The 67,001-nt window shown below is 38.2% G+C and overlaps 1 protein-coding gene and 1 long non-coding RNA gene across 4 annotated transcripts; one reads left to right on the top strand and one right to left on the bottom strand.

The window, feature by feature from the left end:
- Positions 1 to 30,196: 30,196 nt before the first annotated feature.
- LOC108427011 lies at positions 30,197 to 41,711 on the bottom strand. The gene is made up of 3 exons (XR_001857818.2): positions 41,464 to 41,711; positions 33,628 to 33,725; positions 30,197 to 30,752 (listed from the first exon to the last, which is right to left on the bottom strand). It is a non-coding gene; the product is annotated as an uncharacterized LOC108427011 (long non-coding RNA).
- A 281-nt stretch (positions 41,712 to 41,992) lies between these two features.
- Positions 41,993 to 63,507, top strand: etv1 (ETS variant transcription factor 1). 3 transcript variants are annotated; one of them, XM_017696876.2, is made up of 13 exons: positions 41,993 to 42,132; positions 42,334 to 42,468; positions 42,710 to 42,788; positions 43,158 to 43,205; positions 48,604 to 48,657; positions 52,591 to 52,720; positions 54,297 to 54,485; positions 55,777 to 56,024; positions 58,110 to 58,178; positions 58,296 to 58,364; positions 59,388 to 59,557; positions 61,071 to 61,172; positions 62,018 to 62,239. In XM_017696876.2, exons 2-13 carry the CDS (start codon positions 42,424 to 42,426, stop codon positions 62,237 to 62,239), a joined length of 1,425 nt encoding a protein of 474 aa, XP_017552365.1. In that variant the 5' UTR covers positions 41,993 to 42,132; positions 42,334 to 42,423. The 3 variants fall into 3 exon arrangements, with proteins under 3 accessions (XP_017552365.1, XP_037402652.1, XP_017552368.1); XM_037546755.1 differs by lacking the exon at positions 41,993 to 42,132 and having other exon boundaries at positions 42,424 to 42,468; positions 62,018 to 63,507; XM_017696879.2 differs by lacking the exons at positions 41,993 to 42,132; positions 42,334 to 42,468; positions 42,710 to 42,788; positions 43,158 to 43,205 and adding an exon at positions 43,884 to 44,042 and having other exon boundaries at positions 62,018 to 63,507.
- Positions 63,508 to 67,001: the final 3,494 nt, after the last annotated feature.

Here is a 67,001-nt window from a genome sequence, read left to right as displayed (position 1 = left end):
TTTCCATCAAAATGCCCAATAATTATGGTCCCTTATTCTACACAAGCTTGAAGTCGAATAAAACTAGTAAGCTATTGACTGTGCATCTCCGGCCGTGACAAATTTGTGAAAATAAGCAAATTTATAAGCTCATTTGAATCTGGCAACATACATACAGTATGCAGAAACACATATGTGCAGCAGTCTAGCATTTGTCGTGTCTGAACCTCTAGCCTGGAGGGTCAGGAGAAGAGAGCAGCATGGTTGCCAGGAGAGCCGCGAGCATCCTGTATAGGGTTGGAGCCGTGATTGCACGCAATGTGTGCTTGATTAATTAGCCTGTGCGGAGATGCTGCACTGTGTGTTTAGTCCTCTTGTCAATACTCATCATCGCTGGCTGGTTGTAGCCCAAGCAAAGAATCACAAACACCCTATCTGTTAACACATACATATGCATGGAGCTGGAGCTGTTTTTCTCTAAAGTGGAACATATATTGGAGCAAGCATGGGCTGTTGGTGTGGGGGTAGTTGATGTATCATAGGTTTTCTTCTCATGTCCTTATGTTTGTTTTCTTGTGGTTGGCTTACTTTCAAATTTGGATGAATATAACTTTTTAAAAATAACATTATTAAGGCATTAAGATCCAACTTGCATAATCAATAGAGTTGTCATTTTTTAAAAAATACCCTTTTGAGTTGAAATGCCTTTTTCCATGAAGGAACATCATGACGCTCCATATTGTAACAAACAAAAAAAAATCTCTCTCTCTCTCTCTCTCTCTCTCTCTCTCTCTCTCTCTCTCTCTCTTTTTAACACCAAACACTTCACCAACACTGCATCTTAACTCCTCCCACTGTTTCGGCTGCCAGCTAAATCTGTGAAGGTGCCAGCATGTTTACAGGGTTTTCACTGAGTTAATGCCACACTGGCTCTCTCTCGGGTGCCTCAACAGTCTCCTCCATGTCTTCATTTGTTCACTCACACACAGCAAGTTTGCCCTTAGGCATCCTAAAATGTTAGTCAACTGATCAAATGAACTGGCTAGGTAAATCACATATTGCAACATTAATATAGTAATAGAAAATGATTGCTATAACATGACGTTACTTGGATGAAAACATATTTCATACCCATCAGCCATGCCAATGATTCTTTCAGTGTCTATATAGACATGTACACAAAAGTCAGAGAACACCGTTCATTTGTTTACAGTCAGTTGCCATTGCCAATTTTTTCCACACCTCCAAAGGTCAGTCTTGCATTCCTGCAAGCAACTCATTCAATGATGTTGAAGTCTGTGCACTGGGGTATGTGTCTATTGTTCTGAGAGCACTGACAGCTTCTTTGTTTGATTTGCATTAAGAGGCAGACAATGTTATGATATTTACTTGTTTTCATGATTCTCAATATGCATTTGTGACCATATTGTGGATGTTGTCAGCACTGACCAATTGCATGCCTTATTACACAGAGAGCATAATTATTCCTGTTTAATTGGATTTAGTTCAGTGCAGTGTGTGATATGTTAAAAAGTAATCATAGTATTTACAGTTTTTGATGGCAGTTTTTAAATGTGATACTGTGTATTTTGTCTGTATGTCATCTTGATACATACTGTATATCCTAAAGATTCTCTAAGTATCATGATACACCATTTTTTCCCCAAATTGCCCAGCCCATTTGCATATGTGCTTTTTTTTGTCTACTTGCTTTTCTCAGTAACAGAGTCTTGACAGCTACAAATCCTTTCAAACCCAGAATGCTGAGTTGTCTTCTCACAGTGGATGTTTTCAGATCTGAAAAGTGAAGCTTGATCTCTCAAAGATGAAAGCTTTACGTACTTTTTAACTGATGGTGACACATCTGGTGGCCTTCCAGGTCTTGCATGGTTGTTAGGGCTCCTTTTGTCTTAATAATTTTATTATTACTGCTTGGTCATTTATTTTCATTTGCCTTTCCCCTTTCTTAGGCAAACAGTTTTACATTTAATCTCTTCAAAAATATCTCATAATGCATAACTTGCACTTAATGGCAACTCTGACAAGAAATTAAATATATTAAAGGTGGTCTCTGACTTTTGCACAGTACTGTATGTATGACAGGTAATGTTGTTGTCATTTATAAACCTCCAATTTTTCTGCTGTTTATCAATGCGAGCTGGCCTTGTTATATTCCTTAATGTTAAAAGTTAACATTTTGCAGAAAAGAAGGTTCTGTTAGGACTGTGACGATACTGTGCGTCTTCTGTGAGGGCCAGCTTCTGTTCGGGGTGGGGGTGCAGTAGTGAAACAAATGTTGTGTCCCTTTTTTCTGCAGCAGAAGTGCTTGACTGAGGCGTAACATCTGTGATTAGCTCAAGATGTGTTCACCTTCTAATGATGTACAAATTTGGTATCTATTCTGCCATTAACATTTCATGTCCCAATAAGTCAGCACCAGCGATGGGGAGTAATTGCTGAGGTAATTGAATTTGCTTGGGTAGTTTAACATCATTTGTCCATCATGCTGCTGGCACAAGACCATTCAGGAGAGTCTCCTAATAATCAAATTATAATTACAGTCACATATTCATATGTCTCAGCCTAGTCTATTGCGCAAAAGGCAACAGAATGGCAATGTCTACATTCTTAGGATGTTGGATGGATAGATGGCAGCAATGTGATTTTGTAGAATTTTATTTGGATGGTAGTATTTTGCTAAATGTACAATAGGGCTGGTGAGAAATTTAGATGTATACCATTAGGAAGCATAAAGATATTGTTTTACACCATTGTGTCTTTGAAAAATGATTGAGATATTTTAAGAAAATTATACCATTTGTTATTTGAATTTAATAAATAATTCACAGGAGGGAATGGGTTTAGGATCTCTCTATTACATACTTTCCTTTCTCTCTCAATAATGCATGAATGTAGTTTGGAAGGTATTGAGGATTTTGTAGAATTTTGTAGGATTTATCTAGGTACTCACATCAGCTCTAATGTTACCTGATATATCATTTTGTTATGAAAGCAAGGCACATATGGTATCCTCACATAGTGGAGGCTACTGAGAGAAGGTGCTACATATAGATTTGGCTGTGGTGTGACTGGTATATGATTCCATACTGGTGGAGCTACATTATAGATTTTTATGAAAGGATTTTATATTTACACCAATAAACCAACCATTATGAAATCCACAAGTAACAGTCTGTTGAACCAATTTTCTCATATCTGTAGTAGCTAAATGGTATAAACGGTATAGAGGAGGGTAAGGCATGACTTAACTCAGTTTGATTTTTGCTAAATCATTTTAAATGTATTTAGACAATTTGTTAGACAACCTGCAAATCATTGCTGCAAATGAAAGCGTAAACTTTCCAGTATCATTAATGATCATTAATGAATAATTCAGCTGAGAGTAAGTTGTTAGAATGTTATAATGGACTCAATAGACAGAGCTGACAGTAACAGATGGAGGGGCTAATTGTAACAGTCACTAAAAAGTCTTGTGGAATGACGCAAAACAATCAGTTTATTATGGTTCTATGTTGTTTGAACCAGACAAACTTTCCAACCTAAATGCATTAAAATATATGCATTAATGTGGCAAATACTTTACATATGTTACAGATACTAATGTAGTAGAACATGCAGAAATATGCTATTTACTTTACTTCTGTAGCACATATTCATAAAAACTTACAAAACATTGACTGTTTTGAATTTATATGAGAGGATACGAGCTTAGTTTCCAAAAAACACCTTAGCACAGGTGTGTCAAACTCAACCAGTACAAGGGCCATATTACAAAAGCTCATCAAATCTGTGGGCCAGAGAAAAAAATGTATTCCTTTTTAATTAATGTTGTGCTATAACCCCAACTGGCCAAAGTTTATTCAAAATATGCAAAAATATATTACATGGACACTTGAAATATTAAATATGTAAATGCATAGACACCTGGCATCCTTTCTTTGCTGCAAGTTCATTAAGACTTGGGCTCAATTTCCAGGCTGTTGAGCTAATGTTAAATGTTTATTATGGTCTAACTGCAGCTGAAATGCATTTTGGTGATATGACTCGTGATAAGAATTGTGTAGAATTGAGGTGTAATTGCTCTCCCGTAGACTGTTGCATACTGGGGAATATAGCGCAGCACATTGTGAAACTGACTAATATTAATACAAAATTACTTTTACTTTTGTGGGCCGGATAGGATTGTATGGTGGGCCTGATCTCTTTGTGTTTGACACAGGGGTCTTAGCATATAGTTAAGTCTCAAATGATAGAGCGAGCATCACATTGAACACTCTCTTTCCTAGTTAATATAATCTTAGCACTAACATATTTAAGGGAAAACCAACCCTGATTGTTTATTTTAGAAAGCTTAATTACAATAGGGGTGGCGCGGTGGGTAGTGCTGTTGCCTCACATCGAGGAGGGCCTGGGTTCGATTCTCTGACCGGGGTCCTCTCTGTGTGGAGTTTGCATGTTCTCCCCGTGTCTGCGTGGGTTTCCTCCCACATGTCCTCCAAAGACATGCAGTCAGGCCAATTGGACATGCTAAATTGCCCCTGTGTGTGAGTGACTGTCTGTGTCTGTCTGCCCTGCGATGGACTGGCGACCTGTCCAGGGTGTATCCTGCCTTCCGCCCGATGACTGCTGGGATAGGCTCCAGCACCCCCCTGTGACCCTGACAGAGAAGCGGCTTGAAAAATGGATGGATAATTACAACTAACACCTATCCCTGTACTTTAGTCTGGCTAGCTTTCACTGAGTTGCTTTCATGTTTTTAAAAATGATGCTATATTACAGCCAACAAGACATTAATTAAAATAACATCAGTGTGAATTCTGTGACTTACACAGATAACTCGGTGATCAAAGAACATTTATGGTAAAAAAGTTACTTTTATGGTACAAAAAGAGCCTTTATGGTCAATCTTGAGAAATATTTACCTGATTGCTGTCAAAATTCGCAGATGATGCTACTATGGGAATACAAGAACATGACTAAAAGCATGTTCTACTTAAACCTGTTTAACTACATAAAATATCCATGCTACATTTTACACCATGTTAGTTTATGGCCTGCTCTCACCCCATTGTTTAACTAGTGATGACATGTCTTCAGTGTGTCAAGCTAAATGACATTTATTGTTGTCATTTATTGGGTTGCCAATAAGATTTTTGGCTTAATTCACTTTGTCCTCCATCTCACTTGTTTCTGTTTTCAGCTTTCTAAGACTTCTTAGTCCACCCTAAACCCTTTATCATTTGTTATTATAGTACAATCATTGCCTTTGCCAGACAGATGACCTTAACAAAGACATAAATATTTGATCAGCTTAATGAGTAACCAAATAATGGACGAATGTTTTTTAATTATGACGCTGGAGGATCTTGTTGATGAGGGATGTAGGCCCTGAGTCAGCCCAGCTCCCTGGTTTTATTTGCACCTCGGGTGATTACCAGGAAGAAGGTGAGAAGATTTGACACTTTGCAGATAGATTAATTTACTGCTGCAGCCAGACCAGGGGGTGATAATGAGGTCGAGGATTAAAAGCAGGCGATCAGTCCGCCGGTGGCAATGTGAAGCCTCGTTAAAGTACACTGTTCCTCTTGTCACTGATCTCCCGTGTAATTATAGGCTAATCTCTACCTCCGAGATGTGTCAAGGAAGGAAAAAAACACTGTGAAAAGGACTTTCAGTTGTCTTTGTTTGTTCGAACTCCGCTGCTACTCTTGGTATCCTTTACGAGCTTAAGTCTAGTGATGGATATTGGTGTGGATTCGCAGGTGTAGCTGTTGACATGCATTCACACTTCAATGCTGCTCTGATGATACTGTGAAATGTTAGTGTCCATTAGCCAATAACGTTTCCATGGCTTTTACGCGAGTGAAGATTATGCTATAAGCATTTAAAGCCCATGAATCTTTAAAATTTAAAAACTTTTATTTTATGCTTGTTATAAAGCAAGTTTAACCCATTACCATTCCAGGCTTAGTACATACTAAGGCTTATTATTCAACTACAGGGACTTTAATGCAAACTAATGGAGATTTTTTTTAGGTTATAGAAGTGCGGAATAAAACTTGGGCGCATGGCTTGGTAAGGGGATAATTGTGAGCTCTGCATATAACTGGTTTATCTTGAAAGATACAGATAACAGATATAGATATAGGCTGCACTTTTTTGTCCCATACATATCAAACATATTGGAGTCATTTGTTGTAATGAGTTGTCATGACAGCATTTGTTCAGTTATACAACAGTGTCATGTTACTATTACTGATTCATCCATCCATCCATCCATTTTCTAAGCCGCTTCTCCGTCAGGGTCGCGGGGGGGAGCTGGAGCCTATCCCAGCAGTCTTCGGGCGGAAGGCAGGATACACCCTGGACAGGTCGCCAGTCCATCGCAGGGCAGACACACAGACACAGACAGTCACTCACACACTCACACCTAGGGGCAGTTTAGCATGTCCAATTGGCCTGACTGCATGTCTTTGGACTGTGGGAGGAAACCGGAGAACCCGGAGGAAACTCACGCAGACACGGGGAGAACATGCAAACTCCACACAGAGAGGACCCTGGCCGCCCGGCCGGGGAATCGAACCCAGGACCTCCTCGCTGTGAGGCGACAGCGCTACCCACCACGCCACCGTGCCTATTACTGATTCATTAATGCACAATTACTATTTATTTAAAATATTGATGAAAAAAAAAAATAAAACATAGAACATGGCCTGTGCAAAAGTTATGGCACATTTAATATGCTATATGTTAAACAGACAGTGCAGATAGATTTGCATAAAAATGCCATATTTAAGTTTGTTCCCTGTAGAGGATGTAATAACATTCTTACTTGGAAAATAACAATAATAATAACAATAATAATAATAATAATGGGTTATTTAAATTTGTGTACACCACTGTAACAACGTTAAGCATTATGGCATGTGTCATGATAATTACGTTACCGGACATAATCTGTCATGACAGCTCTTTACAGCATATGACATCTCGTTTGCCTTGACAGGTTTATAACATGCTTATATGAGTGATGCCACTGAAGAACCACTTTTGCTTTCCTAATGATGGAACCACATGGATTCAAATGGCCATGTTTGTTAATGAGATGGTGAAGACCTTTATAAAGAACCTTTACATAATGCAAAGTTTTTTTTAAGAACAATGTGTCTAAGCAAAGAACCACTGAGGAACATAAACTCTTAAATTCTTTAATCCCTAAAGTAGATTCTTCACACTTGTACATCACATTTACAAAAATAGCCTTTTAAATAAGCATTCAGTGAAAGGTTCCTCAGGGACTCAGAGGTGATTCTTCTGAGGCACCGCTCCAAATAACCCTTTTTTGGCAGCTTTATATTTAAGACAGTGGCCTTAACTGCTGTCTGTTTTCCTAATCACCATATCAGTCGTAGTTAAATTCAAGTATATGTTGCTAGATTCAGTGATATGATGCTGACAATGGAGTTGTACTTAAATTCTCTCAGGCTATCTTTGAAGCAGTTAAGCACTGAGCACAGTCACCACTTAATGGCGACATGCGCAGCCTGAGGCGTTCCCCCTTAAATTATTCCCTATTTAACCTTTCTCTGAGTCGCAGGGTGGCTGAACTGGAGCAGTGCGTTTAGCATAATGAGGGTGCTCATCAAAAGGCCATTGCACAAGCAGAGTCCATTTGACCCACTGCTTACACATCGTACACTCATACACACACACACATATGCACACACACACACACACACACACACACGCACACACTCTCTCACATGCAGGCTCTTCCACAGGAGCCCTGGGCACAACCGGCACGCACACTGCTTCTCATTTCAGATGAAATCGTTGGTCTAACCAGCATGTCATCTATAATTAATGGCCACTTCTAAGTGTAATTTATTGAGATCTCACCTGTGGCCCTGTTCCCCCTTCCCTCTCTCCCCCACCTCTTCACATTTACACCCCATTCAGGCCTCAACGCTCAACACTTCCTCATGCTTTACACAACTGTAAATGGATAACAAGACACATTTAGTGCTATAGCACACGTATATGTGGTGATTTATTTAATCAGTGTTATTATCTAGGTGTTCTAAAGTTCCATTAATTTGAACTGATCATTAAAAACTAATGGAGTACTAAGAAAAATTCCTTAATGGTATGTGTAAAATGAGCTACACTAATAAGAAGCAATAGCTCCCTGCGGCCTGTGTGCTGGGAAAATGTTCAGACCAGATTGGAATTTCTACTGCTTGTTCAGAGCCATGTGACCAAACATGTGACTAGCAGTTATGTACAGTGTGCATGTGAACAGGGCAGGCAAAGCTAAAACAAAACAGGGAAAAGATTTTTAACATATCTGATCAGGCACTGCTTTGATTTACCATTTGACTGACCATTATACAAGAGACTGTCATACGTTCTACTTTTATCCTTGAATAGTTACCTTAGTTACTGTTACTATGTTCGTCACACTTTCTGCTGCAGCTACCTGGTAGCATCTTTACCGTTTGTGTTAACAGAATAGAAATTTGTAAAAGAAATCTGAAGCAAATGTTGTGCATTATTATTTGAACATTAAACCGATATAACTAGGTGTTCAGTGGAGACAAATATTTGAGGAATGGCTATATGAATGTAGGTCAACACTTACATTAATCAACCAGGGAATTCTTTTATCTACTGGACACCACAATGGTCGCTTTTCGTATCTAATAATGAGGAGGTTTGGGTTTGAGCTAACAGTAAAGCTCACACTAAAAGAACAAGGAGGAGGACCCATCAACTTGTGAAATGATACAAATGATGGCTTGTGTAGGAATGCCTTAAATGTTTTTAATTGCCATTGTAAGCATCATGTGTCCTGTTTATTCTAATTAGGCTAAGCTGTCAGAGGCTAACTAAGATAACTACAGTGGTCTGTTGTGTTATTTATCTTTACATTATATTAAAACAAGTGTTAGCAAATGCAGTATCCATATAAACTTTATCTTACCCTAGAGCCAGCATAAGCGGGACTTCACACTACAATTTTTTTCTTTTTTTAAGCTGACTGATCCAATCCACCATAGTATCATGATTACATACAGTGCTGTGAAGAAGTATTTGCTCCTCACCTGATTTCTTCTATTTTTACTAACTTATCACAATTAAATGTTTCAGATCATCCAACTAATTTTTATATAAGACAAAGACAACACGAGTAAACACAAAATGCAGCTTTGAAATGATCATTCTGTTTATTAAAGATAAAGATTTATTCAAAACCTATATCACTCATGTGAAAAAGTAGCTGCCCCCTACATCTAGTAACTTCTTGTTTCCATCTTGGTAGTAACAAATGCAATCAAACAAATGCAATAACTTGCAGTGTCTTTTACATCGCTGTAGAGGAACTTTGGCCCGCTCTTCTTTGCAAAATCACTTTAATTCAGTTACATTGGAAGGTTTTTAAGTATGAACTGCCTGTTTAAGGTCTTGCTACAGCATCTTCATGAGATTCAATTCAGGACTTCAACTGCTGCATAACCCAACTGCACTTGTGCTTCAGGTCAGGAACTGATGGGCAGACATTCTCCTTCAGGATTTTCTGACAGAGAGCACAAATACATGTGTCTATCAATTAAGACAGGTTGTCCAGGTCCTGCAGAAGCAAAGCAGCCCCAGACCATCACACTACCATCACCATGTTTGACTGTTGGTATGATGTTCTTATGGTGGAATGCAGTGTTAGCTTTGTGCCAGATGTAATGGCATCCACATCCTTCAAAAAGTTCCACTTTTCACTCATTATCTTATTCACTTATTATCCCAAATGTCTTGGGGAACATCATTTTGTGTTCTTTTTGGTCAACAGTGGTTTGCACTTACTAAAGTACTCCCATGGATGCCATTTTTGCCAGCATCTTTCTTATTGTAGAATTATGTACACTGACCTTAACTGAGGCAAGTAAGGCCGGTAGCTCATTAGATGTTTGTCTGGGTTCTTTTGTGGCCTCCTCAATGAGTCAGTACACTTTTGGTGAAATTTTGGTAGGCCAGCCACTCCTGTGAAGGCTCACCACTGTTCCAAGTTTTCTCAATTTGTGGATAATGGCTGTTCCTGTGGTTTGCTGGAATCCCAGAGTCTCAGCAATGGCTTTGTAACTTTCCAAACCAGTAGATTTCAATGAGTTTGTTTCGCATCTGTATTTGAATCTCTTTATAATGTGGTATTATGTGTTGCTGTTTGAGATCTAGTTTGCTTTGTGGTGCGAGACAGGTTCTATTTAAATGATGTTTAGATTTAACAGGTCTGGCAGTAATAATGCCTCAGTTTAGCTGGTGAAATTGAACCCAATATTCAATTGAATTTGGTTGAAATGGTTGGAAGCTAAGGCGGGATTACATTTTCACATAGGGCCAGGTAAGGCTGAATAGCATTTTTCTTTCAATAAAGGAAATCTTCATTTAAAAACAGCATTTTGTGTTTAACTGGGTTGTCTTTGTCTAGCATTAAATGTAGTTTAATGACCTGAAACATTCAAGTGTGACATAAATGTGAAAAATGATATTGGGGCAAATACTTTTTCACAACACTTGAATTACAGTCTGAATTACAGTGTCAATCATTCTTTTGCAGATGGTCCATCACACAGTTAGTTACGTACAAAATTACAACTAATTTGCATATAAAATGTATTACAATTTATATCATCACATAACAGGCTTAAGTCATTTCTCATTTTTTCTGTTTGTTTTGATATCAACACATTCAAATCATAATAAAATATTTCCTCTTTTAGTTACACAAACAAATTGTTATCAATTGAAAGTTTAGAATCTGTACTTTCAACAAGATTTCTTTGCGTGTTTTAATACAAAACTACAGGTAATTTGGGCTGTATATTAGACTCTACATTCTACCAGATCAAACCATAACACTATTAAGTGGTATGACAGCAATGATCTACCAATAGTTGTATCCTGACAAGCAAAAGTACTGCAGCATAATCTGAGTGAAGTCTTTACGCAGGCCTGTCCCTTGGTATGGCCTGTGCTGAGTTAGAGACATCCAGCAGCTCCAGTTGAGGCCTCTATCCCCTGTTGAGCTTCAGCTCCTGCTGCGTGCTCCCCCCTCCTTCCCCGCTGCCTCTTTGGTAGCAGTAGCCCCATGTGGAGCCAGTGGCTCCTGCAGGGCTGCCAGCTGTCAGCGAGCCTATCCTTTACACTCTCCAGCCATCAATACTCTCCCTGTGCTGGGAGGTGCTGCTGTACACCTGCAGCACTTTCCCAGCAAAATGATTTAGTTTGAAGTGTCTGTTACAGTTGTAAAGTGCTGGGGGTTGTTGAGTACTTTAGTGCTTGAACGCATAAGTACTCCTTGCATTGTCATAGCTAAACCTTGTATTTCTATTATTTCTTTGCACTGTTTGAAAATGTCACGTCCTTTACATTGTGTGAATATTTCATGATGACTGGACAAATAGAAATGGCCCAAAATTACCTTGAATAAAATCGTGTTGCATTATTTTTTTTGCATTAACTTACATTAAAAGTTAAGAATGCGTTCACTTAAAAAGTCTTAAAAGCTAGGTTTTGCTGCACTGGATGTGTATAGAGAAAAAAATAATGACTTAGTTTTACTTCAGGGTATTCCTTCACTTTACACCCCACTATCTCTCTTCTCTCTGCTTGTAGTCCTGCCGTGTTGTACAAAGCAGTGCACTGGAGCATTGTAGAAAGAAGTGCTTATGTCAATGTGGTATTTATCACCTTTGATAAAGAAGAAATTAGTGTGAAAATAAGGTCGTAGATCAAGGAGGGTTAGATGAGGTGTCAAAGAAAAAAATCAATGACTGGAGCGCCACTTGCCGTCCTCAGACACGGGGCAAGCCAGCGAAAGGCAAAGTTGCCTCAGGTTGACAACGCTACCGTGAAACTTTTACTTCAAACCCATTATTAAATGCCACTTCGACTATGTGAATAGACTGTCAAACTCATCCAGTGATGAAAAGCTGTGTACTAGCACTACCCTTCTGCAGTGCATTATGGTGTGTAAATGATTATATTGTTGCATCTGTACGAAACTTGTTTCTCCAAAATGATAACGTTAGAGGGAATCTTTAATTTATGACCAGTCAAAATGACCATTAAGATCAAGTTATTTATTTTGTGATAGTGATAATAGATGTGATAATCCACTTGCATAAGGAAGTGGAAGGTCAAAGGAAAATAAATGAAAAAACAGGAATATTCAAAACTGAAGCTACAGAAAAAAAAACAATATTAAAAGATACAGAGAAAATGGGACTCACCATCAGATAAATGGAACGTAAAGCTTTAATATTTGATAAATAAGCCATATCTAAAATCCACAGCACCTTCCAATGTGTTATACCATACACATTATCCATCACTGCAAGGACTAGAGGGGGCTAATCATGAAGAACATACTGTGCTGTGCAAAACTCAGAGACCTTCATTTTTTTCAATTTACAGCAAAATTGGCCCATAAGTATAAGGCATTTATTTTTAGGAGATATTAGTGTGGAGATTAGATATAAGTTAATCTACTTGCATACAAAGGGGAAAGTCAAATGACAGTAAGTAACAAAACAGGAGTTCAAAGTAAGAAGTAACAAAACTGGTGTCCAAAAAACTGTCTAGAAGATCATTAAATTCAACCAGTAACTACTATGCAAGACCTGGTAGACAACTAAAACTGTCACAACCAGATCAGCAGTACTTAAAGCTTTCATTTGAGAAAGAAGAGAAAATCAAGCTCCATTCTTGCTTCAGAACTCTCTTCTCACTACTCGCTATGGAGCTGAAATGATGTGTAGCTGTCAAGAAGCCGTTACTAAAAAAAGAAAAAGGAAGAAGAAAATTGGCAAATCGAAAAAAGTAGCTGGAGTTCTCAGAACAATGGACTGACCGCCGCCGTGGTCTAGACCTTAACATCACTGAATGTGCTTGGGATTCATTGGAATATGAGAAGCAGAAAATGTGACCACCCAAGGTGTATAAAACATAAAAATTGAGAAATAATGACATGAATGTGACAATATCGTTCATATAGGGTTGGGTGATATTATAGAACTACACTTCAGGACATTTTCATGCATGCATCATAATACTTAGTTTTTTTCTGAGATTTTGAATTTGGAACAAACTATGTACAACCTATAGTGCCCCATATCTATATTCTTTAAGTACTGATGATATCCACAATGTGATTATGAAATCGTATTGTGACATAATTTATCATGGTAACAATGAAATACTGTCACACTGCCCACTCCTACTCTCAAACACTGTGGTGTTTATTAATTTCTGTCTATTCATCATGAGATGCCCCCACAGTGTAAAAGAGGTGCATTTTTTAAGGTTTGAACAAAAGCAAAAAAGAAACAACACTGACAGTATGTTCACTTTCTTCTGGGCCAGCTGTATTACTATGACTGGACTGACTACTGTCCCACCTTATGACTTTACACTCTTGTGCATGTACATGAGACTGTATTTAGCTCCAGGGCTCTTCTGTGGATCTGAGCTGTTACCCTGTCCATCACCCCCTGTGTGTGTGGAGCATGGTAGGAGAAGGGAACAGATGGGAATCCGATTGAAGAGATGGGTCGCTTCTAATTACCTAATGAGTAAAAGGATCAGCTTGATTTGTCTCTTTGGTGCTCTTGTTAGGTTAAGTGGAGAGAATCGACTGAAGGGCCAGACTGCCATCTTGGCTCACTTTCTCCTCCTCTCTTGTTTTTATCTCTGTAACTTTGTAACTTTACAGCCAAATGTGTATGCAGCAGTGCAGAATCCAACACATGATTCTCTAAATTTCCCTGCAGCACTGGTTTGATAACATTTGTTCTGTAGTTCACCAAGGACAACATAGGAAGATGATCTTAAAACTGCAAAAAAAAAACACACTAAAATATGGTGTCTGTGCAAAGCTGTAAGTCGCTCTGTAAAGCCTGAAATCATAATTTAGAATTTAGAGGTTAGATTACATGGGAGTTTTACAGACCATGTCATACATCTTTATGTGTTAATGTGGCTCAAAAAGATAGTCCAGCTAAATGTTTAGGTCTTAAATGCAAAATCAACATGACAGTAGTAAATTATTCACTAAGATCCTTAAAACATGCATATTTCCCCAAGTTTTGACTGAGGTCTCCTTGAATAATCCTTTAACATGCTTGCAGTCATGAGATTCATCCGCTTGGGCAAGACTCCAAAGCACAACTGACGTTACAAAATGTTCTTCGACATGTTGCATGCAATTACACTTCTGCCAAAGAAGTCTCCAATTCCCCAAAACTATAGTGAAGCTTCAAGTTAGATGCTGTCTATGGTGATTGACAATTAATAATTGCTCACACTTTCGCTTGTGCTTTTTGTATGCATAAGTAAAAGAGATACTTTATCATAATTTGAATTTGAGAAAAGGCTATAAGAATATAGTCAACAGTCATGTAATTTTTGCCATATTTTTGTCATCGATCAAAATCAAAGACTTTTGCTGATGATACATAATGTAACTTGAATGTAATTAACTGCATAAACCATGTCAATAATTGTCAACTTAACTATGTAATTAAAAATGTATTTACGTAATAACATTACAATAATCGTAGCTCTTGGTTTACAAGGGTTAAAATGCAAACTCTGTTGTTTTGAAGCCACATTAATTTGATTTTGAAGATGAAAACAAAAAAAAAATTAGTTATCTCCAGCATCTAGGCTAACTCCATAATTAATAGTTTTGAAAATCTGCATACTTTTTCTTTTTTTTTTTCATTTAGGTCTCTGTTGCTGTTGACTCCTGCTGAATGCATCAATCATTGTGAAAACACAAGTGTTAGCAGATAAGGCAGAGAAAGTGCATATGAATGAAAGTTTTTATGCCACACATCAGGCAGCTGTACATAGATCAAGCCTAATGGTTGACTATTAGTGGCCTATTACACTATTAGTGGCGGTTCTTTATTGAAAACCCTTTTCAGTTTACCATTCGGGATAATCTATGCCCCAAGGCCCAATATTTGAGATTCAAGTCTTGTCAACTCAAGTTTTGTGCCCCAGTGTGATGAATAGGGCACCCAAACAAGCATCAGTAAGCATAAGCAAGCAAAAGTGGTGTAAGTCTGGGAATTAATCTCTTGGTGGCTTTTTCATTTCTCGCTCCTAGTGCTGTAGAGAGGACAGATTGAGAGGAGGGTCTCTGAGGCTACCCCCAGCAGCTGTTGTAATTCATGTTTGTGAGATGTGTGTTCATGTAATTCGTGTCTGAGAGTGTGTTGATGTGCATAGACGCCGCTCCCAGCGTGAGGGCTGAGTTTTTCGTTGTCTCAGTGTGACCCCCCCTACCTATTGACCATGTTGCACATTATAAATCAAAGGCGGCCGTGGCGCTCCTGCAAGTGGCTAATGAAGGCTCATTTTTAACATCGCTAAATGGTCCTGACAAAAACTCTAATGAGGAAATCAATAATTTAGTGATTGTTGCTCTGCTTATACTAATACATCCCACTTGTTGGGTTGGAATCCAGCGAAGGGCAGGCTATTTTTTACTGTTCCGTTTCTGCACATCAGCATGTTTTTTTCCTTCTCAGAGACTTTTGATTAATTTTCTGCAGTAGTTTGTGACTGATGGTTAGGTTTCTGCCAGTTTTTTTAATCATTTGAAGTTTGAGATTACATATACTAAGAAAAATAAATCGGCTTCTGAACACAGCTGATCAATTCGAAAGCTGATGCTAAAACAATGTAAGCATGTTTTGGGTCAAGCGTCAGCGACCTGATTGGTCACATTTAAGTTGATAAACTAATCAGTCATAAATAAGCTCCAGTGATGAGAGATCCAGTGATGTTTTATTCCTTTGATTGTGATAAATGTAGATGTTAAGCACTCATGCATATTTCAGTGTACTTGTACTCGGTGTAGATATCAAGAATATCATAGATATCACATTGTTTTTTACAGTGAAAGCTAGTTAAAGTAAGGAAAATGTCCGTTTTGGCCCTAATGGAGGCTACTGTGTGAAAGCAACTGAGCTTTTGTATCTTTGTCAAATTCCTGACCAACAAACAAACACCACATGTACAATTTGGTGCACTTTAGCTGTTACAATGTGAAACCAGTCCAATCAAATGAAGAAAAAAAAAGTCACAAAAAAATAGCCTTTATCTTGCGTTTTCCTTTAATTTGTCAGCCATAGACTGAATATGAAATCTTTTTTTTGTACTTTTCTGAAATACTTTTTTTTCCCATCTAAGAATTCCAAAAACCACACAGTGATTCATCAGCATTCTCTTCTAGCCCCATTAAGGAGGGAATCCCCCTAGCTTAAAGCTCTTATTTGCTTTCATTTTCCTCCATCTCTACACCTTGACAATTAAAAAAAAAAAGGCACCAAAAAGTATTCTTTAGAGCAGTGCCCTAAAAGAACCACTTTTGTTTCCCTAATCAACTTTTCAATAGATGGTTCTGTACAGAACCATGTATTTATAAGATACATGAAAAAGTTTACATTTACAAGTTTACATTACTTTACATAGTGTTCTAGATCAATATCATATAATCTCATCAATATCACATGTCAAAGTCATTTAGAAACCTTCCTTTGAAAGAGTGCATCTACAGCTTTTCTTTTGGTTTTGAGTCTTTATCGCTTGCATCAGACGCTAGTGGTGTAGATGTACATTACAGAAATGCAAACAGATGGTGGCTTTGCGCTATGAAGGTCACTGTCCATGATCCTGGCCCCAGAGAGGGCACGTGCTGGGTGAAGATGGGGGTCCGGCTCCACAGCCTATCTTTAATTGAAGGGGCAGTTACATTACCCTCTTTAGCCCCTAGCTGGGCTCAGGAGCAGGAGGGGTCTGCCACATGCTTTAGTCAGCCTCTTTGAATCTTTCTGGCTGTCTGCCATATTTATGCTTCCATAAGGCATAATGGAAATCTCAGTGAAAGGCAAAGCATGACGAATGACTGCTGAGGTTACGTACTGCTTATAAGCAATGATTTGAATTGAATTAACTTAATATGTTTAGTGTTGTTTCTGTAATAATCATATTTCTGCTTGTATTGTATGACAAGATTATGCAAATATGCAGCATAGTAGTTTCTAAGCTGTTAATGTGGTCAGTGGACTTTTTCTACATGGCACCACCTTGTTGAGTTTGAGACCATCACAGTGACATATTTTATTTATTTTCCTTCAGAGGCTACCTAAGAATACATCCAGCACTGCTGCTTGTCTTGAACGGTTGCATATACATGCAATGCTGGCATTAGTGACACTTGTTGGACTACGACTATGGGAGTTAAACAATATAGGTGGTGTGTGCAGGGATGTGAGAAGCTGGGGTGCTGAAGGGGCCTTTTAGGATTGCAACTGCATAAGTTTCATTAAAGCTTAATTTTCTGGATAAGTTCCACTGCATCTGCACAAGTTAGACTACTCTTCATAGACATTTTGACAGGTTATTCATTGCAAATGCTATTAAAGACAAAGTTCAAACCACTACCTACAGTGGTGCGACTGAGTTGGATAGCTTTGGGATACCATCGTCAGTAAAATGTATGTTCATTCAATGATACATATGTTGTTTCAGCAGCGGATTGTTTTGCTGTGGGAAATAAACCCTTGACCTGGGTTCAAGTGCCTAGACCTGTCCAGACCTCCAATCTCTTCAAAAGTTTTGGGACTAAAGAGTAGAAGGAGGTGACTAGGTGATCAAGGTCTCAAATAACAGGAGCAATATCCAAAAATACATAAACACTGAAACAGTGAAGTCTTCAAGCAATGGTGTAACAGGAAGTTAGCAGTAACAAAAACTGCTGGAAAAAGATTAGAATAGAAAAGATATGAGTTTTGGTTTTAGCAGAAGAGGTAAGGTACTGTCTGAAAATCATAATCACGTGTTGCTAGATAGCATTTTAAGGTTCTCTCTTCAGTCAAATGTTTCAGGCTCAGGACAGCATAAATCTTTTGTATTGGTAAGACTATACACTCTCATTCTTGGAGAACATTATCAAAGTGAATTAAGTCTCTCTTTTGTTACCAAGTCTTGATGCAGGGCCTCAGGTAATTATGTGTGAATGACCTGCTGGGTGTGATATTGAGTGATAATGAAGATGGGCCTTCATCCATCCATCTCTGCCTCCTCCTCATGTCTGAGAGGTCTGCACACTCCGGACCTCCATTACTTAACAGTTGGGGGCTTGCAGGACTCTGGCTGCGAGCAGGCATCCAAGCTGACCTTTCTGACCTTTGGAGCTCAGTTTACATTAGCAACTGATCAAAGATCAAAATTCTCCAGTGAGAATCATTAATCATTCCTAGAGAATGCTTTTTATGGGGACGTAGAGGGAATTCTCCCAAAGGTTGTACAATTTCTCATACTTTTCTTTCAGTTTATGTTTTACTTTATTATATTTTCTATTCATGTATTAATCTTATTATCTTACATTTCTTCATTCATGTAGACTGTTTATAATTACTAGCATTACTGACTTCTAGCTTATTAGTAGTGTTTATGAGTAATACTTGGCTATGCTCATGAACTACAAAGTGTGCAGTTGTTGATGTAATTGTTAAATATGCAAATGTGTGATGCAATCTTAGTGTAGGATATAAGCTTCCATGAACTCTTAGCAGTATTAGCTGTATAGTTTTAGGGCTAAACTGTAGACAAGACATGGAGGTGTTCAGGTGACGCCTTTTCAGACTCTCTCATGAACGCTTGTTTTCACTTCATGAACGCTTGTTGTCATCTATGGAGTAACATGCAGCATGTCTGAAAAGCTCTAGCCTGCTTCACAGTGTGTGTTTAAAGCATCGAGTTCACACATAAAGGTGGTATCACAGCTAACCAGTCAGTATTAAGGATGGCTTCCCTCTAGTCATCAACATTTAACACAAAGATTAACCTACGCTGAAATAATTTTTCAAATGTGTTTCATGTGTTCTTAAATCTCTTTCTTGCGTTTTCTTTTTTGAATCAAATGCCTGTACTACCCCCTGAACGAGTGCATCCCGATTCTTTTTTTTCCACTTCCTACCTTTCCATGCTAGCACAAACGTACACAATTTTTGGTCTCACTTTATATAGATAGTCCACTATAGTCCCCTATAGATTATTTGCAGGTATTTATATTGTTAATACACTATCTGTAGAAAACAGTTGATTCTAAACAGTGGTAGGGCCAGGGTTAGGAATTGGACCAGGGTTGGGCTTAGGTTTTGGGTTGAGGTTAAGGTTAGTGTTAGGATTAAAAGGCAGTTTAAGAGTTAAAGAAAATTATGGTCAATTTAGTAGATATTTAGTTGAATGTAACTTGAAAGTAAATTAAGAATTTACAAAGCATCTAAAGTGGACTTTCCAAATGAAGTGTTAGCCAATTTTTATTTCTCCACTAGAAATCTGGGAGAATAATTCAGGCATTAGGAGGCTGCAAGTGTTTTAAGTTATCCAACATACTGTATGTATTTTTATAGATAACAGGATGTCATATACTATTAAAACCACATGGATGATCAGTGATCATCTATTTCTGTGATTGTTAAATGTACAAAAGTATGATGTTGTATTATTTGAGGATATAAACTTCCATTAGCCACATTAGCATCATAGCTTCAGTGCTAAACTATGGAAGCAAACTTCACACCAACTATATATATATATAGTATATATATACACACACACACACAGTTGGTGTGAACTTTGTTGTCAAGTTCCATTCATAATTAGATCCTGATGGAACCATATCCAATGAGATGTGAGCTGTTTTAACAGAAAGTTTTTGTCTCTGTGCACGATTAGGCAAAGGCACCTTTAAAGAAACTTTTCTTTTGGGATTAATATTTCACCAATGACACACTGAATTAGGGCACAGGCTTTTTGTTTGCAATGAGGGCTCAGCTTCATGTCAGTGTTTGGCATTGTCATTCGTGCTTTAATGGCCTGTGTGGACACCAGTAGGCAGCAGTGTCTAACGTGAGCAGACTGAGACGCTGCACTGCTTACACTGTGTGACTTCATCGGCTGCAAAGCTCCAGCACATCTGTATTACAGATCCCTAGAAATTACCTTATTTTAAAGCGACTGTTGACTGAATTTTAAATTTGGTTATATGTTTCTTATTATATTTCAAGAAATCCAGAGCTAACCTTATTTATCATTCATCATGTACATGTTTTTTTAAAAGAGTAACTTGGTGAGATATGTAAATAAATTCAAAATCCAGTGTTCAAGATGGCTGCCTCTACTGTTTTTAGCTAAGGTTTTTCATTTGTATACATGATAGCATGTCACACAGTGTCAGAAACCAAATAAGCAAATAATGCACTTAATAGCTCAAGGTGGTTTGTGCCCAGTTTTGGGGTACTTACACAAAACTACCCGAATAAGTCATTTTAATACTCATTACTTTGCTTCTGCAGCACCCTCAAAAACAATGCAAATTTATAGTTAGTATAAAATGAGTATTTAGTATAAAAATGAAAAAAAAAAAATCAATAGTCAGTACTGTATTTTTATGCATCAGTGTAATATAAGTATGATTGGATGATTCCACCAATTAATCTCTGAGTTGATGGTGACTCCCACAATACACTGGTCATATTCATAATCAAAATCATGCGGTCAGCTGTCATAGGGAGCACACATGTAAGCAAATTACACACAAATGCACACAGTGAAAATCTATATAAAAGAAACATTTTTAAAGCTGTAAGCGCATGCATTATGTTCTTTAAGCCCTATTCAAGCTGGATTAGGCTGACCAGAGGAGGTCCGGTAATACAATTTGTAAGGGATTTGACTGGCCCATTTGGGATACTGTATGTGGGTAATTTCCCCAAGTTATCCCATGTAGCCTTCATCAAACATCACAGCCTGGAGGTCCATGTTAGCATTAAGATTAGAATTAAATGGATCTAAACAAACAGAAATTAAACTGAAATTCCAGCTAATACCAGATAGAACAGTAAAGTGGGCTCATTCATTAACAAATGCTGCCTATCAGGACAGAAGTGGCCAAAAATGACCAAAAATGTTTCAGTTTACAGTAGTCTTGTGTTGAATGTGAGGTTAACAGAGCTGTTTGAAGTCAAGGTCCATTTAGCAGGTATTACTAAAGGAGCTCCAGGTTTGATGAATTATCTTCATTTGTCTCTAAAGCCCTATTCAAGCTGGATTAGTCTTATCTGGGGAGCTGCTGTAATTTGAATGATTACTGATGAGATACATGATTTTGAAGGTTATATGAAGGTATTTTACTCAGAATTGCTTTTACTCAGATTTGCACTTGATTAAAATCGCATCTAACCAGTAATAACTGACATTACAGCACTTCCCCATATAAAACTAATCCAGCTTGAACAGGGCTTTAGAGACATATGAGTAACGCAAAATAATGTAATTCTTATTTTATCAGTAACTATAATGTAATTACAAGAATTCAAGATTCTGTTCTGAATTGTTCGTTTTTGTACGTCACGTTTTTGTACGTTTTGTACGTTTTTTAAATGAGGTACAATACAAGACCAATCAAATCAGAGCTCATTTACATACATTACTCTTAAAGGCACCATCCTAAAAACAGTCTGTGGAATTGTAAGCAATAATGAAAGGGTGGAAAATGGTGATTTGGAAAAGGCAAACATAATTATGTTACTGTGACAAGTTCCTTTGTGCTGTGTTAGCTTCGGATGTCAAATATATTTGGCTTATTGTTAATATTTATGGTAAGAGGTAAGTTTGATTTGTAGCAGAGCCGTTCCTTTAAATGGTTTTTAGGTAGAAAGAGAATCACAAAATATGAGCACGGGGTAGACTTCAATGATGTGTCTAAACTCATGATAATCAAATAAGTTGTCTTGTAGACAGATGTCTTATGTCATTAACCCAAATCTGTCAAGCAGCAGACCTCTGAAGTGATCCCAACTGTTATTCCTTTTCCAACAATGTTAACTCTCACTGTTCTTGCTGTTTGGCAAGGTCTCCAAAGAATCATTAATGAAGGACCCTGTTTGATGACCTATGAACATGTTAGTGTGTTGTCGTATTGTGGTAGGAAAGTGAGGAACTCTTCAGGGCGATACCAGGGGAGTGCTTTGACTGGAGTAGGAGAAGACATGGCTGAGCCAGGTAAAGCTCCTCAGAACATCAGCACCAGAGTGCCTCATGAGAAATCACCTGCTTTAAAGGGACTGTCAGAGAAAATGGGCTTTCTTAAGCCTTCTTTAGAAGTGAAACTATTGTATTTTTCAGTGCAAGACTTCTACTGTGTTGTTGTCCCAGATGCAGTTTTTATTTGGTTAAAGATTGAAGCTGCAGTTACTGCTGGAAATTTTTGGTATGACTCATCAGTTGTTGTTGTTATGCATGTTGTTACTGTTGTGTTTACAGTCCTAATAAACATCTTTTGCCTTTTTTCCAGGTTTTTGTCACTGCGTCATATTGAAATGAACAGAAGTTCGAAGTTGGAAAAGGCTGGAAGTGTTTGTATTATCAAAATAAAATGTAAACTGAGTGCAAATGCAATTAATGGTGCAGCTCACTATGTATTCAAATATAAGTATATAAGAATATTTGAATAGTAAGCCTAATGAAAGTGATACTCCTAATATTTCTACATGTTTTGGAACCAATTACATATTGTCTCTGTCAAAATGAGTTACTTTACAGGACAAGGTAAAAAACATTCTCAACTTTTAATGTAAGTTACAGTTAAGTAAGTAAGTTCTTGACAAATACAATAAATGTGTTTGTCTATTTTTCATGAAATAGTCTCACAATTTAAAGGACAACTGGTATGTTCAAATGATGCAGAAAGGTAAAAAAAAATGGGCATACATAGTTTTTTTATGTGAAATGAAGTATTTCTTGGAGAAACATATTTTATGACATCTGAAAATGCTGTCCTTGCAGGTGTGAATTCTCTGTGGAATCCAGTGAGTGTTCAAGCAGCTTCCCAGTCTATTAAACTCAGTACACTTACCCATTTGATCATTTGTATAGTGTACCAAGATCGATACATTACAGGTTCTAACTCCATAGTAGCCCATTCATTAAACTCTCTGCACTGTCCTCCTCAGTTTAAAAGTATCAAATCCATTATCCTCCGGCTCTCGGGCAGTATAATCTGCGGGCATCCCCGCAGTTCGGCCAGCCCCTCAGCCCAGCACTCTTTAATTTCAGTCAATACAAGTCAAGTGCTGATGAATGCACCCATTTGTATCATGCATGTTCACTATAATATCCTGCTGCATCCTCCATCTCTGTGCCGTATGAGCCAAAGCAAAAACGTTAGCAGAATCGCCCGCCTGAACTGCTAACCCTCAAAAAGCTCTCAAATAAATCAAATAAAAGCAGCACTTGCTGACCAGGTAGCTCCTTGTTCCCTTCCATTCATTCCACAAAAATGAAAATCGGATCAATTGATGTGGCGTGAAAACGTAAATAGGGCTCCACATTCGGATCACAGAAGGCACTTAGGGTTTGTCGCTGACTTCTGGTTGAAGGTGCCCTGAAGGTGAGAGGCCTGGTCTTGTCAGATCAGAGGATGGGGTATTAGTAGGCAGTAAAGAGGGAGTGCATTAGCCCCCAAGGCCCTGCTCTCGGCCGGGGTAGAGCCTGACCTTTCGGGAGCTGTTGAGTGGCCCCACTGGTGACACTAGGAGACAGGCTTCCTCAGGTGGAAGAGAATGGCGGCGGGTTGAATTATTCAACATGGACGCCGCATGCACTGGGGGGACTGATGTCCCCTGACACACTGTGTGAAAGCCCCCTCGCTTCCCACCTCCTCTTTCTGTCTCTGCACCACGTCATCCACCCTCCAGGCTGTCGCTCCGGGTGTGTCAAAAACATGGTCGGTCGGTTCGATAACACCTTCACCACCGCTGCACCCACTTAAAAACAGGCATGGTAACAAGGAAAGACTATTATCAGCAGTATGCATGTGAAGTGGGCAGCTTTCGTTGGCCTGCCTTGTAAAGCTGTTTTCAAAGAGAGGCGTCACTGTTGAAGAGTGTATGTGTATATGTGCGTGATGAAGGGCAGTTATGTGGATGCGTCACAGTGTATCTGGGGAAAACTACATAAACATCTATGTCAATTAAAGATTTTTAAGGTTTGGGCCTCCCTGGTGATACATTGGATAATTTCTTTAAGATAACTGACCTGCAGCCCATTTGTCCAGATTTTCAGGAGTACTTCAAAATCTAAACCTGTTATTGCTCATTATCAAACTTTAGTAACGCTTTACTTAAACCTTGCTACATTAATATTGACATAACCAGCTCATCAACATGTCATGGCAGCTGTCATGTGTCTTTGTAACAATAGAAGAAACCTTTTGAGTGCAATATAGAACCCTTTTCAAAAAGGTTCTATACAGAACCACCTTTGGCATATTCTCCATCAATCTGAAGAACCCTTTCACATTCTTTGAGTGTTCATTGTTCTATATGAAAACTTTTTATTTTCTAAAGAACCCTTGAAGAACCATCTTTTTAAAGTTATCCATCATGACACCAAAAATTATGATATCTGGAGGTTAGGAATCTGGCCCTGTGACCGGAAGGTTACCAGTTCGATCCCCAGGGCCGACAGTCCATGACTGAGGTGTCCTTGAGCAAGACACCTAACCCCCAACTGCTCCCCAGGCGCCGTGGATAGGGCTGCCCACCGCTCCGGGCAAGTGTCTCACTGCCCTCTAGTTTGTGTATTCACTAGTGTGTATGTGGTGTTTCACTTCACGGATGGGTTAAATGCGGTTGTGGGATCAAAAAAGTATCACTTAACTTAATTAACAGTAATAGTGATATGGCACTGTTATAATACTGGACAAAATCATGACAACATCTGGGATCTGTCATGGCATGTTTCACATGTTTTTTTCAATATCCGGTAGCAGACTTTAAGCAAAGTGTTACCCAAACTTTTCAGTCAGCAGCTGCGTTGGTGGAACACCTAAACAAGTTGCAATTAACCAGAAACAAACAGAATACAGTTTGACAAACAAGATGTGTTCTGAGATGCTTTACAGACTGGCTGGAACAAAATCTGGAAAATATTGAAAAAGTTGAGCTAAATCTGGCAACAGTTTCATGACTCTAACACTCTAAAGGCTACTTCTTGACAAAAGGAATTACAAATATTCAAGCATACTAACCTCTTAAACGACCAGGGCCCACTAATGAGTTCAAAGTTTTATTACACACTTCCCTAACCTAAGAATAGCTCAGCTAGTTTGCATTGAAGTCCCTGTAGTTACTGAATAATAAGCCTAGTAAGTAAACAGCTTGGGATTTTACCGTGTTAAAGCATGTTTGATCTAATATTCAAGGCTTCTTTTATTTTGTGAGATGATCTTTCATTCCACACTCCCTCTTGTATTCTGTTGCTTAAATATAATAGGGAAATGGAACATCCCACTAACTAATTAACTAACTAACTAACTAGCTAACTAAATAAATAAATAAACAAGTAAATGAACAAATATAAAACAAATTTTAGGGCTCTAAGTGATGACTGTGTATAGCATTTTCTGGCAAGAAATGGCCCTGTTATGGAGTCTTAGGCTTCGTTTCAACAGGAAAAGATTTTTGGCAAAAAAATACAAAAAAATCGAAGTTTTTGGTGACTGTATTCGTCACATTTATATTACTGGTTCAAATCTGACTCAAATTGGACCCTGACTCAGGATCTCATCATTCTGTGCGTGGTATTTCTTGATGGCAGAAGATGCAAAAAGAAAATCATACATTTGTCTGCCTTGTCTTGTATTATCAGTATGCCAATAACTATGCCACAGTGGTGTTATCCACTACAGTGTACAACCATCAGCTGATACCTATAAAGCTAGAGGATAGAGGAAAAGGTCCAGTTCCCTGTTGCAGGACAGTGTGGAATCCCTTCTAGCTTGTGCTGACATTGTCCATCATTGCTGCCAGGCCTGAGCTTGGGAGCTCTTAGCACTTATGTGAAAAGGCCTTAAAGTCTGACCCTTTTAAAGTGCTCGGGCACAGAAGCCACACCACTGTGTACACACACATACACACACACAAACTCACCCTAGCAAGGGCTCCATTCACAGCCTGTCTCCATGACGACAGGTGAATAGTAATTTGCCAATGGTGGTATTGCGTCGTTACTTGACAACAGTAAATAAGAAACATTTGGACCATTTCTTATGTAAATTATATAGAGTTTATACAGCATGAACAGTCAGGTTCTGAATTCTTAATGAGACTTAATATAGTGTAAGTACAGCAAGATTACAGCAAACTTACACTGTAACTCCATTAAGTCTACATGGCATGCTTAAAATGATCATGGACATTATCCCCTTATATTCCCAGGCTTATTAGATCCTGGTGCTTATTAATTCAATTATGACATGCATGCCTATAGAATATGGAATATAATTGGACACTATTTATTGTGATGTTTCATTTGTTATTGTAAGATACCTGTACAAATCTCAACATATTACAACAGTAACATCTATAACCAGCTCTAGCGGTTATTTCTGCTTTATTTGTGTTTGTGGTTGTCTTATTTGTGACTGTTGCTTGGCTGTGGATTGAATGAGGTGTGTGTGAGTGTGTCTCTGTGTGTGTAGTGTGTGTGTGTGTATGGAGGAGTGGAAGACTCAGAGGAGCTGTACGGAACAGATGGTCCCAGCGCGACACTGGACCTCCGACAGAGGAAAAATCAATGCTCATAACTTCAAAACAAAAAAGAAATTAATAATTATATAGGAACACAAGATTGCTTTGCATCAGTGTCGCAATCTAATTAATAGGTGTTTTGTTTGTGGCTTGTTGGTGTTTTTTTTTTTTCTCCCCTCCTTTTCTCCAACGGTGACAATTTATGCTTTTTAAGAGCGGAAGACAGACTGTGAATGCTCCAAATCAAGGCTGTCTGCTTTTTTCCCTCCCTCTAACACTCTTGTCTCCATCTACACCTCTCATCTCTGCTCTTCTACCTCAGTGTTGGTGTTTTACTCTCATTCTTGTCCTCTATATCACTTACTTTTATTTTTGATTCTGGAAAACATGCAGCCATCTGCAAAAGTCTGAACACCCATGATCAAATTACATCAGCAGAGGGCAAATGTACACCTGCCATTTCTATTTAGTTGCTGAGTTTAACTGGAAAAAAAATGCTCAATACGTCAAACTCGGCAAATAAACAGTGACTGTGCATTAAAACGTGTTCTCTATAGAGAGTGAGTTACTTATTTTTGCTTAGAAAAACAACAAAAACATGTAATTTGACCATAGGTGTTCATGCATACGACAATACAGTGTCCTCCACAAATACTGGCAACTTTGGTAATCATGAGCAAAATCAGTATCTCCCCATTCATATTTTCAAGTTCACCTGCATGATTAAGAAACCTTAAACAATCAGCCATGACTTCACTGGGGAATATATGAGATATAAGCCAAACACATCTGACTTATAAGCCAGGTTCCCTCAGTCATCCATCATGATGAAAAAGAGCAGAGCACACAGCAATAAGGTGTGACAAAATGTCGTTCAGCAGCACAAATCTTGAAACAGCTAGAAGAATATAGCTAAACACTTGTACCTGTCGCTTTCCACAATCAGTGCAATAATTAAGAAGTTTAAAACAACTATAGATGTTTAGATTCTGCCGGGTGCAGAACGTATGTCTATACTGGCATATACAGTAATTCATATTCATGTCTATACAGAAATTCATATTCACATCAACATTTATAAAAACGTACTCCAGAATCATCAGTTGTCATAAAGACTGCATCAGTCAGTTTTCCCCTGTTTTATCAGTCAGTGTCTGACACCACTGACACTGTCAGAATAAGCCTTTATTAATGTTTATATAGATGTATGTCAGTTGTTATGAAACGCTTGTGTGCAGTTGTATACGAAGGTTTTAGCTCTCCCAGTCAAATTAAGTTTTGTAGATTTTCTATATGAAAGTAATTAATCTTCTACAGGAAACAACCTTGTACATGGCATTTTCCTGCAAAGTTAAGTCTATATTTTTGGTGACACTCAGGTGGTCCTGAAACACATACTCTGAAAAACAGACTCTCAGTAACATGTCAAAAACACATGAGGGTTAGGATTAGATTTTGGGTTGAGGTTAAGGGTAGGGTTAAGATTAGGGCCAGTGTTAGGATTAGATTTTGGGTTGAGGTTAAGGGTAGGGTTAAGATTAGGGCCAGTGTTAGGATTAGATTTTGGGTTGAGGTTAAGGGTAGGGTTAAGATTAGGGCCAGTGTTAGGATTAGATTTTGGGTTGAGGTTAAGGGTAGGGTTAAGATTAGTGCCAGTGTTAGGATTAGATTTTGGGTTGAGGTTAAGGGTGGGGTTAAGATTAGGGCCAGTGTTAGGATTAGATTTTGGGTTGAGGTTAAGGGTGGGGTTAAGATTAGGGCCAGTGTTAGGATTAGATTTTGGGTTGAGGTTAAGGGTAGGGTTAAGATTAGGGCCAGTGTTAGGATTAGATTTTGGGTTGAGGTTAAGGGTGGGGTTAAGATTAGGGCCAGTGTTAGGATTAGATTTTGGGTTGAGGTTAAGGGTGGGGTTAAGATTAGGGCCAGTGTTAGGATTAGATTTTGGGTTGAGGTTAAGGGTAGGGTTAAGATTAGGGCCAGTGTTAGGATTAGATTTTGGGTTGAGGTTAAGGGTGGGGTTAAGATTAGGGCCAGTGTTAGGATTAGATTTTGGGTTGAGGTTAAGGGTAGGGTTAAGATTAGGGCCAGTGTTAGGATTAGATTTTGGGTTGAGGTTAAGGGTGGGGTTAAGATTAGGGCCAGTGTTAGGATTAGATTTTGGGTTGAGGTTAAGGGTAGGGTTAAGATTAGGGCCAGTATTAGGATTAGATTTTGGGTTGAGGTTAAGGGTAGGGTTAAGATTAGGGCCAGTGTTAGGATTAGATTTTGGGTTGAGGTTAAGGGTGGGGTTAAGATTAGGGCCAGTGTTAGGATTAGATTTTGGGTTGAGGTTAAGGGTAGGGTTAAGATTAGGGCCAGTGTTAGGATTAGATTTTGGGTTGAGGTTAAGGGTGGGGTTAAGATTAGGGCCAGTGTTAGGATTAGATTTTGGGTTGAGGTTAAGGGTGGGGTTAAGATTAGGGCCAGTGTTAGGATTAGATTTTGGGTTGAGGTTAAGGGTGGGGTTAAGATTAGGGCCAGTGTTAGGATTAGATTTTGGGTTGAGGTTAAGGGTAGGGTTAAGATTAGGGCCAGTGTTAGGATTAGATTTTGGGTTGAGGTTAAGGGTGGGGTTAAGATTAGGGCCAGTGTTAGGATTAGATTTTGGGTTGAGGTTAAGGGTAGGGTTAAGATTAGGGCCAGTGTTAGGATTAGATTTTGGGTTGAGGTTAAGGGTGGGGTTAAGATTAGGGCCAGTGTTAGGATTAGATTTTGGGTTGAGGTTAAGGGTAGGGTTAAAATCAGGGCCAATGTCAGGATTAGATTTTGGGCTGAGGTGAAGGGTAGGGTTAAGATTAGGACCAGTGTTAGGATTAGATTTTTTGGATTGAGGTTATGGTTAGTGTTAGGTTCAGGGCAAGAGTTAGGGTTAGGGTTAGGTTTTGGGTTAGGGTGGGTAAGGATAGGTTTTGTGTCATGGAAGTAACACATTAACAACACATCTACTTAATGTAAGTAATGTATCAACAGAACGATATTTACTTCAGTGTATTCAGATGCTTCACCACTGCTACTTCACTGACAGGTTGTTGATGTGTTACTGATAATCTGTTAAGAGTTTATTATTCATCTACAAAGGACTACTCCAAATAAAGTGTTACCATATTTGCTATTTTCTATCAGTTTAACATACAATGTAAAATGTGCCACAGCTGTTGCTATTTTTTCCCTCAATATGTTAAAATCAGCATAGAAACAGTAATTGTGTATTGAAATGTGCAGGAGTGCGTTTTCCTTAGAAAATCAACCAAACATTTGACTGTAGGTGTCATGTAGCCTTATTAAAGCTCCTCTACGGTAGTTACTGAACATTTTGTTATTCATTCCCAGCTAGACATTTTTAAAATGAAAGACTTTAAAACATTCTGCATATTTTTATAATCTGAACATCTTAAAATGCATCCAAAATAATATCAATACCAAGATAGAACTACAACACTTTGTTTGTTGCTTGCATTAAGCAAACAAAAAAAGAAAAAAAAGTACTGCATGGCTCTTGTGTGGGATACTGAATGTGTGAATAGTATCTGTTAACAAACTGGAACATATTTTATTTCATTTGGTTAGCAGTGACACTAAACAATGTATGCATATTTGTAAAGAGAATATGCTGACACTAATGTGTAGTGTTTTTGTACCTGTCACATTTATTACTGGGTTAATTCTGATCTGGCTATAAAGTTATAGTTGAAGACATCACACTGAAGTCACAGATAAACTGCAAATAGTCAACAACTGTGTGAGAAATATGTACTTGCCCACTTTTAATACTCTGATGTCACTGAATATTTCAGTCCACAGATTTACACTTTCTCCATAAATAAGCTCTTCACTCTTCACAGTTCCTGTTACATCCATACCAGTTGTTTATCAGCTGTTTGGAGGGAGGTGCTCTCCTTGTTTACCGATTTTTTTTCTCGAATCGCATCACCTCATTTGCAAGAGTTAAAGCTGTGTTTGATTTTAATTAAAGTTTTGCTTCTCTGAAAGCATCTTCGCTGAAGTGCAGTGTTCATTTACATACGCTTCATTCCGTTGATGTTTGGGGATCTGAAAAGCATAACAACACGAGTAATTGGAAGGAGCACTTGGACCTGTTGATGAAAACTCTCTCTGAAGTTAGGCACTGACAATACTGTAGTTGTGGTAGGTGATCTCCATAGCAACATATGGCCTTATTGACACTTCATTTGTATCAGTAGACCTATGAAATACTTATGATGCACGGTTGTCAGAATCTGGACCTTTTCCAATATTTTCTTCGCAGAACTGATTATGCTAATTCATTTGCAGATGTTGAGCTGATTTCTGTTGTTTGTAAACATTGTTGTAAAGTAACATTTGGGGCTTGTTTATGAACTTTTAATTAGAATAATGTGTGGTATTACATTTTTATTATGGTTTGTTAGAGGTATGAGTCATTAGGCAACTCTGAAATAAAAAAATCAAGAGTTCAAGAAGAACTATTTGGAGTTTTCAGTTTGTTGCTCTGGACATTAAATCTAAAATAAAATGAATCAAATTGTGTTGCATTCCCCATAGGGCTGTAATCAAGAGCACTACACTTGTGTCCACATGTGAACAAAGTCAAGACCTAGTCTAAATGAGAATGAGACCAATTCAAGGCCAAGTCCAAATAACAACAAGACCAAGTCAAGACCGTGTCCAAATTAGAACTAGACCAAGTCAAGACCGTGTCCAAATTAGAACAAGATCAAGTCAAGACCGTGTCCAAATTAGAACTAGACCAAGTCAAGACCGTGTCCAAATTAGAACAAGATCAAGTCAAGACCGTGTCCAAATGAAAATAAGGCCAAGTCAAGACCAAATCCAAATGAGAAAAAGACCAAGTCAAGATTGTGTTTGAATGAGAATAAGACCTAGTCAAGACCAAGTCCAAACCCAGACAAGGATGAGACCAAATGAGAGGGAGACCAAATGAGACTGAATCAAGGTTTGGACCCAGCTAAATTAAGTCCTCTTCAAGGCCTTAACTAGTTTTAACAACTTCCAGTCTAGATTTGTTGGATTTTTATAGTTTGGTGAGTCTTTTAAAAGAAAGCTACACAAATGTAGTATGGGTTAAAAGTTTAGAATATTACTCCAACAGTCTATATTTAGTCAGGTGTCAGTGAGTCTTCTCAGTTTTTCAGAAGCCAATTGTGTATCAGAGTCGTTCACTGCCTGCTCTGAATCAACCCAACCAATGCCAGTTGGCTAAATCAAATGCAAACAGATGAAATGATTTAGTTTGCTTGAGTATAGGTCAGAGCACTTTGATGACAATTAAAAGAAAGAAAATACAAATGCCCATACATTTTCTAAATGGTAGTTTCTAAATTGTGGAGAAACTAATGGCTGAGTCCAAGACAAGAGAAAAACATCTTTAGTGTTACAGCACCAAATTTACCTCATAATGCATATTAAATGAGGGAATACAGTAGAGTAGCAGAAATATTAGAACCTGTGAGGTAATGCATTAAGTCTAGTATAGACTAATTGATGTAAAAATGTGTATCTGTGTTAGTGCCGTAGGGAATATCTCAGGGTCCAGAATCTTTATTTTCATCTGTTTACTCTGTTGGTGTGGTTCAATAAGCTCATGGAGACTACTGATGACCCTTGCTCTAATGAGTAAACTTCCAGCTATGCTTCATTATTGAACTACTAAACCACCAATGCTTTATATTTACATTTATATACAGCCTGACTACACTGTAAGATTTGCTTAACAACTGTTTACTGTACTTTAACACAAAGAGAATATGAAAACGTCAACTGGGACTAAATATGTCCCAGTTTAAGTGTGTTGCTCTACATACTGCCTGGAAATACATCACTAACTGTTCATCTTGATGGCTGTCATATTATATCTTTTTTCCTTTGGCGTAAGAAACAAATGTCATCTTGGCGTTGTATCTGAAGAGAAGATCTGAGAACGCCTCTGTTTGAGGAATCTAGTACCATTTACCTTCTTATTATCTTTTTAAATGCCTGTGTGCTTTCATCTGCAAAGCTTGAGAGTGAGTTGAAAGAAGGATGGCTGATATTTACAGCTCTCTTGATGTTGATGTAGAATTTTAACTGATGCTCAGCTGGTGAACATAGCTCCTAATTGCATATTGCACTATAGAGTGAACAAGCATTGGCTGATAAAAAAAATAAAACACAAAAATACCTAATTTACAACCTCAGTTGGCAGTTTATTAGTATTAATGGAACACTTCTTTTTTATAATTGCCAATGTCTTGCAAATAATATTTATGGCATGTTTATCGAACATCAAGCAGACATCTACATATGGCATGCTAAAACACAAAATCAAAGGGAATCAGCCATCATATTCTTCGTAATTGCACAACCTCTCTTGCAGCATGTTTGCCAAAAAAGCAGCATATAGGCAAGGCATGATTACCCATAGCAACATGGAGAAAGCCTATGTACATACAATATGGCATGCAGTTAATACTACACTTGAAATGAGCCCAAATGAGAAGACTAAATAAAGACCAAGCCCAAACGAAAACAAAATCCAGTCCAAATTAGAGTGAGAACAACTGAGATGGAGTCAAGGTCCAGAACCCAAAAAAGGTCCTCTTCCAGGCCAAGTCTTAAATAGTCTTTAAAAATAAGCTATGCAGATTCACTGAGGGCAACAGACTTAGGCCCAATCCCATGTCACCTTGGCCCTTGGAACTGAGTTACAAGGGGTAGTGGTTGAACTCTTCCCCTAAGAAATGGGACAACCTCAAATAACAAGAACATTACTTCATTAACAGGCTACTAGCGGTGCTCTGTACGTGGCCCTCCAGTCTGTAGTGACAATAGAGGAGGGTGAAGTTCAGCAACCTCGCTGCTCTGCCTTGATTTAGGGAATCATATGCCTTCAAAGACAAGGATGCAATAGTTAGTTATTATCACCTACCCATAATTCTTCGGTCATATGAAGGTGAAGTCAGCTATTCGCCAGCTTCTTGATGGAATTGTCCCATTCCAGCTTAAATGGTACAGGAGTTCTGCCACCTGAGGACCAAAACACATTGAAATGACATTAAACTAAGATAATAAAATGGTCATCATAATTTTTTTAAACTAAATGCTTAAAATTATTACTTTCACTTCGGTATACGCTTGAATATATGTATATGCATGTTTCAATGATTTTCATGATCTTCTATAATTACATAAATTATTACACACATGTAATTAATTCCAATGGTATACAATTTATGTTCTGCACAGAGAGTTCCAAATCTGCACTTTTTCTCTCACTGTCAGACACAAACATGGCAAAAATGTAAAACTGTACACAAAACTGCATGCACAAAAATAACTCAAATTCAATATAATATAAAATCTCCTCTTCTACTTAAAGAGGAGATATGTTTAGAACATATCTAAAACAGTCCAAATTTAGTCAGTAAATCTCAGTTTTTCACATTCTTGCTACAACTACTGGCCTACTTAGTGGAGTGGAGGAGTCCAGTTTGAAAACACTTTCTCTCTCATCCAAATAAACTAAGGAGAACTAGACAAATATAAGTGAGGTTTGGGTCAAGAGGGCTCCTTTTGGATGACAAGCATTTTTGACGTAAGAGATTAAATGATAATTCTTCATCCAATTTCAAGGTTCCATTGTTTATCTACTGGGGCATAATGCATGCATTACCCTCTCATTAAACCTGATAACCAACACAATGAGAATAAATGTTGAAATGTGTTGAAAACGTATTTGATGTTGAAGGTTTTGATGATGTTCTAATAGTTAGCAATCACACAGGTGTCACACTTAATGTATAGATATCTGCCTGTTTTGACATTGTGCATTGCAGACTTTATGATTTAGTACTTTTCCAATATCTGTGGTCATTTTAAGCATGAGTTATACATCCAGTGGTCCATGTTGCACTGTGTGCAGATAGTCTGAGGCTGAGATCAACTGCAATTCAACAAAAATACTTCTGCTATGCATATCCGATATGAATCTAAAGTTTTGCTTCATATCTGCTGTTAGCCACTAGTGGCAAGCTACTAGCAATATACTTTTATTTGCATTTCATTTGATTGTACTGTTTTGATCCTACTGAACACCACAGTTCTTGGTGAGTGAAGCCAAGTGAATATTCCTCATGCACTTGTGCGTGGGCTAAGATCTTACACAACAAAGTCACATGGTGGCATGGCAGCCAGTGATGTATATCCCCTGTTTATATGGAGAACACCTTCTTTCATGTTCTTGCAGTGACCAGTCATATATTTCCCTGTTCTCAATGGACTGTAAGAGCTGTGACTCACTCCAGATTATTCTGGCTGACCAGCACCTGATGTTACTGCTGCATTCCATAGATTATCTCCCTTGCTCTTTGCTAGTTATTAGCTCAGACTGCTACCACTGGTTTCCCCACAGTAGCGGCATTACACACGACTGGTTACTAGTGTAAGCTACTATCACTAGCCCCCGAGACTATTTCCTCTCCTATAACTCCAGTTGGCGCCATTTGAATAAACCACCACCAATGCTACTCAGAAGCTACCTCTCTGATTTATCTGCTACAGCGGCAGCTGCTTAGTCTGCGCGACCACAAGTGGAGCACCGGCTAGGTTCTCCACTTTATACACTATGATTTGGACCCTAACCATATGCTCAAATTTAATGCCAGCCATTACAGCTTATGAGATTTGATAACAGTCTGCCTAGATACTGAAGCTAACTTGCCATTTTATTTAGCAGTAGCTTTTCCATCTGCTAAGCCACTGTAGTTCCAGTGATTAACTCACCAACTAAGACCTACTCCTCAGCCCTAACAGAGGTTACAAGGATTTTCTGCACCTAATGGAGCTTCTTTGTTTGGTGCTGCTAGAATCCTATAATTGCCATGAGTTCTGCCTCGGGAAGGCTCTGACCAACCAGTGCATGAATTGCAGCATGATGTCCATGTGCCTAATAGAGAAGCAGCTTCAATCAAGTTTAGAAGCTAACCTTTCTGACAGGTGCTATTCTGAGAAGTGCACAGTGCCAATGAAGACGAAGATATCTTTGTCACTGCCTTGGTGCATAAGTTGAATGATTTATCATCAAGAGTTCTCACTCACAGTGTTACAAACAGACTATAACCCTATAACCTACCATACCTGCCTAAAAGTTCACTGAATTGCTATGCTAGCATGTTCTGACAACAATGCCTTGTAGATAGCAATGATGGATTTGATTTTTAGATATTCTTTTTAGTCCTCCTAGGGATACTTGTTTTCATCCTGACTATATGACTACATGTGCTCTGAAGATTAGATTGTTTGTATCTGTTTTCGCCTAGTTTCTGTGCTAAGCACTGTTAAACTGGCACTACAGTGTTTAGACCAGGATCCCTTTTTATTCCCTGCCTCCAAGGCATGATACGCTCTTGCTTTTTCACATATTGCATATGACCAGTGTTCTCTGGCTGTTCTTTCAGGCAAGTGGTACCCCTTGGTCGATGGCTAGCTCTGAGGGTATTCACCAAATTTGGTTAGGCTGTATTGGAGCCACTGAGAGCACTGGGTGTGAAGATTCTCCCCTACTTGGAAAATCAGCTTGTGTCTGTCTCTACAGAGGGCCAAGCTGTGACATACAGACATACTGACTCTCCGACACCATGTGTCAGTACTGGGGTTGACCTTGAATCCCTTATGGCAGCCCAGACCATTCAGTTCATCTGGACTCCATACGGCCCTAAGACATTATTGGCCTCCTTTACTACATCAGACTGAGTGGCCACCTGACATTCCTTATTATCCCATACTTGGCATGATGACAACAGCTTCAGTGGCAATCCCTCTGCTGCAACTCCTGATTCACCTCTAGGACTGACCCCCTGAACAAAAAGGTGATCACAAGTAACAGTCATTTCTTTGTCAGGTTGGTGGACAGTTCAGCCTCAGCTTGATATCTGATTACCTATTTTGAACCGCCTGTAGTTGGACACTGCTGTTGTCCACCCAGAAGCTGACATTGGGTGTGGTGTCTTGTCATTCTGCTTTTTCTTCAATCTTGGTGAGGCCAATTCTTTGTGACGTTGCTGGTATTTGTCATCCACTGTGCTTACACACTGCCTTTGATAGTCTGTAGGAAAAGGTTAGTGCTAGTTACATAAAAGCTTCGGTCCTTTGACTACCAGACAGAGATGGGGACTCGAAGCAGCGAACTGGACTCAAGTTGTACCGGAGCCACATGATGAGTGGCTAGTTTCTTGACTCAGATTCTTCAGGTACTTGCAACTCAACTCGTAGACTTATGACTTGTGAAATTTCAGCCAGAAAAAAAAAACATAAACAAAACTGAATAAATTAGGACCGCCAATTTTAATGCAGCAAATGTTTTGTACTTACAGAAATATATGAAAAACAATCATATACTCATTCAGAACAAGATATTTCATAGATATACTACTAAAACCAGCATTTGTTATTTGGAATAAGTGAATGCAAGTACTGTAATTAGGAAAAATCATACCTACATGATATACTTAGAAATAGTGAATGAGTGTAAGAGAAAAGGTGAGAAAGATGGCAGTATTTAGTGAGCAGTTTTAGACTTATTCAGTGCAATGTGGAGTCATATTTAATAGTCAATGAGGAAAGATGATCCTTACATACTGTATAGGAAAATAGGTTTCAGTGTTTTTAAAATAATGCTGCTGTTGGAACAAAGCCTTGTATCTCCATTTTTGTCATTTTTCAGTTTTTTAAATACTTTAGAAGCACCTGTTGGCCTTTACATTCATAAATTTCATGATGAACAGACCAAAAGAAACGATCCAGAATGGTTTGGGAAAAGTCTGGTTCCATTGACTTACATTAAAAGTAAAGTGTGTTTTTTCCTTCTCCTGTAAAGTTTTGGACCCCTTTTGGAGATACAAGGTTTTGATCCGACAGCAGCGATAAGTTTACATTTTGCAGGACACCAAAAACTACACATTAGATCTATGAATGATGCAGCTTATTTATGTATTCTAACTAAAAAAATGCAGACAGTCTATTAGGGTGTAAGGGATTGTGCTTTCCTATATTTCATATATAGTGTCTATTATATTGTTACAGTTCATGTATACACTGTGCTGCTGTACTGTGTTCACAAGGTAGTTAAATCACCAGTAGTAAGTACTAGTAAGTAGTAAGGTCATAAAGATCTCTTTAACAAGACTGAAGGCTGAGTTTGGATATCTTTAGATACTGTGATCTGTGTTGGCAAAATTTGTTATGGGTCTGGAATTTCTGATTCAAATAATTTATGTCCTTGTTGCTCTGGTGACTCAGTTTGTACTAAGGGGGCAGAGGATTCACAAAATGTCACAAGTTCCCACTTATGAATGGCATGCTTCAGTTCTCCTGTGAATTTTCTCTTCCCTTTTCATGTTCCATCATGCATACACTCACTATGCTTTTACCTCATAACCTATGTCAGCTTGATACCTACGCTTGAACCTTAGGCCATTTGGACTACACCACTCTCACCTTTTGACATCATATCAAATGGAACTTTGATTTTAACTTTTAACCTTCTGTAAAATGAACAACTCTATCTGACCTGTGTACTTTAAAACCCTAGGGGTATCGTGAATGACCCAAAGTGTCACTGTGTATTTCCATCAGGTTCCCGTAATGGAATCTCCACTGTCTATATTGGAAGACTAGGTACTGCTCGAGTCCCAAAGAGCGAAAGGGCTTCAGCTCTAAAAATCACTGGGATTGTCACAGTTTCCGATTGTCATTAGTAAGTATTTACGTGTTTGATATGCATGTTCTGCCTGAGAACCATGTAAATAATATAAACAGCATTCACAAAAAGCAGGAACTTAATGTGGCGAGATTGGTGAGACTGTATAGTAGAGAAGAAATATCACGGGGTAAAATGTTACATTGATTTTGTATGTGGTTAAAGGTTTAAAATGTACTTTTGGTCATCTTCTTGTATTACCACAGCAGACTCATATGAGAATTCTGAAAGCAATCAGAAAGATATTTTTCCACATTCACCCTTATGAGTGTTTATGCACCTTAAAAGTAGCTGTTTTGTTACTAGTACAGACTCCACACGGAGAAGTTAGCTTAAATATGCTGTTACTCCTAAGTCACATAAGGAAAGCACTGAGAGTTTACATCCCCCTCATATAAATTCACAAGTTTATATCCAATATAGGTTATATCCTATATATAAGTTTATACACAAGGACACATAATATCATGATGTGAAGCACTGCTCTTGTGAAGCATCAAAAGCTATTTAAGTGTGAATGTTGTCCCTTGTGGAGAATATTTTGCCTGCTAAACAAGAGTGAGTGAGTATGTGACTGAGTAATTCAGCCAGTTTAATGAGGTGCTTCGTAACTACAACAGATGTCATGTAAATAAAATATTTCATTATTATCTTGCTAATATTTGCTATTCTACTTTGTGATTAAAACATTTGTTTTGATGCACATATTTGTATGTATTTAGGCTGGAAAGCTCCTCCTCTTCAAACAACATGGAACTATACTAAATGAATTGTGTTTGCATCAAATTAAAAACACTGTTTTGTCATGTTTACATCAGCATCTCAGCCTGTTACAACTTGTCTCATCAATGGATTAAGTTACATTATGCTATTTCGTTGGTGTTGGAAACTGAGCTTATGTTTATTAATATAACACAGATGTGTTGGTTGCTTGTATAAAATATTATGAATTTTGCACAATTACTTTTAAAATTATTTAGCAAAAACTAAACTGTGTTGTGTTCTGCTGTCCACTGTTTAGACTGATTTTCTTTTTAGTGGTTAATAAATACGCAGTCAGAAATACTTTATTATATTTATTATCCTCAGAAATTCACTACAAAATAAAGCCCATTCAGTGTATTTCAAAATACTGCCCTTCTCTGAGTGGCCTTGGCTTCCTCTATTGTGTACAGCTTAAAGCAGGGTTGTCAAACTGAACAACTAATAGGGATATATTAAAAATCTCAACAAATCCGAGGGCCAGAGAACCCCTGTGTTTTATAGCTATAACCCGAGCTGACCACTATTCAAAATAAGCTGAAACTTCAACACAAAATTTATAGACACTTATATATAGTGAGGTAGTAGAGCTTGAAAAAATCCTTAAATGCTTGAAATATTCAAAATTTAAATGTCCCCAGGAGCTCAGTCTTTTAACCCTACCTATCTGCTGGAACGAGACCCCTGACATCTTTTCTTTGATGCAACTTCATTAATACTTGTGCTCCATTTCTGAGCTGAGCAAATGTAAAGAGTATATTGTATATAATGTATGTATGTGATGAGCATAATATAGTATATTGGTTGAACTGCAGCTGAATTGCAGCTAATGTGTTGTGATATGACTGGTGTAGAACTTTTTCTTGCATTTTAGTTTTTCCCTTGAGGTTCACTGATAATGTTTGTCTGGTTTTATGTATCCCACCATATTATATATCATAATTCATTTTACATGACCATTCTCCAACACCTCTTTGTCTCTTAGAGTAAACAGGATATTTTATTCCTGTGGCTTGAAGACTAATACATGTAAATGACCTCTGATTGTTTTGCAGGTTATGTATGGACTAGGGAGTGAACTGTACACTTATACAAGGTTTGCTTGCATTCTACACCAATCTCTTTTACATTAAAAAGCAATTTTTCATTATACAGGCCTTTTCAAATCTTTTTTAAATGTTTGTGCATTGGGCACTCCAGAACATCCTTTAATCATACTTTTCAAGTCATGTCAAGTCCAGTGGTGTTTACTGTCATTCCTCAACATAACTTGTATACATTGGAACAAATTGCCGTTCTTCAGGGCACATGGTGCACCACACAAGAGCAGCACAGGCACTCGACTAGTCAAAGTGCAGCCATCAGTCATGAATGTTGTTTTTTGGGCTCGTGTATAAACTGTATCAGGCAGCTAAAGGCTGGAGTGTGGTTTGGAGCTAGCGGCTGGCTGGTTGTGGCCACAGAATCGTGCTTGGCTTCTAGGTCAGTGCTCCTTGCAGCTCTTTGCTACTTTCAACAGTTCAACAAAGCTAGTCCCTCTGGAAACTCTTCAAAACAGTGTTGCCATGACCACAAACTTCCCCTCTTGCTCTCTGCTTGTGGGGGCACCTCTTGGGCCCAATCCCATTTATTTTTACCCCTAGCCCTTATTTTCAAGTGCGACCTTGTCCACAAGCTACCAATTTCAGTACATTTGTGAACATCGTTTCACAAGCTCAAAATCTTTTTGACCCTTTTTTTGACTCCATAGATGTAGTGCTTGAAATCTTCCCCTAAGAAATGGGACCCTCAGATAAAACAGAACATTACTTCATGAACAGGCTACCGGCGCTGCTCTCTCGGCGACCCTGTCAGTCTGCAGTGATAACAGAGGAGGGTGAGGTTCTGCAACCTCGCTGCTGGGCTTTAGGGAATCATAGTTAAGCCTTCAAAGAGGTGGGCACAATTATTTATTATCAAACACCTCTAATTCTTCGGTAATATGGAGGTGAAGTCAGCTATTTGCCAGCTTCTTGATGAAATCGTCCCGCTCCACCTTAAATGGCGCAGCAGTTCAGATGCCTGAGGCGCCAGAATGTAACTGCTGCACCGTTTAAGGTGGAGCGGGTAAGTTAGCTAACGTTAGCTAACTAGCTACCGAGACATCATCCTACTAGCAATGTTTATGCTTGTTATGAAGAAAAGGACCACTAAACACTGAAACGACATTGAATGGTTATTGTCATTTTTAACGGAGAAAATACTCACATTTGTGGGTTTGTTTGGCCGCCATCTTGCCGGATTTCTTTTCTCTTAACACTCCGTTACCTCCGAAAAAACTCAGTTTGGGGGGCCATGTAGCCCTAAAACATCGCCCTAATCTTCTGTCTCAGCAAAAAACTCGGGACACTCTACTTGTAGACGTGAACTTACAACACTGAGGGGTAAGGGCTGAGTGGTAGGGGCGAGGGCCGGAATGGGACTGGGCCTAAATGCGCCCTTTCGGACCGTTTCAGCTTCAACGTGACAAAAACGCATCAGCGTTTCAGCCGTTTTGTCCCCTCAGCAGCGCTCATCACCCCCATCACCAGCAGCGGTACTGCATCACTTCAACATGTCAAAAACGGGAGATGGTCATGATGAACCTTCTTAGTTGCCAGTGATTCCTGTCTAAAAGGCAGTGTGAGTCAGTGCTGTGTAAAGGGCGCTCTTGACTGACGGCTAGAGATCGGAGCTGGCGGAGGACAGTGGCAGCCAATGGGAAGAAGAGGAGAGAAAAGAAGGGGAGAGAAAAGAAGGGAAGAGAAGAGAAGCGAAGGGAGGCCCCACGAGCACCGAGCAGCGCCACAGCGCGGGGCTGCGCGAGGACTAGGCGCTCTCTCCCCCTCTCTCGCTCCGTCCGTCCAGTGAGCGGCGAGGGCGCTGCGCTTTACTGGGGTGAGTATTTCAGTTCATTCATCCAGTGCTTTTTTAACTCGGGGAGTGTTGTCAGTGCAGTGCGTACTGCAGTCTGCTAATCGCTCCGTTCAGCCTGTTTGAGCCGTTAGCGCTCGCAAGCGAAACTTTTCGTCTGCGCGTCGGTGAAAGGAGGCTGCGAAAGCTGCACGCGCCTCATTCATGCCTTTTTCCCCTCTTCAGCATCAACAAAGTGCACAAAGCCACCAAAGCAGCAGTTGACCGGACGGAAAGAGGAGCTGCGCCTTATTGCTGAATGAGTTGAAGCCCAGAATGGAGATCCTGCACGACCAGCAAGTGCCTTTCATTAACTCACATGTAAGTGTCTGGGTCATATGTACATACATGTGATAGAGAGGAGCAGCACACTAAGGCTGCTGATGGGATGCCTGTGTTTTAACTGATGGTTCTTAGCTTTTTTTTGCTTGTACCAAAAAGCAAAAGTTAAAAATAAAGAGGATGTTGGTTAAATCCAGAGTTAAGCTGGCAGTTGTCCACTCCAAGCACATCAGCTTCACTTCAATGACTGTGTCCGTTTCCCTCCTTGTCAAATCCACAGGGAAAGGCGTCCAGCAGCAGAGCAGCAAAAGACAAGAAAAGAAAATTCATTAACTCTGACCTGGCTTTGGACACTGAGGGTAAGCTTTAGGGGGTGTAAGGAGGTGTAAGGGGAGGGGGGGGGGGGTGGTTGGCTGAAAAAGGCAATCTTCATTTCACGGCTTCTTAACGTTTCACCAAATGCAATTTGCTTGTTTCCACCTGCACTCAGTGCTGTAAAATCTCAATTACAAGCCCAGACGTCTCTGAAGGAGCTTCCCCAACGCGCTCCCTCAGCTTTCAGATCCAAATTGAGGCAGTGTTGGTGTTGCTGTTGAGCGGACCTGGGGTCTGAAGTGAACCTGAAGTGAAGAAACTGATTGTCACTGCACAGCGGTCATAATTGAAGCTTTGTACCTGTGTTTGTTTTTTCTCACTTTCCTCTGTGTGTGTATTCCCTTTTGCTGCAGAGCTCTTTCAAGATCTCAGCCAACTTCAGGAGACCTGGCTAGCAGAAGGTAAGTGTAATGAATTTGACCAAAAAAACAAACAAAACCTTGCAATACCAAAGGTAGCTGTGGATAGTGGGTAGATCAACAAGCATGCTTATGTTGAAAGAAAGGAGAAAGAGAGCGAAAGAGAGGGAGAGAGAGAAGATAAGTTGGGTGGGGGGGGGTGAGTGGGAGGGGTGGGCCAATATGCCTCAAGTTACAGTCCCTAATATGCAGTCCAATTAATGCGTGTGTGGCGAAGGCACCTCGTGTGTCATGCATACATTAGAGCGGCAGAGGAGCGCGAGCGAGTCTAGAGGGAGACCAGAGGAGCTTCTACTCCGAGTGTCATCACAAATTACCAGAAGAACTTGCGATCGCGCTCGCTCGCTTTCTCTCCCCCGCTTTTGGCAAAAAAGCTAAGGCAGGCGAGCCACCAGCACCTCTCTCTCTCTCTCTCTCTCTCTTTCTCTCTCTTTCTCTCTCTCTCACTCCCTCACTCACTCTCTCACTCTCTCTCTCACACATGCACACATACACGCTCTCACTACTTCTGTCTCTTTCTCTCACCTACATCTTCTTATACAGTATAAATCTCTTTAAAGCACTGCAGCTGTCTGTGCTGCTTTTTTGATTGTTTTTATTTATTTAATTACTTATTTTTTTCCTTTTTTGGAGAAATGGACAACTTTTGAGAAAAGCGCTCCAAACTGCGGTGTCTGAGTCACTGCCATTTTCACATTTTTTTTCCAATTGATTTTTTTTTTTCTGATGGAAAGACATGCTGGTCGTGGTGTAACGGGATGCTTCAGGATTTAAGCGCCAGCGTCTTCTTTCCGCCTTGTTTGCAGCACCGGCCTTTAGGTTAGTGATGGATTGACTTGTTTGTGGATCTTCTTGAAATTCTTCTAACAGATTGTTTAGCATATTTGTTGCTGTTTCTGTTATGAAATTTTGGTTTATTTCTGAAAATGTTGAGATTCAAACATCTCATGTTGCTTTTACATATGTTACGGTTAGTGTTGGGTGTAAGTTGCTGATCTTTAAGTTGCGACTGGAAAATTTGACGATTTGTTATTAGTTCATTGAACAATTGTGCATGTATAGTACTGAGACTTGTGAACGCTAAGCGCATCAAGATCAACTTCTTTATGTGATTTGGTGCATAAAATTATTTCATTAACCAAAGTTACTGGGACAAAGAATTGTGTGGCTTTTTGACATTTGTAGACTTTATATTTTATACTTTATATTGTAAGAATGACATATTTTATACCAATTGTATTTGTATATCCATTTGTTTACTTTTTACATGTATGTGAAGTTATTGACAGTTTTATGATTTTAATACTAGTGATACTGTTCTATTATATTCATATATTTTAAAATGTATTTACTTTTATTTTTTATATGCTTCGTAGTTCACAATATATCTACAAAAAGCTGTCTTCCCAACTTTTTTTGTCTTTCATAGAAGTTTGACCAAGAGTATCAGGCTTATAATGTACGGTACATATTTGAATTAAACAAAACAGATTGTCACATTATAATTATGTAAAGTAGCTTTGTAAAACTAGGACCAGTGTTTTACATCAGGGACATATTTCCTTAGGGATGTCCCATCTGTGTCTTTGTTGCTTAGTGTTCATTCTGACTGATGATAACACAAAGTTAGGATTTATTGTAACTTCATGTTCAAGTTTCTGTTTATTATTTCACTGGTTGGTCTCATTAGCATTAGGTATTATTATTATTATTATTATCAAACATGCTAGATTTGACCATATCCTCCATGCAATCAATGTAAAAGTCTGATTCTTGGTGACCAAACTACAGTAATAGATCTTACAGTTGCACCTCTCAAACTTTCAGTACGATGCATTCCTGTAAAAGTATTCTCATTATTATGAAGTGGATTAAAATATGACTTGCTGCCTACATAGGTGAGAAAGAATCTCAATATTTCATAACCTTTGACTACCTTCATGTATTCTTTAATACATTTAAAAATGCTTGCAATATAGTTGAAGATTTCCGAATGAGAAGTACGCTTAGGAATAGATTTGAGGATACTTTACTTTCCTCGCTGCCAGTTTGATTACAGCGAGTCCACCTCAGGGCCTTTAAAAGAATAAGACATCATTTAAATATTTTAGTGTCTTGGGAAGGAAAATGGAAAAAGAAAAAAAAAGAAAGAAAGAAGAACCGTCCACTGCTGTAGATTACTGTGACGAGCCCAATTCAGTCTGTCTTACATCAGTCAGTGGCCAGAGGTTGTAGACAAATTGTGGGTAGATTTAATATATGACTTCCTGTCCATTAGAACCCAAACGAAGACCTACTGGAACCATTTCAGAGATTTATTGGCTCAGGTAATTGGAAAGAAGAGGAAGACTTATGAGAGATAGACTGAATTTCCGACAGCGGAGACTAAAGAGGTGATGGGGTGGTCATTTGACATGCATGTGTCATTTTCTGCCATGACAGCCGGCAGCTGGGCATATGTCTCTTTAGGAACTGACTTTTATTGAATAAAAAAAAATTGTAAAAAAGAGTTTCTACAGTGAAGTACAGTGGGCCTCTGCTCATGTGGTAGCATTTTCTGGCCACATGAAACAACGCTGGCATTGGCAATAAGCATAAAGAGTCTCAGATCAGTTGTAGGTTCGAGTTTTAAAGATGAACCACAAATCTGTCACTTCTGTTTGGTTGTGAGTGTTAGTGCTTGGCTGTGTTTACAGAATTTAACATCATAATATTGTTCCAAATATGTCATGATATTATCCTATGAGATGACATTTAAGATTACATTGGTGCCGGTACCCTGTGCTGAAAGGGTGTCTTACAAACATGATGAAAAATGCTTGTTTTGATTCTTTTTTTTCCTGTTAAATATGCAGCGTAGGGAATATTATCCTGAGAGAAACTACCCACTTCAAAAGAAAGTGACTTTGTGTGGTAACAAGAATTTGAACTGATTTTATTCAACTAAAATAATTGAGTAAAAGAGTCCAAAAGAATTTTTTCGATTTGAATAAAACAAGTTCAGTTCTTGTTACCACATGAAGTCATTTCTTGAGGTTGAATGGATGAACCATTTTTATTACAGTGTATCTTGGGGAAGTAAAATTTACATATAAAAGTTTTTGGAATGTTTTTTCAAAAGTATCCAAACTGTAAAAATGATTTGTCAGCTCAACCTAAAAATGACTTCATGTGGTAACAAGGTGCAGTAATTTAAGTAGCTTTATTTAACTCCAATCAATACTTTGCCTGAAACACTGCAAAGCAAGATGAAAAGGTTACATGGACAAAAGCAACATGTTATCAGTTCAAACCTCAAAAACACTTCAAATCTGCCCTGTTCAACTTTTTACAGTGCAGCAAATGTTAAATAATAATAATAATAATATTTTAATGTTCAGTGTTAAGATATACTGGTATGGTTGATATATCAGTTGGCACTAGTGTGTGTGTTTCTGAAGGTAGTGGTCATGGCGTTCCTGCCCTGTGTTTGCTGTGTGTCCCTCTGTTGTTGTTTTTTTTTTCTTTTTTTTTCTGTGAATGGCGGCAGTGCTCCAGTTCCAGGCTGGCCTCAGGAGTGCTGCCTGGATCAGCTGTCCCATTCACAGGCTGACTCATTCACCCTGCTGAGACTAGAGACTGCAGACTGCTCTCTCTGTCCCTCTCTCACTCTCACTCTCTCTCTCTCTGTCCATCTTTTTATCATTTTCTTCCTTTTTTCTTCAACCCATTCTCTGCTTTTACAAAGTCGTTTCCCTTTTTCTTTGCTCTTTAATCATCCTGTCATTTCATCTCGAAGAGTATTTGTACCCATTCAGAAATATGTTGAAAGCACAGTGTAAAAAATAGTCAACCTAAAAAAAATACTGAATGTGGTAACAAGCAGTTTAACTGGTTTTAATCAATCAATTCAAAACTGCAAAGAAAAGTTTTGGCTTTAACAAAAGCAACATTTTATACCAATTAAAAGACTTCAAATGAACTACTGCCCTGTTCCACTTTTTAGAGTGTATAATACAATACATTTTGTAAACATTATGGACTATATTAGCAGCATATTACACACAGGGAACATAAACACTCCTTTTTTGCACTGGTTCTGCAGGGGAGTCATAGTTTGGAGGTGATTCTGTTACTGTGCACATTTTAAGTGCTGTTTGCTCTTTTAAACACCTTACAGCACACCAGCCAGCGTCATAAAGATCAGTCATCTGTCAGCTGGTCCGCATGCAGAGTTTCTGAGCATGTGTCTGCGTGCATGTGTTAAAAATAAATAAAAATGGAATAAATGATCTTTTTGCACCCTGATGCAAAACACAGTGAATATACAGTGTATTTGTGCGTGCCATGACATGTTACTATTGTGAAAATGGAAATCCATATTTAGCACTGGCAGATAAACGTGCTAATAGCCTGGCACACAGAGGTCCCGTACTGCCTTTTACCTTTGCTTGGCTCTTGTGTGAGGTCGGGCGAGTGGGGAAAGTACAGCTGCCTCCGAGTGTAAATGTGTGGGAGATAAACATGAACATGCTTAATTGGACTCTGTAATAATGAAGAGCTCATTATTTTAGCATTAGGCACAAGTGAAGGAGAGGTAGGGAACACGCATGGTTTTGGAGCAGAGCCGGCACGGCAGGTACAGGTGCATTCACCGGTGGGGACGTGTCCCAATTAGGCAGTGTGAACAATGGGTGTTTTCTAGCTCCCCCTCGTCTCCCCTTCAAACCTCACAGAAAGAGGGAAGAATGTTAAAGCAAATGTGTAGCAGAGAAATTTATTATTATGATGTATCTACTTTTTTTTTTTACATAATGTGAACCTACCGGTTGAACTTTACATGGTGTGCAAATTTCAGGATAAAAAAACAAAGGTGGTCCAAAATTGCCTGGAATAAAATATCTTTTTTGCATTAACTTACATTGAAAGTTAAGAATGTTTTTTCCTTCTCCTGTAAAGTTACTATTTTAGAGTTACAAGATTTTAGCCCTACAGTGATGAAAAGTATATGTATCATAAATGGTAGGATTTCTTTCAGCAATCTGGACTGAAGTATAGAGTTCACAGTCACGCATTCGACACACACACAGAGAGAGAGAGAGAGAGAGAGATTTCCAATGTGTTTCACACGCAAGGCCCTGCTCTGTCCAGCAAATTAAGTCAAAATTAGATTATTGACATAATTAGAGGACATGTTTCCTTTGTTATAAATGAATAAACCATCTTCTTGCGTAGGTTTGAGATTTTTGAATCATTACTGTTTAAATCATTGGAGCTTATTACAGGAAATGACTTATTTAAGCAAATCTCAAATACAGATTGTGTTAACTCTTCGAGTTTGCCACGGGCAAGGAAAGCAACTAATTCGGTCCTGTTCACTTCTTTCTTTTCTCTTTTTTAGCTCAGGTTCCGGACAACGATGAGCAGTTTGTTCCCGACTTCCAGAGTGAAAACTGTAAGTAGACGACTTTTTAATTACTGCATGAAAATCTTATTGTTTTAAGTGATTTTTCAAACCACGATGAAATAGTCACACTCCAACATACTGCAATATATCATAGCTTTATTTATCTTTTTAAAAAAACTACCAGTATAAAAACATTGCTATAAAACTGTATGACAATAAGTGTCATCAAACTGTAAATGCATACACATATTCCTCAGTTTGTCTTGTTGAATTGATGATCGTTCTCTGAAGAGGAGGCAAGAATGGTGTACAGTTGGCTCTGTAGGTTGAGTAGCGTGTCAGTGTTGCTAGCTCCGGTAGTGCTTTAAATGGCCATAGGAAGTAGACTTGGCTTGGAGTGGTCAGTGGACTGAGTGCCAGTGTCGGAAGTGGCATGGACTGAGTGTGGCACAGTGGGGTGTGATGCCAGCTTATGTCTTAAAGAGAAGCCAAAACAGACTGGCATACAGGGCATTCTGAAGAAAACAGAAGGCTTTGTCTTGTCACGGAAGTTAGCCCACCAGCAAACAATACATATTAGTGTTGCTCAGGAGAGCAAGCTGTATTTTCTCCTCATTATGAGTGAAAGGAAGAGGTTTTTATTTTACGTTTGGTTGTGAAGAATTTCAGGAATAGGATGATACAGAGATGATGTTGTTTACAATAAAAGCCTGCCTTAGCACCAATTACCGTATCACCTAATATAGCTGTTAAGATAGCAGATGACCCAAATACTGCACTGACAGAATCAACTGTACTATTGTGATTATTATTAGTAGTAGTATTATTATTAGTATTATTAGTAGTATTATTATTATTATTGCCAGTACCCTGTATTTTCAGTCAACAGCCAATGAGTTTTGCAAAACACGTTTTCCAAGATAGGAATAATTTACATATTTACATATGTCATACCTCCATTTATTTTATTCATTTACATTTCAAAATATTCAAAGACAGCAGCAGCTTTTTACATTGTCTGAACATTCAATGACAAATATGTCAATAGAAATTGTCCAAAATAATGCAATAAAGGAATAAAATTTCATTAAAGGTGAGAACACGTTCATTCTCCCGAGACCCGTTTCAGAGATTTTTGGTACGGCAGCGGCAGTGAGCAGACTTTACTTTGCTTACCTCTGCACTGTACTGCAGTGTCGTTCCCCCGGCTGGGTGCTGGGAGTTGGCATGGTGGGCGCAAGCGAGGGAAGAGCAAGGGAGGAGTGGAGGGCCAGGCAGATGGTGGGAGGGCGAGGGCGTGGTGGTGGGGCTCCTGAATGGGCATCCTAGCCTGCAGCCCTCCCATATGGGTCCACTCTGGCACAGCGTTACGGTTACTTCCGCTTAGCCACTGCCTGCTCCCACACAAACCACAGCATTATAAAACAGCCTAAAATAAACCCACTCACTCTTGAAAAGGACGGTGTGGTGGAACTGAAAGTGCTGTGAATGAAGGCGCATGAGTGTGTGGATAAATAGGTTCGCTTAGGCGAGTTCGATGTGCAGTAACAACAATTTGATGTGATAGCTCTATGTTAATCTTAAGTGTTCTTAAGTGATCTATTTTTGCAGTTATTTTTACATTTTCACTCTAGGCACACTTAACAATTGTGCTCATAAAATATATAGCAGTGTGTGTGTGTAAATGTGTGTGTATATATATATATATATATGAATTTGCAATTCCCACTTAAAGAAATTTCTGCATGAACAAAACTAATCAATGTCTAATCATATTAGTTGACTACAGGGAACAGTACATCTGTGCCATATTTCCTCAATGTAAAGACTTCTCTTTAGTGAAAACGCTATAACTTCATTAATTCTCTTAGACTAGAAAAGAGAGCTGAGGGCCAAAAGAGTGAGAAGTGTGAGGATGTGATCATCAATATCATAAAAAAATCTAGAAAAGGCCAAAAAAATGCTAAATTTCTTCTTTCTGACTGACCTACTTTAATGCACTGCATCACAAATAGATAACTTTTTGTTAAACTCAATAAATAGCACTAATTAATAATTAATCATCTGTGATATATTTTAAGGAGCTCCACACGTGCCTAATATTTAACACATTGTGACCGAATGGTGTTTTCAGTGAGATATTTCAGAGAGAAATACACAAATTGCTTGTCTTTTAATGTGTCATGTTTTGCAGTTCCTTGAAATATCACCAAAATTTTGAGGAAATGAATAATACCAGTAAATGCCATGAACAAGTCCTTCATAATGCCGTCCATTAAGAGAAATCAATGCATCTGTAATTGCTGCAATCTTGCAACAGTCACATGCATGACGTCCCCCACTGAAAATAGGGTTCAGCTCCGCTGAAGAGCAAATACATTTTGTATTGATTTGTATACTTTTGTTCCTCTGAGTAAAATCTATAGTGACATTTTTTTTCCTTCTCTAAGTGGGTCTTGTTTTGGTCCTTAGAAAATGATTTTGGGTCCCTGGAAATGTATTGTAATGAAAACAGGACTGTTTTGCATTTGGACTTTGTTGTTTAATTTTAATCCTGATGAAAATGATTAATATGAATTTAATGAGTTTCTAATCAGTGATATTACAGCACGTAAAATACAGTGTAAGAATAGCACATGGTAAAAAATGGTTCGATGGTTCAAAATTGAAGAAAATTCTTCATGTGTAACAAGCAAATAAATAATTTTATTTCAACTATGTTTCATTCAAAGTATTTATTTGAGCTGAATAAAAACAATTCAGTTGCTTGTCATCCTATAAAGTATTTTTTATGTTACCATTTTTACTGAGTACATCTAGTGTTACAGCTGATGACGTGATAAATCTGTTTTTATACATTTATTACTTTTTATTGTGGTGCCTTAAGGTCTGGTACAGTTTTATTCTTTTAAAAAACGATTGTCTTTGTTTTGTCATAAAGGACTCTGCTTTGGTAATTAGTGCATGTGAAAGTGCATGAATGATCAATGTAGAATCCATCATCATCAGTTGTAATTCTGCATCTCCACCCTCATTACACCCTCATAATTAGCTGGATGGAGACACTGCTTAACGGGTGTTACTCTGTTCAGCATTGTCACAGATCTTTACCTAGTGCCTTTTTGACCTCCGATCAATTACCATAAAAAGGTCAGTTCTCTCAGGGGGTCTGGAATCAGCAACCGGTTTTTCCACCATGGTGAGGACAGCAGTCAGTCAAAGCTCAGGAGAAGATTTATCTGACTTGTCAGCCTCTCCAACCTCAGTTTAAGTGTTGCTGTCTAAATACAGCAGGCTGTGGCCGTTAAATGCTTGGTTGGTCAGATGGCTGGATAGATAGATGAACAGAAGGATTGATGCATGTGTAGGTGGGTTGATAGCTAAATTGACTAAACTGAAGAAAGGCAGAGGTTCTCTCCATTTGTAGCTGGAGCCAACCTCAGTCAGTGTCAGTAGCAATACAGTGTTCATTCTCGATGCTGTACAGACTGACAAAGACTTGGTCTGCTAGGCTAAATGACTTAACGTTGATCTTTTCACAGTACGACAGGAAATACATCAGGAATCATTCTGCTCTTAACAGCCCTCTGAGGCATGAGGAATGGTAAGGGGAGATGAAGGGAGTGAGGCACATGATGGATGGAGCTATTGTTGTCGGGGGGAATATTGGCACATTACTAAATTAGGGCAAGTGTTTTGAATGGGTCACACCCACGCCAGGAGATGTCATGACTGAGAAAGAAAGACACGTCATGCCACAGTGATATGTTGTCGGACTATAGGCATCTCATGCTATCTTCTTTTTTTTTTTTTTTTAAGTATCTCTGCATGTGCTTAAACAGACAGTCCATTAAATGGGTTTTCCCAATGGCTATGACTGAGAGTTGCTGGAAAATTCACAATCTTGCTGGTTGTGTAGCTGAAATGACAATTTCCTTCAGTTTATTTTTTTTTCTCTCTCTCCTGTATACACACATGCAGTGGCGTTCCACGGGCTGCAGTTGAGGATCAAGCGGGAGCCCCACAGCCCGTGTGCTGAGCTGGGTTCAGCCTGCAGCCAAGAGAGGCCCTTCAAGCTCCACTATGGAGAGAAGTGCCTCTATAATATCAGGTATGCTGCTCACTGAAATTTTAATACAGCGTTCAAAATACAAAAGAATACAAAAGAATCTGCCTTATCCTGCTTTACTGAGAGCGTTGAAAGATGGCATTAGAGCTCCTTATTAGAGCATTTTGCAGCTGATTTTATACAGTTGAATATGTTCAGCAGTAACATTAACAGTTCTCTAATGTAGGGTTGCATAATGGTACAGTAATTATATTGGTATTACTTAAAATATCAGCATCAGATAATCTTAAGCTAATATGCTAAAATGTTCACATTCTATATTTTTTTCCATTTGTAATTCTACAAAAATAAATGTTATGTTTCTCCATCATATTAATCCAGGTAGATGTAGTCCCAGTTTCTATATCTTATACATATGTATATATTGACCTCTGCAGATATGTGCATGAAAGATATCAGCATTAGCCCATAATTCCCATATCAGTGCATCCCTACTAAAAAGTTCCATGCACTGAGTGGGTGGAATATATGCATATATACAGCCATGATTAAAAGAGTAAATATATCTGAATTCTCTGTAATTTTTTTCATTAAACTTTCTTGTTAGACTTGCATCTCATTTAGCCTAGTTGATATCAACAGCACAATCCAAGACTGCACAGTTCTCTGCAAAGTGTGCATGCAAAATAATGTGGAGTGTTAACTATGTGTCTCTACTTATATTTCTCTAAGAAAATTATGCCTCTTGTATTTACATAATATGTATTATGAAGTACAGAATTACATGCAAAACCCTTTAAATGCTAATTATTATTTTTCTTCCTGCATGGTCGCTCCAAGATTATACTCCAAGTCTGTATGCCACATATATCTTACATATTCAAAATACAAGTTGTCTGTGTAGTGGTATTTACTGACATTGCACAGTATTGCAGTGCAGTTTAAAACAAGCAGGTAATAGCAGGTACTGTTGTACATCAGGTTAAAAAGAGGAGGCAGTATGCAGTTACATCACAGTTCATCACATATATCTCGTGTTTTTTCTCCACTTGACCAGCCCATCAAATGTAGTTGCCTGGTTACATTCATATTTTGATTGATTTGATACACTTTATGACATTTCATGTTAATTTAACTCTGCATGGTGTAAATTGATCACTGTACTGAAGGAGCCAACATGCTTCCAAAGGCCTGATGACACTTGAGTTAAGCCTGCAAACTGAGCTATAATGATTTTCTCTCTTTAGAGCTGAACCTATAAAAATATCATTTTCTTTAAATAAGAATCAATGAGACATAATTACTTTTATAATGCAAAAGTTGAGATGTTAATGTTAGCTTGTATCATTTGTGAAAACCTCAAGTGCAAGGTAATAAAATGTTCTTTATGCTGATATTTCTTTACGTAGAAGCACAGGTATATAATCTAGATAATGCATGAGCAACTGTTTTGAAATACGACTTTAAGGCCCATAATAATGTTGTAGAAAATTTTAATAATATAGTACAGATAATTTCCATTGATGGCAAAGCTTAAGCTGATAGAAGCTCTGCTTTTCTGTCCTGGAGCAGTTGATGGGGGTCTAACCAAACTGCTCTTATTCCCTGATGACTGCAGTGCCTATGAGCAGAAACATCCAGCGGGAATGAAAACCTCCAGCCCAGCTACGACCCCCTGCAGCACACCAGTGTCCCCCCATCAGCATGTGTCTCCCAGTGCTGCCCCCACTCCCAAACCAGACAGGACATACCCTCACCTCGCTCCTCCACAGCCCCTCCCTGACAGCGCGTACTCTATGGACCACAGGTATTATGCATTACAGTAAAGTCTGAGAAAGAAGATGCAGATATCTGAGATACAAATATCTGTAATACATAATACAACATTTATCTATTTATGCATAAATGATCAGTGTTGGGAAAAAACCTTGAATCTCCAAAATGGAAATCATAGGAGAAGAAAATAACCATATTAACGTTGAGCAAGAGTTAATACAACATTATTTTTTAGTAATTTAGGACCAATTGTACTAAATCAGACTAGTCATCTTATATATAACACAGTGTAAAGAACACCCGACATTTTTAAATTACATTCGAAAAAAAAAAAAGATACAAAGCTTTGTCCCGACATTGACAATATGTATGTGCTGTATTTCATTATACACAGTACTGTGCAAAAGTCAGAGACCACGCTTTTTGTTCATTTATCAGAAATGAAATACATAGTTTCTGAGTTTTGCCCAGTCCTGTATATATTAGGGCTGTGACGATTCATATTTCAGTTCAATATAATACAGTGGTGTCACGATTCATTATTTATTTTCAAAATAGCCTGAAAATCTGCCTGATGTTAATATGTTAATATTTCAAGCTTTAGTTTATTAGAGCATTCACCATTAAAAAGGTTTTTATAAATAACTTTATAATAATGCACTCACAACTAGCTAATAAATGCTGTGATATGCGCTTTTCCTTCCAACTGTCAATTTTGAGGTAAAGTGGAAACAATATTTTCAGAGAGGGTGGGGACTGGGGTTAGACTCTCATTGTGGGTTTGCTTGTTTTATTTTGATTATATTTCATAAAATATAATCAGAATTAAACTGAGTGCTGTATTTGCTCCAGTCTGTTGAAAATATTGTTCCATATCTGTGTGTACTGAATCAAGAGGCTTGTATTGAATGTTGTGTAATAATATATGTTGTGTACTTTCAGATGTATTTTTGTTGTTGTAAACTGAAAACTTCATTAACCATTCCTAACCTTAATGTGCATTAATGTAACAAGATTTTGTTTTAAGTAATTTCTACAACATTTCTATTCGTCCATTCTGAGTGAAATTCATGCTATTTTAAGGGCATCTAGTTTTTTCAAATGGTCTAAAAAAATAAAAGCTGAAAAACAAGCTTTTGATATTACAGCAACATTTATATTGCTTAAATGCTAATAGTGAGGTAATATTAAATGCCTTGTGCACACATTTTGCCACTTTTTTAATTAATTCAAGCAAATAAATAAAAAATCAATGAATAAAATTAATATATTAAAATAATTTCCAGCTTCCATTCTGATGCCATTACTGCATCCTTCCTCAGGTTTCGGCGTCAGTTGTCAGAGCCGTGCCATTCATTCCCTTCTCCGCCCTCCATGACGCCGGATGGGCGACCTATGTATCACAGACAGATGTCCGAACCCAGCATTCCCTTTCCCTCTCAAGGGTTCAAGCAGGAATACTCGGACCACCTCTTTGAACATCCGGTCATGATGGGGGCCCCTGTCCCCCAGTCGTACCCCCACTCTATGATGATCAAGCAAGAGCCACGAGATTTCACCTACGATTCAGGTGAATTAAGCCTTCACCACATGCATTAAACTGATTTAGCCTACTGATCTAGAATCATTTAATGACTTGCATCATGGGGTGTTGACTGTCCATTTCAGTTTAAACTATCAAAACATTTATTTAAAATGCTCAAAAAAAAGGATACTTCATCTTTTTTGTGTGCATAGAGGAGCATATTTCTGCTGATCCTGTCTTTTTTTGGAGGGCATCTCAACAAATTAATTAGACTTAGCTCACAGATGTTTAGCATTTGGTTAGCAGGAACAGTCAGCCAAAAATTGTTAATAACCTCCCGACAGCCCCCGTGGTAACCTCCCCATGAGTATGACAGGAAAGAGTCTGAGACTGTTCCGGTAAACTCTATTTTTCTAAAGGGAGATAGTAGCTGTGTGAGCGATGAGACTGCTGATAGAATTAGAGCATTATTAGAAAAAGGGGCTCTGGTCTCATTTCCTGAGGGCCTGGCCAGAGAAGGGAGGAGAGGGGCCCCTAATCTCTCTCTCAGGCCAGGGCCCCCCCGGGCTGTGGGCCCAGCTCTGGCATGAATGAAGTGCCGTTTGGTGCCGTTTTTCATTCATAAAAATTGGAGGTACACTGGAACGGCCTGTCAGGAAGGAATGCGACGCCTGGCCTTCAGCTGCTTCCTGCAGGGGTCATTTCACTCGCTGCATGTTGTAATCCAGTCCTCTGAGGAACAAATGCAGCCATATAAAGACATCTGATCTAAACTGGGAAAAGAATTTTTCTATATATTTCTAGGACACGTTTATATCAAAGTTTTTTTTTTTTTATACATGGAATCATATGCAAAGGTTTGGACACACCAGGTCTAATTTATATATTGTTGATTTTCCAAGTGAAAATAAGTTATTACATCTTCCACAGGCAGCAGCTTTATGTGTGGTATTTTTCTGCACATTTTAATGAACAATTTTTGTCTGTCTGTCTGTCTGCCTATCTATCTATCTATCTATCTATCTATCTATCTATCTATCTATCTATCTATCTATCTATCTATCTATGTATGTCTGTGTGTGTGTGTGTGTGTGTGTGTCTATTTATCTATCTATCTCTATCTGTCTGTCTATCTATGGCAAACATATTGGAAAAAGATTAAATATGAATCAACTTTTGTATGTATTTTTTCTTTTTTTCCCAAATATGTTAAATTCAGTACATAAATATTAATTGTGCATTAAAATGTGAATAAGTGTGTTCTCTTTAGAGAACTTATTTTCACTTAGAAAATCAACATAACATCAGTTGACCAGGAGCACATATACTTTTGCAAATGATTGAATATGGTATTTTGCTGTCTAAGCGCAACTTCATTTGTGTTCCAATTTGCATATATTCATTGGGGTCCAAAAGTCCACTGCTGCAAATCTGGGATTTTTCATTTAAACCTGGAAATAAACAACAGAAAGCTTTAGAATTTAGAAAATTTAAAGCAAAAAAAAGCTATGAAAGCTATTAACTATGTTAAGACTTTTCATATAAGAATTGAGTCTTATATTTACCAGTGAAGCTCACGTTCACACAACTCTCAGGTGGATTTGGTCTGAGACTTGTAGACGCCACTGGAAGAACTAGAGCTAAATGCATCCTATAAACAAACGGTGCCAAATAATAAATTCTTGTTCCAACTTCTTTACTTTGAGGGAGGAGAAAGTCAATGTGTTTTGCATCTTTTGCAGTGTCGTTTCAAAGAATTTACTGTAGCACATAAAAGAGCTTGTTTGTTGTGTGCTGTGGAGAGGATGGGAGGGCAGTGGCTAATTTAATTAACGGTAATTTCCTCGACAGGCCCATTACTCGGATGAGGCCTTGAAAGATCTTTATAGGCTCAAATGAACAGGGTTAGCTGTTTTATTGAGCATTCACTTAGGAACTGTTGCTTTGTTTTGATTCAATCTCAACAAGAGCTAACAAAATGAAAGATACAGGTGTCAAACATGTGCAGCGTTATCAGTTATCTGATCTTCTCTTCATTTGTTTATGTTCTTTTAAGTTAAAGGTGTCATTTTTATTAATAGATCCTGACAATCCTGCTATTTCTATGTTCTTTGCCCCCACCCCCTGCAGAAGTGCCTAGCTGCCACTCTGTTTACCTGAGGCAAGAGGGATATTTGGCTCATGCAAACAGAACTGAAGGTAAATACTACCATATAGAGCCTCAGTTTAACTTTATTTGGGACCTAAACATAAAAAGATACATTTATGGTTTTTAAAAAGTGCACATAACGAGAAAAAAATGTCCTGTTGCTACAGGTTGCATGTTTGACAAAGTTGCCAGGCACTTCTATGATGACACTTGCGTGGTTCCAGAAAAGATTGAAGGTGAGTTTTCATTTTGATTATAACAATAGCTTTATAAATAAAGCAATGTGGTAAAAAATGATCAAATTAAATATTTTAGGCAAAAAATTTGTCTTTAGTTTTCGAAACATTTTGTCTATAGTTTATGAACCACTTATGCTTCTCCAAGAGGCAATTAAAGGACTATATGGGTAGCAGATTCAAACATTAGTACAACTGATAATCACACATACACATATAAAATAGCTGGAACTGTGGAACTGGAACATAATCTGCAGGCATATATGTAGGGTCTGGTAGGTTTCAATTTCAGTTTAATTGATAGGGTCATTGGAAAGAAAAAGAAAAACGAACATAATAGCTTCCAAAATAAAATATGACGTTTTAATATTTATTGCAAATTCCTTCAATAGCTCCTGCCATTTTAATGGCAATAAAATATTTTTAAACTTTACTTATTTGTTTGTTTGTTTGTTTATTTGTTTGTTTCTTGTATTAATAATTATTTTATATGTTAATGTGAAAACATAAAAATATTCAAATTCTCCTCCATATTCCCTTCAAATGACATTCTATTGATTTAACACATAAGTTGACACATTCTGTATGTGGAACAAACTTTGTACATTTTTATGTATAATTTATTTGCAGAGCCTAACTTAATGAAAATAAAATAAAACATACTATATAGTGTGCTATATCTTTTTGCACAGGCCACATTTTATGTTGTATTTTTTCCATAGTATGTTAAATCTAGCAAATAAACAGTAATCTGTCTAGTATGTGTTAACTTATTTTCACAAAATGTTGTTTACAAAATCTTTTAGTGTTAGGAATTCTGTACAGTATATAAATGTGTCTGTGGCTGCATGTTGTACTCTTGATCTGGACTGTTTATTGCTGCTGAGCATTACCAAAGCAGTGTTGCCAAATATAATCACTAACCTAAGAGATGTACTGTGTGATAAAAAGTCCCTATTGTGGAAAGAATCCTACATTATCCAACTTAAACACTGACCTGATCCGCTGTTTCATGGCCTGTAGGTGACATAAAACAGGAGGCAGGGCTATACCGCGAAGGCCCTACATATCAGAGGCGTGGCTCACTGCAACTCTGGCAGTTCCTGGTCGCTCTGCTAGATGACCCTTCCAACTCACACTTCATTGCATGGACTGGCCGGGGCATGGAGTTCAAACTGATTGAACCTGAGGAGGTATCAACATTTGTTGAAATTAAAAAATCATTACTGTTAGCAAAATGTGTTAAAATATTGTAATGTCCAACTGTTGTCCACTCTTTTTATAATGCAATAAAATCACCATTCCTTAGAATAATATTAAATACACAACAGGTTGATGTTAAATCTGAGCTGAAACTGTAAGTAACTCTGTAACACTAATGCGCTTCAACACTGTTGCTCCTCTACTTTATTCTCTCTCACAGATTTAACCCAAACCCAATTTAGCCTGTTCAAGGCATTTCCACCATTGGTCCAAACACCATTTTGAATGTTAACTCTGACCTTGTGGGCATGTTTTGATGGCCAGAAAGGAGGCCAGAGCTTGTTTTTACATAGCAAGCTTTCATGTCCATCCAAACAGAACACCCAGCAGAGAGCTGACTGCTAAATATTTCAGCGTGCAGACTAGCTGAAAGCAAAAGCTATGTTGACTGGCTGAGGTTTTTGAAAGGGGCTAACAGTGCTGCATTTGTGATCTGCATTAGCGACAGCATGGCTCACTTTGGGCTCTGTGTGTGTGTGCATGTGTGTGTGTGTGTTTGTATGGAGGAAGCTGGCGCTTGTCCATTGGGCAGCTGTAGGGGACAGGGGGCCATTCATACCATCAGGTGACTGAGGGTTGCGGGCTTTGGCTGGGCAGGTGTAAGACGTGAATGAGCCGCGGCAGAGTGAAAAGGCCGACTGCGCCGGGCTATGGGAGAGTGGCGGGAGGGAGATTTGAAAAGGAAGGGGGCCGCGGGTGGGTGGTCGTACGGACAGGTGCCGCAACATCTGCCACGCTCCGCTCTTCCTAATGAACACATCTCTGAATGAGAGGTGTGGCCACACATATGTGTCCAGCTGGACATGCACAGAAGTTCAGAGCATTGGTTTGCCTTTGAGAAACTAAAAAATCGCTGCTGAGACTGTTCATAACATATTGTCTGTGACAATGAAACTCCCAGCTTGTATAGTGCATCGTTTAATAACTTATGATCTGGAACAGAATGACAGTCTGTATAATAATGATAGTTATTTTTAATGTATTGTTTTGTGTCTTTGAAAGCTTCAAGTAAAGTGACATTAATGTACTTTATGTACTTGTCGATAAACATATGGCATTATAACCAACTTATAATAAGTTGTATTTGTGAGCTTTAAGTACATTACGAAAGTTTATTCACTCTATTGCCAAAATGGCATGGCTCAGTTTGTTTATAAAACTCGTCTTCATACATTATATGATTTAATGCATTATAACAAGCTATGAATTAGTTCATTGTGTCCTGTAGACATGGTAATGATAGATAATGTAATAAAATGATCCATTCATTAAGAAGTATTCACACTATGTGACGAAAGAAAATTGAAAAAAAAAGACTTCTGACAATATGTGAGTTGTTAGTAGTGAATATTCCATGATTTGAATATGAACATGAGGCAGAGAATTCATTAATTCTTAGTTTTTACTCCTGATGATTTATTCAGTGACGTTTGTTTTCTGAAGGTGGCGCGACGCTGGGGGATCCAGAAAAATCGCCCTGCCATGAACTACGACAAACTCAGCCGCTCATTACGCTACTATTATGAGAAGGGGATCATGCAAAAGGTAAAAGATGTGACATAATTTTATCGTAGGCACTCAGTAAGAATAAGCACCATTCGCACGTAAACTTAGTGCTTGATAAATTTGCTAAAATCCAATATTGTAATACTTTGTTATTATACCACAGTATTTCATGACTTTTTTTTTTTAAGATAATCCATGCTTGAATGCTGCTGTTCTCTGCTATGGGAGGTCTTACAAACTTGACACAGCTAATTTAGATTGGACCGTTTTGTGTTTGTGTTTCTTAAACTGACACCAAAGGGGAACTAAGCATACTGTTTATTATATTTTAATGTACTGTGGACTGTTATTTTAAAACAATCTGTGGCACCTACCAAATGACAGAGTGCGGTTAAATGAGTGTTTCTTATTAGAGATACCACTCTTTCTTTTCCGATACTGATTTAGAAACCTTGAGTATCAGCCGATACAATACTAAGAGTTCGTTTATTTACTTACTTAATTAATTACTTATTTATTAACTGCGAAACTTACACACACACACACACACACACACACACACACACACACACACACACACACACACACATATATATATATATAAAAACAAGCTAGATTTGTTGCAGGACTAGAACAGATTCAGTCCTTTTTCCTTCTGATATCTGATCCAGCATTTTCTGCTGCCATTAGCCCAATACTGATACCTGGTATCTGATCAGTGGCATCTCTGTTTGTTATCTGTAAATACTAATACTGAAAAATTCTGAAAATGCTCAGACTAAAATATACTTCATGTATATTTGGTGCTGAACTATATTTTGGTATATAGCATATTGTCTAGTATTAACTCCACTGTAAATTTATTGCCTTTTTTTGGTCTGAAGGTGGCAGGTGAGAGATACGTGTATAAATTTGTCTGCGACCCTGAGGCCTTGTTCTCCATGGCCTTCCCTGACAATCAGCGGCCTGTGCTGAAGACTGACATGGAGAGGCAGATCAACGAGGAGGACACGGTGCCACTGTCGCACTTTGACGAGGGCGTGTCATACGTTCAGGAGGGCACCTACTGCAACCCTCACACGTACAGCGAGGGCTACGTCTACTAATAACTGACACACACTGAGCTGCGGTGGCGGGACCTCCTCCGATAGACTCTGACCTTTTCAGGCTTTCTCCCTGTTCCTCTTTCTGTCTGACGTCTCCGTCGTTTCCCCGGGACAAAGAGTGCACTTTATGGACAGAGACGGGCAGCGTGTAAACCTACTGGCAGTAGTTACGGTAGTCGCTCCTTCGATGTTTGTTTCTTTTTAAAAATAAAAAAATAAATAAAAAGTGGGGGGGTACTGCAGCATGCCATATTCGCACAGGTCAAACTCTCAAAGGGAACGGCCTGTTACTGGAAAGATGTGTTCATCTGTTTAGACTGGTTTCTAGTCTGGAGCACGTGGGTGAATAAATCTTAACCTCTTTTACTAAAATCTCCTTTAATTATTTGTGGAGTGATCAGTTATTTCCACATGTTTGCCCCCCTTGGTGTCATATTAAGTAACAGACTAAAGATGCAGTGTATTTCTATGGAATAAAAGCCTATCAGCTCTCCACAGTGCAGTGAAACAAGCACGTCTGCGGCAATTCATAATTTAAAGGGCAAGGCTCTTTAAATTGCACTTATCCTATATTAATAAATGGTTAAGTGCTAGCACAGAAGAACAACTGATACCTGTGTAATGTTACTTGTTCAATCAAATACATCTAAACATAGACAAAATAAAGAGAAATAATGCATTGGAACTGGAGTAAATATTCCCAAACACTAGCTGATTTGAAAGCTGTTTTCAGCCCATGTTCATGTCAGTCATGAGATTTTAAAACTGGCTGAGTTTTGGATTTGGAAGGGAAACTAATGTTTAATAATTCAATACAAATACAATAAAGACAAATGTCCCCCACGCATAGATAATATGTACATTTCTATTAACATTCCTGTTTTATTGTTGAACTGAAACTTTTTAATTTATTAAGAAAATCATTTTTTAAAAAACTGAATTCAAAACAGTCAAAGAGTCAAGATTAATGTTTCATTTACCCACTACTCCATAATCAACAAATTTATGAATATGTATATTCAGGTTTATACACATTGATGCTGCTTTTTCGTGTGATTGGATACATGTAGTCATTCCATATCAGATGGCAGCTATGCCCTGCAGTACGCTCATTATAGTTTTTGTCTTTTTTACATCAGAAAAATAAGTCAGTGTTTATTGAATGTAAAAAATATATACAACATTGAGAAGGACATGGCAATAGCTACACTTCTGTAATAAAATAGTGTTGAAATACAAATGAGTTGTCACCCCTCAAACAATCTTAATTTTTCTCCTGTGATTTTGTCTTTATGTTGTTTTGTTTCACTAATAAACAAAGCCACCTTCACTCATCACAAGTCAGTGTAATCAGACACTGTAGTCTTTCAAACACTGATACATACAGGTTTGTGATAAGCATGAAACAAACTAGAAGGAAATTATTATTAACCTTCAACATTATAATGTTAAATGTTTGTGCAGGTCTAGATGTCCTACTTGTTTCAGGTTCCGCCTTGTTTTTTTTTATGCTACCACAAAGCATTTAGTCAAAATGCTGTCTGAGAAAAAAAAATCAATGTCTAATTTAAACTAGAACTGAATTGAATTTAAGGAAGCTCTTCATGATTGACAATTGGTTTCTTTCTCTGTCTTCAATTGAGATCAATGTTGAGCGGACCTAATGAAAAAAGTGAAACAAAGCAAATGTTATAATGTGTCAAAAAATCAATTTCTCGTTTAATGCAACAAAGGTCTAATTAAGGTTTTCGAAAGCTAAGTTTTACTTTTCATTTGTAAGGTGAAGGTTTATATAGAGAATATATAAAAATGGTTGTTTAATGATTCTAAATGAGGTTGCGCTGCACTTGGCACAATCATTCTTGTAAGAGAATGCAACACTTTTGGGAAAAACAAAAATTAATGACATTGACCTTTGTTGCCCTCACCAGCATGACTGCTGCCAGGAGCTCTTGGAGTGTTTTAGCCTGTTTGTCTGATATTTCGAAGCTCCTGTTTAATATTCCCAGTCCTGACTATATTTAAAAGACATAATTAGTAGTGTTCCAGAGGAGCACATGTATTCTTCAACCAAGCTTTCTTGAAAATAATCTTTGGTTGGGAGTCCAGGGGGAATGCTGTGTGTGGTATCCTGGAGACTGATTTAGTCAGGTGTCTCTTCACAATCGGTGCCAATATGCCAAGCAAGAAGAAGTCAACAGCAATTTAAGAGCAAAGTATATAAAGAATGGCTCAAATATTACAGTTGAAAATGTTCAAGTGCGGGAGCCACGAGAAGAAAGATTTCCTGAAGAATTTCCTGAAGGCTGTTCTAATACCAGACATTCTAATAACCCTTCTACTGGACCATGTAAACGCTTGAATAAATCAAATATCCCCAAGATCTGATGAAAAGATGATAGTTTCCAGTTAGATTAGGGCTTAATGTCAAGTAGGGACATTTTTACTGGTTCTTCTAAGAACCTCCTAAAGAATTCCTGACATTCTAAATGCTGCCATACACTTTAACACTCTTAGTTTTTTCAAGCATTCTTTAGTGAAGGGAATGGTGGTGAATAGAACCATTTCATGCTTAAATGGTTCTTTGCATGGTGAAATTGTTCTTCAGATTGATGGAGAACATGTATATGGTTTCATATAAAACATTTTGAGAATGGTTCTATATGGCACTAAAAAGCGTTCTATCATTACGGTTTCAAGCCTGTAACAATAGAGGAACTCTTTTTTGTTGCTATATAGAACTACTCTCAAAATGTTCTACATATAACTATATACAGCATATTCTATTTTTATTTTAGAACTCATGGTTCTAAATAGAACCATTCTCTTCACTAAAGAGCCCATCTTTGACCTGACTTAGTTTTGAAGTGAGCGATCTAAAAAGTCTTATACAATGAATTACAGATGAGTTTCGCTATTTAAAAAAGAACTCTTCATTTTATAAGTGTGATTCTACGTAGAGAACAAGGTAACATATAGACATGCACATGCAATAACACCGACCTGTGGTCAAATTTGTCTGTTAAAATGATCGTCACGGTTTCTAGGAGGACACAAATGACAGTGGTTTATTCAAATACCTCAAATTGAAATATCATGCAAAATCCCCTGTGCCCTCAAAGTATGTCATGTTATGACTTTTAGGAGACCTTGAGGAGATGAAAGGGCATCAAGAGAAAGAAGGCGACTATTATTGTCTTTACAGACCTCAAATCACTTTGCATCATCCTAAACCTGAGGCACTATAGCTAAGAACTCTACCAACCGCCTACTTCTCCAGCACCATGTTTTAGCGCTCTCTGTGTCTGTCATTGCTGTGAAAACAGAACCTCATTTCTCTAATAAGGACCTTTGATAGGGGACAAATGTTCTTAATAAGTACATATTAAGTACATTATAACCTCCTGATGGGTTCTAGCTTTCATTAACTAAATTTGAGCTAAACTAGATTGCACTAGATATCAAGCAACAATTACAAGGATCTGCATTTTGAGCTTTAATCTTGAATTAATCTAAACTTCTTCCAGTCCTTTACCCTTGTTCTACTCTCCATTTTTGCTCCCACCTAGGTCAAACTCCAGAGAAATGGAGGCTGGCCACTAAAAGGGCTACACTGCTCTCTGTTATCTATGATTCAAAAATCCAGTACATGCCATTCAACTTGTGCATTAGACATAGCTGTGATTATCATTCATAATGTAGTATAGACAAAGTCATACGACACAAACTCATGTTTAGACCTGAGTGTTTGGAATATACACAACAACAGGAGCACAAGAAAAGTAAAACATGGCTAATGTGAGCAATTTCTCTTATTTCACCTTACCAACAGGTAGACTAATAGTTTAATACAAAAAGGTTTTACACACATTAAAAAACAGTGTAGAGCCAATATTGCAGAAACACTGTATCAACAGCTGAGTGCAAAATCAATTGATCCAATCTCTTAAAATGTGTATTTAACAAACATTTTCACCAGATGTCTCACTAGCTTGACAGTAATCCTGCCATTCTCTCTCATTCTAGAGTGAGCAAATGCCTGCCGCTCTGTCAGCTCCATTAGTAGAGTGGCTAGTGTTAAGCCATTTAGCCTGGCTTTCGCTCATCTATCCACCTCTGTGTTTACCAAGGTTTGTACTCTCTCACTCTCTCACTCAGCTTTATAGCGTGCAGTGTTTGCTCATAGGAAATGGTTTGTGTTGCCTGCTTCAGTCCCCCAGTTGGCCATGACACAGATGTGTTTGCCAAGTGAAATGAAACCAAATGGGCTCAGTGTAACCAAATGTGTTTGGGGCATCTCACCAAGTTAGTTTTTAATGTACATAAGACAACTTAAGAAAAAGCACTTACTGGACTGTGATACCCATCCACTAATAGCAACACCAAAAAGGCATAAATCATTCATAGGGTAATTCCCAGAGACGACTGCAATTGATTCATGTCAACTGGAGGAGCTATCTCATACACTGTAATGATTAAAGTTACGTTGTATTAATCACAGTAGTTGTATTAAGTACACAGCTTTCTAAAACCCAAAGTGCATTTTGTTGCCGTCACATCAGAATCTTGTTACTCGTTTTTTTTTTTTAAATGCCAGCTCTAATTTACAATGTGAACATATCATCACAGTTTTCCCCTATCCCAGGTGTCGGCAGCATGCAGCTCTGGAGCCATGCTGTGGTTACAAGGCAGAATTAGATTTTTAGGTAAAAAATAAAATAATCCTTCTTTGCAGTAAAATAAAGCTCTGCTGTTTGTTCTA

Source organism: Pygocentrus nattereri, chromosome 17 (assembly GCF_015220715.1).
Source record: "Pygocentrus nattereri isolate fPygNat1 chromosome 17, fPygNat1.pri, whole genome shotgun sequence".
Lineage (NCBI taxonomy): Eukaryota > Metazoa > Chordata > Actinopteri > Characiformes > Serrasalmidae > Pygocentrus > Pygocentrus nattereri.
This window is presented reverse-complemented; position numbering and strand designations above follow the sequence as displayed.

Excerpts from the sequence above, each read along its gene's own strand:
- etv1 (XM_037546755.1), top strand. The coding sequence starts at position 42,424 with ATGGAGATCCTGCACGACCAGCAAGTGCCTTTCATTAACTCACAT. Across the intron at positions 52,721-54,296 it reads AAGTGCCTCTATAATATCAG|TGCCTATGAGCAGAAACATC; the intron begins GTATGCTGCTCA and ends TGATGACTGCAG. Across the intron at positions 54,486-55,776 it reads GCGTACTCTATGGACCACAG|GTTTCGGCGTCAGTTGTCAG; the intron begins GTATTATGCATT and ends ATCCTTCCTCAG.